The sequence below is a fragment of the Arachis ipaensis genome, chromosome B1, assembly GCF_059453495.1.
Source record: "Arachis ipaensis isolate K30076 ecotype BB chromosome B1, ASM5945349v1, whole genome shotgun sequence".
NCBI lineage: Eukaryota > Viridiplantae > Streptophyta > Magnoliopsida > Fabales > Fabaceae > Arachis > Arachis ipaensis.
The window spans coordinates 15,283,558-15,355,646 of NC_142436.1; the positions used below are offsets into that span (position 1 = coordinate 15,283,558).

Consider the following 72,089-nt stretch of genomic DNA (forward strand, 5'->3'; position numbering starts at 1 on the left):
TCGTCGTCATCTTGACGAAGGATTGAAAAATGAATATCTCACATTAAAAGATCCTGCAGGTCTTTGGAAATACCTTGAAGAAAGGTACGATTATAAAAAAAACGGTGATACTTCCTCAAGCCCAATATGAATGGATGCACTTGCGTCTACAAGATTTTAAATCCATAAATGAATATAATTTTGCAATGTTTCGAATCACCTCACGAATGAAATTATGTGGTAAAAAGATATCTGATAATGATATGTTAGAGAAAACTTTCTCAACCTTCCATGCTTTGAATGTGCTCCTGCAGCAGCAGTATCGAGAAAAAGGATTTAAAAAATATTCTGAGTTAATTTCTTGCCTTCTTGTTATTGAATGCAACAATGAGGTGCTCTTAAAGAATCACGAAGCGCGCCCAGCTAGCGCCGCCCCATTTCCTGAAGTAAATGCGGCAAATCATTACCCCAGAAGAGGTAAATGGCAAAGTTTTAGTAGCAAGAAAAATTATAGAAGGAAAATGAATTATGTTCAAAAGACAGGATCTCACCAGAAGTGGGATAAAGAAAGAAATATTGGGTAAAATAAATCAACAGAGGATAAGTATTTCCGTTGTGGTGGAAAGGGTCATTGGTCGCGTACTTGTTGTACACCAAGGCACCTAGTCGATCTTTATCAAGCATCGTTGAAAAAAGATGAGAAAGAAAAAGAGTCGAATTTTGTTTCAAATGATGCTGAAAATTCCACCACTCATTATGATGTATCCGATTTCTTTGAGGATCCTGAAGGAAATATTGGTCATTTGATCAACGATGGAATAGTTTAATATGTGGGATTGTTAAGTATCTATGTAAATAAATAATGTAAAGAACTTATTGTTAAGTTTTATTTTCTATGTATTTAAGTTTCAAACATGATGTATATAAATAATGAAATATTAATGTTCATGAATTTTGAAATCATTAAATGTGTCAAGTTTAAAAATAAAATTTCAGTATATGACATTATTTTTATGTACAGTGTTTCTTAGAAAAATAATTCCGATCAAGTATTCAATTTAACTGTGCATACTACTTATTTTATTATCATTATTTGTCTTTCAAGAAAATGGCAAGGATATATAATGAAGATGTATGCCTTGCGAATAGTGCAAGTTCGCACACCATTCTCAAAAGTGATATATATATATATATATATATATATATATATATATATATATATTTTACCCATCTTGTGCCAAAAAAAGAATATGTTAATACTATTATCGGCTCAGGCAATGTGATTGAAGGCTCCGGAAGAGCTATAATTTTGTTTCCTGGAGGAACAAAATTTATAATAAATAATGCACTATTGTCTACTAAGTCTCTGAGGAACTTATTGAGTTTCAAAGATATTTGTCGAAATGGATATCATATTGAAACAATGAATGAGGAAAATCATAAGTATTTATGTATTACAACTCATGATTCAAATAAGAAAGTTATATTAGAAAAGTTCCCCTCACTTTCATCTGGGTTGTATTATACCAAGATTAGTGCAATTGAATCACATGACATTGTAAACTAGAAGTTTACTAGCCCAAATAAATTCATAACTTGGCATGATAGATTGGGTCATCCGGGAACAACCATGATGAGGAGAATTATTGAAAACTCTCATGGACATTCACTAAAGAACCAGAAGATTCTTAAAACTAGTGAATTTTGTTGTGCTGCATGTTCTCAGGGAAAGTTGATTTTAAGGCCATCACCAGTAAAGATTGGATTTGAGTCCCCTGAATTTCTAGAAAGGATTCAAGGTGATATATGTGGACCTATTCATCCACCATGTGGATCTTTTAGATATTTTATGGTCCTAATAGACGCATCTTCGAGATGGTCACATGTGTGCTTATTATCTTCTCGCAACCTGGCATTTGCGAAATTATTGGCTCAAATTATTCGATTAAAAGCATAATTTCCAGAAAATCCAATCAAAGCAATTCACCTTGATAATGCTGGTAAATTTACTTCCCAAGCTTTTGATGCCTATTGTATGGCTAATGGAATAAGTGTTGAACATCCAGTAGCTCATGTTCACACATAAAATTGGCTAGCAGAATCACTTATTAAGTGCCTCCAATTAATTGCTAGACCCTTACTTATGAGAACAAATCTCCCAACTTCGGTTTGGGGGCATGCTATTTTACATGCCGCAGCACTTATTCGATTGAGGCCAACGAGTTACCATCAGTTCTCTCCTATGCAATTAGCATTTGGCCAGCAGCCAAATGTTTCCCATTTAAGAATATTTGGGTGTGCGATATATGTTCCCATTGCACCACCTAATCGCACCAAAATGGGACCCCAAAGAAAATTGAAAATATATGTTGGATATGATTCTCCCTCTATAGTGAGGTATCTTGAGATACAAACTGGAGATGTATTTAAAGCCCGGTTTGCAGATTGTCATTTTGATGAATCAAAATTTCCAACATTAGGGGGAGAGAATAAGCTTCCTGAAAAGGAACTTAATTGGAATGCATCATCCTTGATGCATTTAGATCCTCAATCAGGGCAATGTGAACTAGAAGTTCAAAAGATTATACATTTGCAAAGAATAGCAAATGGATTGCCTGATGCATTTTTCGATACAAAGAGGATAACCAAATCTTATATACTAGTGGAAAATTCCCCAATTCGAATTGATGTCCCAGCTGGACAAATTCCCACTGAAGCAAATACACGCCAGAAGCGTGGCAGGCCTGTCGGTTCCGAAGACAAAAATCCTCGAAAGCGAAAAGAGGTAAATACTATTCCTGTTGGAAAAGACATAGTAGAGACACATGCAGTTGTCCAAAACTCTGATATAATTTTAACGCCAGAAGACGTTCAGGTACCTGAAAATTTTGAAAATGACGAGATCTCGATAAATTATGTCTTTACAGGAGAGAAATTGGACAGAAATAAGACAATTGTCAATGAAATATTTGCATATAATGTGGCATTAAATATCATGCATGAAAGTAAGGATCTTGAGCCAAGATCAGTCGAAGAATGTCGACAAAGGAATGATTGGTTAAAATGGGAAGAAGCCATGAAGGCTAAGTTAGACTCACTTACAAAATGTGAAGTCTTTGGACCTGTAGTCCTTACACCAGAAGATGTAAAACATGTTGGATACCGATGGGTATTTGTGAGAAAACGAAATGAGAAAAATGAAGTTGTGCGCTACAAATCCCGACTTGTGGCACAAGATTTTTCACAAAGGGCCGGTATAGATTATGAAGAAACGTATTCTCCTGTAGTGGATGCGATAATATTGCGTTATTTGGTCAGTTTATCTGCATATCATAAACTGCATATGCATTTAATGGATGTGGTAACAGCCTATATATACGGCTCATTAGATCGGGATATCTATATGAAAGTCCCTGAAGGACTAAAGATATCTAAACCACCCAATGAATATTCGCAAGGGTTATACTCAGTCGAATTGCAAAGATCTTTATATGGTCTAAAGCAATCTGGACGAATATGGTATAATCGTCTTACTGAGTATCTGGCCAAAAATGGATTCAAGAATGATGATATTTGTCCATGTGTTTTCATAAAGAAATCTGCATCTAGATTCATTATAATTGATGTGTACGTTGATGATTTAAATATCATTGGAACTCTTGAAAAGATTCCAACAATTATAAAAACTCTAAAAGAAGAGTTTGAGATGAAAGATCTTAGAAGGACTAAATTTTGTCTCGGCCTGCAGATTGAGCATATAAAAAATGGGATCTTTATTCATCAAACAACATACACAGAGAAGATCTTGAAAAGATTTTATATGGATAAGTCACATCCCTTAAGTACCCCAATGATTGTAAGATCCTTGGATGTGGAGAAGGATCAATTCCGTCCTAAAGAAGAGAATGAAGATATCCTTGGTCCTGAAGTACCATATCTTAGTGCCATTGGAGCGCTAATGTATCTTGCTAATAATACACGACCCGATATATCATTTGCTGTGAATTTACTAGCAAGGTATAGTTCCTCTCCAACCAGAAAACATTGGAGTGGAATCAAGCAAATCTTTCGATATCTTCATGGGACGGTTGATATGGGATTGTTTTATCCATATGGATCTAAGTCACAATTAGTTCGCTATGCAGATGCTGGATACTTGTCTGATCCACATAAAGGGAGATCTCAAACAGGATACCTGTTCACATATGGTGGAACAGCTATATCATGGAGGTCCACGAAACAGACGATTGCTGCAACATCCTCTAATCATGCCGAAATACTAGCGATTCATGAAGCAAGTCACGAGTGTTTTTGGATCCAGAGTTTGATCCAATATATTCTGTCATCACGTGGACTGATTGATCATAAGATAGCTCCAACTGTCCTGTTTGAAGATAATACAGCATGCATTGCTCAACTTAAAGGCGGATACATCAAAGGTGATAGAACAAAGCACATTTCTCCCAAATTCTTCTTCACTCATGATCTTCAAAATCAAGGGACAATTGATGTCCAACAGATTCGCTCAAGTGACAATCTGGCAGATTTATTTACAAAGTCTCTCCCAAAATTCTCCTTTGAAAGATTGGTACGTGAGATTGGGATGTGCCGATTTCGAGACATGAAATAATGTCAGTAAGAGGGGGAGACTGTACTCTTTTTTTCTTGGTCAGATTTTTTTCCATTGGATTTTTCTTGACAAGGTTTTTAATGAGACAGTCCCCATCACTAAAGGATATTGTACTCTTTTTACTTCACTAAGGTTTTTTCCCACTGAGTTTTTCTTTAGTAAGGTTTTAATGAGAAATAATCCTAAATGGTCATCAAAGGGGGAGTGTTGTGATAAGTTCAAAGGACGTGGATGCCTATTCAATATGGGCGGCTCATTTTCCCTATGAGAAATGAAGCTCCCAAGTCAAAATGAAATTAAATGAAGTTTTGAATGCTTGGACTTTTGTATCTATATATAGGAGGCTAAAGCCTCAGGAGACATATAGCAATAAGAATATTAAAATATTCTTCACTCTCTCTCTTTCTCCTATACTATTCTCTCTTATATTCTTTACTACAATATTATTAAATATATCTATTAATATAGTAATTCTAGTGATCATTACTACTACTAAAACTATCTAATTATATTTCTATACATTATATTTGTTACCTCTTTTTTATTTATTTATTTAGTTATTTTACAACAAATCAAAACAGTTCTACAAACCGAATAAAACGAAAATTACAATTTACAACACAAGTTGTCTTCACCAACCACAATTCGCATAATGACAAACCACCAAAGATTTCCCCACTATTTTATTTCTTCAAACTTCATACCATCACTGAATTTTGAACCCCCAAAAAACGGTAAATATAAAATCTTCGGCTCATTGAAATATTCAGCGTTCAATAGATCATAAGATTTAATTTCTGTGCATTCTTGGTTAGTTGTAAAATAATCTTACACAAATATCTAATAATGTATCATATATCCCATCCATGAAAATATTCGAGTTAACAATTTATTATTCTATACATAATATAAACAAAAATATTTAATTAGGTGATAATAATTTTTTGAGGATGTTTTCATAAAGATACAAAAAACATCTTTTTGTAAAGACGCTTACGTATCGTCATATTATTGAACGTTTTAATAAATTAATTTTTAAATTTTTTAACTAATTAAAATAAAATCGATTTTTTTATCAGATTGATTCCATTAAAAATTTAAAATCGGTCAAAAAACCAGTCGAACCGACGATTAATTGGTGAACTGTCAGAACTGACCGATTTTTTAAGAGTTTTTCGGTTTATTATATCCTCCAAAATGGTGTCGTTTCATAGTTTATTAAAAAAAACCCAAAATGGCTACCCAAGACTAGGGGTGTTCAAATCCAAACCGATCCAAATTAAACCGCTCATCCAATCCGATCCAAACCGAAAACCGATTAAAACCGCACTAATTCGGATTTGATTGGATTCTATTTTTTGCAAACCGCTGGATTGGATCGGATTTCGAATCAACTTTTTATAACCGAGCCAATCCAATCCAAACCGCATAATGTGTTATAATATTATTATTTTATTATTATATTTACAATTATTCTTATAACATGTTCAATTTGTTATACATTTTTTTATTATTCATGTATTATTATTATTTAATAAATATTTTATGTTCAAAATGTTATTTATTTATTTATTGTAACTAACCTATAATTTTATTTCTATTGTTATGTCATCGTTAGCTTTTTAAGATATTGTTAAGACTTGTTATGTCATTGTTGATTATTTAAAATTTGATGTTGAGACTTGTTATATGTATTTAATTTTTTATTTTTTATTTAAAAAACCGTAAATCCAAACCGATCCAAACCGCTTGTAATCGGATCGGATCGGATCGGATTTACAAAAAAATTTCATCCAATCCAAACCGTACCACACATAAATTAAGCGTTCGGATCGGATGAATTTTTTCCTTAAAACCGAACCAAACCACTCCCTCTCCCTCTTCCTCTCCCTCTCCCTCCTCCCTAGTCCCCTCCTCTTTGAAACTGAAGAAATTGAAATTGAAAGAAAAAAACCCTAGCCACCCACAGCCACCGCAGTCACCCACAGCCACCCAACCCGTGGCCACCGCAACCCCCACAGCCCTGCATCGTTGTCATCGTCGAACCCTTCTCTCCCTTCTCTCTCTGTCTACCTCTTTGTCTCTCTGTCGCTGGTCCTCGCCGTGGGTCGTCGTCGCCGCTTCTCTACTCCTCGCCGTGGGTCGTCGTCGCCGCTTCTCTGCTCCTCGCCGTGGGTTGGCGTCGCTGCTTCTCTGCTCCTCGTCGTGGGTCGTCGCTGGTACTCCCTTTCTCCCCAGCGTCGTTTTTGCTTCTCCCGTCCTTGTCCTTTCTGCGTCTCTTCTCCACACCATGTCTCGCTGTCGTTGCTTCTCTTTTCCGTGTGGTGTCTCGCAATCGCAGTTTATCTCCGGCCAAAATTTTCAAATTCTCAACCCTCTGGTCTCAAGTCTCACACTAACTATCTCTGACTCTATTCATCTAAAATCTGAAATTTATTTTGAATATACATATGTATTATTGATGATTCTGAGTTTTGAGATATTAATTTTTGAATTTTTATTTGACTTCTGTGTTGATGAGTTATAAATTCAATTGTTTAATTTATTAATTCTGCTGAGATTGATTTTTAAATCCAATCTGTTGTACTTGTTATTTTGGTGAATTGTTTTGCTGTTATTGATTCAAAATAAAAACATTGCCATAATTCTATCTTGTGTTGTTTATGCTGATTTATTCTGATTTTGGATTGGTGATTTTGGTTGCTGATTTTCAATCCAATCTGTTGTACTTGTTATTTTGGTAAATTGTTCTGCTGTTATTAATTCAAAATAAAAACATTGCTACAATTCTATCTTGTGTTGTTTATGCTGATTTATTCTGATTTTGGATTGGTGCTTGTGGTTGCTGATTTTCTGATTCTGAATTGTTGATGGTGTTATGGTGCATGCTTCATTGCATTGTGCTGGATGACTGGAATTTTTCTAATATTGAGATGTTTATGGTTGATTCTGACTGCTTTGCTTATGCTGGAATTTTTTGTTTATACTTTTTTTTTTATATTTTGTTGTTGAATATTTGTGAGTTTTTAATAATAAATTATGAAAAATTATATATTTCTGTTTATCTTCTTAGGCATTATTAGTACAAGAAATTTTCAAATTTCAACTCAAGATATGGTCCATGGTCTAAGACTTAACATAATGGGAATCTTTTTTGCTTTAGCTCTCTATCCGTATGTACTTATCATTATTATTCACTAGTCACTACAAAGTACAAACCAATTTATTTCTATCTCTGCAACTGTCTCTCTAACCGTACTCTCTCATTTAACTTTGCTTTTGGGTCCATTCTACCATGAAAAATGTATACAGAGAGAGTGATGATGGTTTATCAGTGGCTAAGAGAAAGGGGGGAGGTTGAATCTTAGCCCCCTTTTTTTTGCTTATTAACACTTGCTGGCCTTTGAAATAACTTCTGGAGACTTTTTGCTTTTTGTCTCATACCTAGCTAGCCACGAGACTTTTTCTTTTTATCTTGTAACCAGGCAAGAGGTATTTTTCAGTTTTATCTCCTACGCAGCAGAAACAGAAATGGAGTAGAAGAGAGAGAAAGAATCACACCACGAAGTATCCTGGTTCAGCTGCCAAGTGCAGTGCAGCCTACATCCAGTCTCCATCACAACAATGATGGAATTTCACTATAATCATCATGATTACATACACCAATTCTCCCTAGGAACTACCCTTCCTATTCGGGACAAGTCCAGAATCTAACCCCAATCCTGAACTTGACTTGGTCACCTACCAAGCTTTCAACTGCTAAGTGCTAACCCAACTTGCAAGGGGATTCCCACAGAATTATGAAACACAACACAGATGTACAAAGGACCTCTAGGACATCTATGGCTTTTTCTTTTAATTTTGTATACTCTGCCTTTTTCCGCTCTATGACTTTTTCTTACAAACCTCACTGTTTGCCTTTTTCCATGAGACTCAAGACAGACAAAACTAAACAGAAAAATTACAAAATGAAAAACATTGAAGGAGAAGAACTTCTGTTAGCTTGGGTAGCTATGAGAACTCTATGCTTTCACTCTTTTCTCCTTGCCTCAAGCCCTGGCTGTTCTCCCTTATTTATAGAAGGGGAAGCCTCCACGGTTGAAACTGTTAAACCAAGCTAATCTTCTTCTTCTTCAAACCAAAACCGGTTCAGCCAAAGAGAGAGGAGAGGAAACCGAATGCTATAACCAACATGCAATTACCTCTGTGTCTTCCCTTCTCACCAAGATCCATCAATCCGAGCCTTCCATCTTGACTTGCTCCCCAAGAAGGATTCCTAGCCCTTGATGAGTTCTTGATGCTTGACAGCTCCTCCTGCTCTTATCCTCTGCCTCATCCTCCACGTAACTACAGTAGCTACCTCCTGTGGTGGTTGAGCAAAGGTAGAGACGAGCCATGCTTCCAAGGGATCTTCTTCCTCTGACCGAAGTGGATTTCTTCCATTTTTGGGTATGGAAGACTTGAGACTTCTTCACTTCACCTTACCATAAGTGGCAAAGATCTCAGCCACACCATACATCAGATTTTCTTTTTCTTGATGCCATCATCACAATGGCCTTGCTACTAGCTTCTTCTTCTTTCTGATAGCTTGCCTTAGCTTCCATATTTTCTCTGTGAAGTGACCGAAAGTTTTGAGAGAGAAGAGAGAAAACTTTCAATGTAAATGAAGAATGAAATTAAAAATGAATTAATTTTCCACTTCCTTTGCTTAGTAACGTGTGAAGCAATAAAAGCAATCAAATCAATTTCAAACTTTCTCTTTCATCTTTCCAATGCTATTGATGCTAGTTGAATAAATTTGAAATCCACTAAATGATGAAGATGGATATCCGTTGCAAACATTCTTTGCTTTCTCTCTTAATTTTCGGACCAAGCTATTTGGTCTTGCACCAAGATTTATTTTTGGGCTTGTTTGCCATAATTCTGGCCCAATTAACAAAATATTGCTTCAACCATAACAACTTAAACATTTTTGCACAAGGCTGAATTTTTTTTTACTTCATATTGGGCTTGCTAATTTTTCTTTCTTTTGGCCCAATTATAAAATCTGCAAGTAACAAAATTATTAATTAGCAAATATGAATTAGAATTCAAATTAATAATTTTGTAATTAATTATGTTAATAATGTTTGATCATCATCAATTTAATTTGGAATTTTTCAAACTCATCAATCTCCCCCTTCATGACAAACATTATTAAAAATTGAAATGGAAAGAGTAAGGATTAAAAGTACTCCATTTGAAGATTAGGATTCCTCTCCCTTTCCAACTGTTACATAGCTCCCCCTTAATATATGCCTTTTTATCAAGAGAAGCATTACCTGTAATATTTTTATCAAGCCTAAAGCCACCATGTATCAACATATGGTATTTTGAAATGTTGAATGGCTTGATTTATGAGCAGAAGTAAAGTGATAAACAAAAATCATTTGTTATCATATAAATAATTTTTTGCTCAATAATAAATAAAATGCTTGAGTACAGAGTACATAGCAACCAAAAAAATACAATTGATAAATCCCAAACAATTTGCTGCCAAAAAATTTGATTTAATGAACAATATTTTCCAGCCATCATATCAGAGCAAAAATTATCAGTTTATAGCAAGGAAAATATTTTCAATTAAACATAATCATATCAGAGCGCAAAAGAAATTATCCAACATATCAAAACAATCATAACATTACTAAGTTCCAAATACAGCAAGCATTTCAACAAAACAGATCATTGGAACATAAAGCATGTTAGCAAAACATATCATAATCATTGGAACATAGAGATTATGCACAGGGGTGATCATAAATCAAAAATGATTTTAGCCCCTGTTTTTCAATTTTTCCAACTTTTTCTCCCTCTTTTGTCATCAATGGGGAACCTGCAAGAACAAATGATAATGATATGCAATTAAATAGAACCAGAACCAGAATATCCAAGAGTGTTAACAAAATAACAATGGTTCAGAGTATCCACCAGCCTAAAAAATACCAAAATAATCTAAACAGAACCAGAGTTTAATAAGAAACCAATAGATCAATCATCAGACAGATTATACTCAGAACCGTATGCATCATCCGCATCGGCAGCTCCCATCTCTCGTTCAAGATTCTGAAGCATCAGATTCACTCTCTCTTTGCATTTGATCCATGCTTTTTCATTCTCATACGCCTGTTTTCGAGCAGCCTTGGAGGATTGTATCATCAATGTTGACATATTGGAGAATTCAGTGAGAGCATCTTTGACGGTTTTTGCCACCTTTGCTGGCTCGGCAGGGCGACTTTTGAGATCACTATCAGACAATACAGTTGGTACAGAGCGTTTTCCTTTGTTGCCTTTCATAGAGCCCGAAACTCCTCCTCCCTTTATTGTGGAAATTTTATTTTCTACATCCTCATTTGTCAGATCAACATTAAAATACTCAAAGATGCATGTAAGAAAGATTCTATAGGGAAGATTAGCCTTTTTGTTACTTCTAACACACTCCCACATGTGTCTCACCATGAGATATGCAAAAGAGATAGGAGATGAAGTAATAATAGCAAAAAGTACTAAAGTATCAGAAACGATTACTCTGTGGTATGAACCACTCTGAGGCATCAGAATGTGAGTGATGATTCTGTGGAGAAGCGCTCTTTCAGGACCAAGTGCCTTGTGAGTCAGAATCGTGCCATCCAAAGCAGAGAAGTTTTCGCAAGTTTGATTCAAAGAAATCTGGTAAGTGACCCCTACTTGTGAGTCCCATTTTTCAATCATGTAAGCAACTACGCCTTCATCAACATAACCCAAGGCAGCGCTGATTGTTTCTCTGTGCAGAGATAGATGAACCCGCTTGACATACGAATGGATTGCACCATCAATAAGCCTCTTGTTCGCATAGAACTCGCGAACCAGGGCAGGGTACACAGGTTTCTGAATGCTGAACAAGGGAGTCTACTTCAGATTTTCAAATAGAGTAACAACGTTGATGCCTTTGGCAGTAAGAGATTCCAAGTTCACTATGTGGGATGCACATAAGTGACGCTTCTTCAGAACTTCATTATGGAGCTCATATGAGGCACATGAGTTAAATCTGGCTGGATCAAAGTGTGAGTGCCCTTTGTTGTATTTATTTTTGAAATCCAGTGATTCTAAATTCGGTGGTTCCTTGGTGTTATGCAGAACGTAACCTTTTGCGCACTGTGAACTGCGCCCAGCAGAGGGTCGATGGGTAGACTTCCTTGGTGGAGAGTGAGGTAGAGAGGACTGAGACAACTCTTCTTCTTCTTCCACAACCGGTTCTTTATCCTTTCCAATCTTTTTCCTGGATGAAGTTTTCTGAGCAATCACCTTTCTTCTCATAGTTTTGGTTTGTTTAGAGGAAGGTGAAGGAGATGAAGAAGATGTGGAATGTATGTGAATATGTGTGTGAGTTTGAGGAGTTGAAAATGGAGGATTTTTGGGTAGAGGGGTTCGGCTACTCTTCCTTGGAGCAACTTTCTTTTTCATGTTATGAAAAATGGGGAAGGGAGAGGGAAGATGGAGAGAGGCCGAAGAGATTGGAGAGAGGTGGGAGGTTATGGGAGCATTAAATGCTGAGTGGAGAGAGAAGATGATGTGGTTAATGACCATTAAGTGGCGCGGTTATCAACAAGGAAAGATTTAAAAATTAAAACTAAAAGGTTAGCTCCTAGAATCAAGGGATGAGGGAAGGGAAAATATTTGATTTGACAACAACTCCTTCCTACAAGATTTGATATGACAGCTTCCTAAAAGATATGATTAAAAAAATGAGGAATTTAAAAGAAACAAAATCGGGTCAGAATTATGGATGGACAAAGAGGATTTGGTTGGGCCCATGATCATTAATATCTGAATGAGTCTCTCCCTGTATCAATGCCAGTTCATCACGTCCTCAAATTTGTCTCTTGCTTTCCTACGAGACAAAATCAACAGAATCAGAAAATTCACAACTTATCAATAGAATTTAATTATATCATTCCCAAGCTGTTCCTGAATGAACAGAATCTATCCTCACACAAAGGTTTAGTGAAAATATCAGCAAATTGTTCTTCGGATTTCACAAATTGAATGTCAATAGTATCCTTTTGCACATGTTCTCTGATAAAATGATATCTAATTTTAATGTGCTTAGTTCTTGAGTGTAACACAGGATTTTTTGAGATGTTTATTGCACTCATATTATCACAAAACAAAGGGATACTATTGATTTTCAATTTATAATCCTCTAACTGAGTTTTCAACCAAATTAATTGTGAACAAGCAGAGGCAGATATATATTCAGCTTCGGCTGTGGATAGAGCTACTGTGGCTTGTTTCTTGCTTGACCACATATTAAGTGAGCTTCCAAGGAAGCAACACATTCCGGATGTGCTCCTTCTATCCACCCGATCTCCCGCATAATCTGCATCACAAAATCCTACTGCACAAAAGTCATCAGATTTTGGATACCATAACCCATAATCACATGTTCCCTTAATATATCTAATGATTCTTTTGACGGCTGTAAGGTGGGATTCTTTTGGTGAGATTGAAATCTTGAACATACACCCACACTTTGAACTATGTCCGGTCTAGTGGAGGTAAGATACATGAGTGAACCTATCATTCCTCTATACCGTGTTTCATCCACATCTTTGCCATCATTATCCTTTTTAAGCTTAGTGTTTGGATGCATTGGTGTTCCCATAGGTTTGGAATTTTCTAGGCCAAATTTCTTGATTAATTCTTTAGCATATTTTCCTTGGTGAATAAAAGTGCCACTAGGAGTTTGTTTAATTTGGAGACCAAGAAAATATGTTAGTTCTCCCATTAAACTCATCTCAAACTCACTAGTCATGAGTTTTCCAAACTCTTCACACAAGGATTCATTGGCCGATCCAAACACTATATCATCCACATACACTTGAACAAGAAGAATATCATCATTAGATACTTTAATAAATAAAGTAGTATCGGTGGTACCCATTTGAAAGTGATTTTTCAATAGGAAGGCACTAAGCCTTTCATACCAAGCTCTTGGAGCTTGCCTAAGGCCATAAAGGGCCTTCAAAAGTTTAAAAACATGGTTTGGAAATTCTTTATTTTCAAAACCGGGGGGTTGTGCCACAAATACTTCTCTATCTATAAAGCCATTAAGGAAAGCACATTTGACATCCATTTGGAATATTTTAAAGCCTTTATGGCCAGCATAGGCAAGAAGCAACCTAATTGTTCCATTCTTGCTACCGGAGTAAAAGACTCATCAAAATCAATACCCTCTTCTTGATCATAACCTTGGGCCACTAATCTAGCCTTGTTACGAACAACCTTACCATCCTCACCCAATTTATTTTTGAAAACCCACTTAGTACCCGTTACCTTCTTACCATTCGGATGAGGTACTAGTGTCCAAACCTCATTCTTGTCAAATTGAGCTAGCTCTTCTTGCATGGCTTTGACCCAAGAGGGGTCTTCAAGAGCTTGCTTCACATTATTAGGCTCCATTTGTGACAAGAAAGCAAAATTGCTTTGTTCGGCTTGCTTTTTGGTAGAGGATCTTGTTGTTACTCCTTGGGAAGGATCACCTATGATAAAATCGTGGGGTAACCCCTCATAGACTTCTATTCTCTTGGTTTTTGGAGCAAGGTTGAGCTTTGATGAGCTTCAGCAGGTTGTTCTGTTCCAGATTCTCTTACTGGCTCAGGAGACAAAACAGAAATATCTCCTCCATCCTGATGAGACAAAATTGGACGGACAGGTTCTTCACTTGGGACAGCATTGGGATTTTGTTGACTTGGTTGATGGTTCATTTCTGCTTTACTACCTGTATCATCATCTAAAGGGGCACTGAGAATTGAATTAGTATCACAAAAAGACACATATATGGATTCCTCTATGGTCCTATGTTCTTTGAGATAAATTCTAAATGCTTTGGTAGTGGTAGAGTATCCAACAAACATTCCTTCATAGGATTTTGGATCAAATTTACCAAGATTCTCTTCATTGTTAAGTACAAAGCATTTGCATCCAAAAATGTGGAAATACTTAAGATTTGGTGGGGTTCCTTTCCATAGCACATAAGGCGTTTTCTTTAAACCCTTCCTAATGATTGTCCTATTCAAAATATAACAAGCTGTATTTACAACTTCAGCCCACAAAAATTTTGGAACATCATTTTCACAAAGCATAGCCCTAGTCATCTCTTGAAGGCTTCTATTCCTTCTTTCAACCATTTTATTGAGGAGTTCTAGGACATAAAAAGTTATGTGCAATTCCAAAACCTTCACAAAATTTTTCAAAGTCTTGATTTTCAAATTCTTTTCCATGATCACTTCTTAAGTGGGCAATTTTCAAATCTTTTTCATTTTGAACTCTTTTACAAAGGGTTGAGAAAGCATGGAAAGCATCATTCTTATGAGCAAGGAAGAGTACCCAACCGAATCTAGAGTAATCATCTACCACTACCAATCCATAATGTTTACCTCCTAAACTTTGTGTTCTTGTTAGACCAAAAAGATCAATATGCAACATTTCCAATGGCCTTTTGGTAGAGATTCCATCTTTTGGTTTAAAAGAGGATTTTACTTGTTTGCCTAATTGACAAGCATCACAAGTAATATCCTTATCAAATTTAATATTAGGAATTCCTCTTACCAAGTTTTTCTTAACAAGCTTAGAAATTTGGTACATGCTTGCATGACCCAATTTCTTATGCCATAGCCATTTTTCAGATTCAAGGGAGGTAAAACATGTTAACTTTTGATCTTTTAAATCCTCAAGAGTCAAACCATACACATTGTTACATCTCTTAGCTTCAAACAAAATATTCCCTGATTTTTCAAAAATAACCAAGCAAACCAATTTCTTAAAAATGACTTCATATCCAATATCACATAATTGGCTAATACTTAGTAAATTGTGTTTCAGCCCATCAACAAGTAGAACATCATTTATAAAAGAAGAAAAGCTTTTACCAACTTTGCCTATTGCCACTATCTTTCCTTTGCCATTATCACCGAAAGTGACAAACCCTCCATCATATTCATCAAGCTTAATGAAGAAGGTTGCCTTTCCGGTCATATGCCTAGAGCATCCGCTTTCCATATACCACATATTGTCCTTCCGCTTGGATGCTAGGCATACCTACAAAGTGAGCTCAAGTGACCTTAGGTATCTAAATCTTCTTGGATCCTTTCACGTTAAACCATCTTCTTTGTCCCAAACCATTGTAATCAAAAACAATTTTGCAAACTTTGTTACTAATCATTTTTTCACCAAAGAAACATTGAATGGGAAAGTGGCCATTCCAATTGCATAATCTACAAAATTTTGGAGTTGCTGTTTTGCTAAAGCTTGTTGGATTTTGAAACCTTGTATCATTAGAAGATGAAGCCACATTTTCAAAAGAAGGTTTTTAACAAATTTGAAAGTTTTGTGAAAACCCAAGCTAGCTTTATCATAAAGAGGTTTTTGACTAGCCAAGATTTGATTTAGATTTTCAGAACTTTGAGTGAACTTGGCTAAGTCTTCTTTGAGCCTTTTGACCTCTTTAAGCAACTCTTCATTTTCTTTAAAACAGTTTAGATATGCAACTACAGAATGATTGCTTTCACAACTTTTAAGTTGAGCTTTTAACTGCTTGTTTTCTTCAACAAGTTCAACAGCAGTTTCAGCCTCCCTTAATTTATCTTTGAGAAAATCATTTTCAGCTTTAAGAATGGTGATTTGTGATTCAAGATTTTGGTTATCAAGCAAGAAGCATCTAATTTTTTCAAAAAGGTGGTCTATCATAAGATGAAGATCTTCAGTGTCAGGATTATGAAAGACTACCTGTTCAACGTGATCTGCCATGAGACATGGTTGGGACTTGGTTTCTGATTCTTCATCATCTTCTGAGTCATTTTCCAAGTCCTCCCAAGAAGCCATCAGTCCTTTCTTCTTTCCCTTCTTTGGCTTCTCTTCCTTCTTCAACTTAGGACAATCAGATTTGAAATGGTCAGTCTCTTTGCAGTTGTAACAGATCACCTTGTTGAAATCTTTCTTTTGTTTCCTTGAGCTGCTTTCCTTGCTTCTTTCCTTGAGTTTCACCATTTTCCTGAATTTTTTGGCAAACAAAACAAATTCATTTTCAGAGGAGTTATCACTGGATTCATCATCTAGAGGATTAGAAATAGATGTTAGAGCTATTCCTTTTTTTTAAATCTTTTTTCAAATAAATGTTTTCAAAAGAAAGTAAATTTCCTCTCAAGTCATCATATGTCATAGAATCAAGACCACTACTCTCAGATATTATCAATGCCTTTGTTTCCCACTCTTTTGTGAGACATCTCAAAACTCTCCTCACAAGCACAGATTCAGGATACTTAATCCTCATAGCATCCAAGCCAACAATGATGGTGTTGAATCTTTCAAACATTTCATCTATTGATTCTCCTTCCTTCATTGAGAACATTTTATATTCTCTGTTCAGCATATCTATCCTGGTCTTCTTCACTATGGTGGTTCGTTCATGAGTGACTTGAAGTTTGTCCCAGATTTTCTTTGTCGTTGTGCATCGTGATACTCGTCGGTATTCCTCGAAGCTGATTGCATAGTTGAGCAAGTTGATAGCCTTGGCATTGAGCTCCACCTTCTTTCTGTCTTCTTCAGTCCAACTGGCTTCGGGTTTAAGAGAGATTACTCCTTCAGCACTTGTGGTGGTTGGAAATTGAGGACCCTCTAGGATGATCTTCCACAGTCGGTAATCTACTGCTTGCACAAAAATCTTCATTCTCTCATTCCAATAGGTGTAGTTTTTTCCATTGAAAAGGGGAGGTCTGTTGCTTGACTATCCTTCTGTCAGATTGTAGGACACCAGGTTTGAGCCACTATTTTCTGCCATCAGGATCTTTTCTCCAAGCTGCAAAGCTTGTTCTCTTTGAGACCAAACTCTGATACCAATTGATGGTTTATCATTGGCTAAGAGGAGGGGGTTTGAATCTTAGCCCCCTTTTTTTTGCTTATTAACACTTGCTGGCCTTTGAAATAACTTCTGGAGACTTTTGGCTTTTTGTCTTGTACCTAGCCACGAGACTTTTTCTTTTTATCTTGTAACCAGGCAAGAGATATTTTTCAGTTTTATCTCCTACGCAGCAGAAATAGAAATGGAGTAAAAGAGAGAGAAAGAATCACACCACGAAGTATCCTGGTTCAGCTACCAAGTGCAGTGTAGCCTACATCCAGTCTCCATCACAACAATGATGGAATTTCACTATAATCATCATGATTACATACACCAATTCTCCCTAGGAACTACCCTTCCTATCCGGGACAAGTCTGAAATCTAACCCCAATCCTGAACTTGACTTGGTTACCTACCAAGCTTTCAACTGCTAAGTGCTAACCCAACTTGCAAGGGGATTCCCACAGAATCATGAAACACAACACAGATGTACAAAGGACCTCTAGGACATCTATGGCTTTTTTTTTAATTTTGTATGCTCTGCCTTTTTCCGCTCTATGGCTTTTTCTTACAAACCTCACTGTTTACTTTTTTCCATGAGACTCAAGACAGACAAAACTAAATAAAAAAAATTACAAAATGAAAAACATTGAAGGAGAAGAACTTATGTTAGCTTGGGTAGCTATGAGAACTTTGTGCTTTCACTCTTTTCTCCTTGCCTCAAGCCCTGGCTGTTCTCTCTTATTTATAGAAGGGGAAGCTTCCACGGTTGAAACTGTTGAACCAAGCTAATATTCTTCTTCTTCAAACCAAAACCGGTTCGGCCAAAGAGAGAGGAGAGGAAACCGAATGCTATAACCAACATGCAATTACCTCTGTGTCTTCCCTTCTCACCAAGATCCATCAATCCGAGCCTTCCATTTTGACTTGCTCCCCAAGAAGGATTCCTAGCCCTTGATGAGTCCTTGATGCTTGACAGCTCCTCCTGCTCTTATCCTCTGCCTCATCCTCCACGTAGCTACAGTAGCTACCTCCTGTGGTGGTTGAGCAAAGATAGAGATGAGCCATGCTTCCAAGGGATCTTCTTCCTCTGACCGAAGTGGATTTCTTCCATTTTTGGGTATGGAAGACTTGAGACTTCTTCACTTCGCCTTACCATAAGTGGCAAAGATCTCAGCCACACCATACATCAGATTTTCTTTTTCTTGATGCCATCATCACAATGGCCTTGCTACTAGCTTCTTCATCTTCCTGATAGCTTGCCTTAGCTTCCATATTTCCTCTGTGAAGTGACCGAAAGTTTTGAGAGAGAAGAGAGAGAAGAGAGAAAACTTTTAATGTAAATGAAGAATGCAATTAAAAATGAATTAATTTCCCATTTTCCTTGCTTAGTAACGTGTGAAGCAATAAAAGCAATCAAATCAATTTCAAACTTTCTCTTTCATCTTTCCAATGCTATTAATGCTAGTTGAATAAATTTGAAATCCACTAAATGATGAAGATGGATATCCGTTGCAAGAATTCTTTGCTTTCTCTCTTAATTTTCGGACCAAGCTATTTGGTCTTGCACCAAGATTTATTTTTGGGCTTGTTTGCCATAATTCTGGCCCAATTAACAAAATATTGTTTCAGCCATAACAACTTAAATATTTTTGCACAAGGTTGAATTTTTTTTTTTACTTCATATTGGGCTTGCTAATTTTTCTTTTTTCGGCCCAATTATAAAATCTGCAAGTAACAAAATTATTAATTAGCAAATATGAATTAGAATTCAAATTAATAATTTTGTAATTAATTATGTTAATAATGTTTGATCATCATCAATTTAATTTGGAATTTTCTAAACTCATCAAGTGAGTTCATAGTAACTCCACTTTCAAGTCCCAACCATTATACAAGAAAGAAACAGAAATTATTTTGAGTTGTATCTATAAATAAAATTAAATAATCAAAGGTTATTTTGATAGGACTAAGTATTTTTGCTACTTCATTTGCTGATTATTCTTTATTTCATCTAATGGATCGGAGCAAAGAATTATCACAACGAGTAATATTCAGTCACTTTCAAAGGTTTTTTAATTAATTAATACTAATAACTTTTAATTGAAAACTGTTATTTATTTCCCTTTGTTTATTCCATCTCATTAGGGTGCAATGGATGTTGACTTGGAACCACTCAGTTCACAAGACAACGTCGAAGATTGCATGATGACTGGTGTGGAAGAAAATGTTAACTGCACTTGGGATTGCGGTGGCAGCAGTAGTAAGTGTGTGTCTGTGACGGCCGATGAATTCACTTCATTGATTTCATTCAATTGTTTTTTTGTTTTGTTTATGTGTTTGTTCAATTTTTTTTGGTTCTGTTTATGAGGTTTAAAAAATTTTGAATTCTGTATTTATGGTTCCAGAATGAGGTGATTAGCTTTTAGGATCTTATATAGTTATATTTATACGCTAGTATGATTCAGTCATTCAGCTACATTATGGGTGTGATGGAAACACCCATATGTTTATTCATGTTTTTTAAAAACACTCCATGTAGGACATAGTTTTATGATGCAGAGATCATAATTATGGGTGTGATGGTGTTTTTAGCAGTTTTGGCTGAGAAATGCGACTCTTATATCCCCATACTTTATGATTTTACAGGATAAGATAAATAATCAAATTGAAGATTGTTTCTCATGTACAAGCTTAAACAGAGAAAGTTGGGGCAAATGTTCTTCTTTAGGAGGCAATGATCAAGAACCTTGTGCAGATTTAAGGGTCGATAACCTCCCTCAGGTATACGTATATTGCATACAGACATGTACACACGTGCATGCACTCACAATGTTTATATGTTTCTCTTCTTGTTCTTGGTTTTATTGATTAAACTAAAGGGTGATATTGAAAATGATGTGTAAGTGAAGTGAGATTCTAATTTGAATGTTAGTTGATATCAATGTGGTCTGTTGTCGTTGCTTCTCATGCTTATTTGTAAAGTTTGAGTACGTAATAATATCATTGATGTTAACAATTTCAGACTATAGTAGATGTATTTGCAACATCTTTGAGAAGCATGAAAGAAAAGTGTTCAGAGCCAAAAGAAGATGAACAGAAGCTCAAGAAGAACAAGAACAAGATCAAGAAAAAGAAAAAGAAGAAAGGCGAGACAGCTGACAAAAAGTGAAAGGGTGACAGGCTTGAGAAGTTGGAGGCTCTGAGTAGACGGCATTGCCTTCTAAAGGGATCAATCCATTGAAAACACTAGTACTCTTGAACATTTGTATCATACTGACTAACAGATAGATATTCTTCATGTCTACTTCTGATGTTCTTAGAGCATCAGTGTAATCCTATATTTGTTGCAGCCACTCCTTGGAATTTGGTTTTATTGATTTGTTATTGTAGGCAGTCAGTCTTTGTTAATGTTAAAGATTTTTTACTTTTATTTTTATAAAATTTTCTTTTTAATAATTAAATATTCTTACAATTCTTTTATAACAATTTTCTCAATAATAAATACCACCATTAAAAATACTAAAATAGCAATGAGAACCCAACTGAGAGCAAACTAATATTACTATTAAAGTGAAATCAATAATATGCTTATATTGAAAATTAAAACCAGTCATGAAATTAAATTACATGGAAGACCCTGCAAAAGCATATAAAAAATCCTAACTTTCTAGTCTCTCCAAGGAAAGACAATAGAAGCAGACATGGAAGACATATGAGTAATCCCTATAACTTCTATATAAAGCCAAACCCAAAATCTTATATACTAAAATACAAAGGAATCACCAACGAGATGAGAACCTAAGGGAATGAGATTCAATAACCACTAACCAGTAAGCAACTGTTTAAGGCTATACACCTATCTCCTAAACTATAATAATGTGATTTCCAACATAAGATTGATAGATAGCAACTCTATCCTCTACATACTTCTTTTGCCACCTCCTAAAAGCTGCAGAGTGCCACTGGCAGAATGTATTATTATATTGACGGGCTGAGATGATACAAATCCTCAATTGTAGATTTTTATCGGCTTCTTGAATGCGTGATGATTTTGCAAAATTGAGAACTAATCATTGGAAATGTCAAGAGACCTTCAAATAGAATTATATCCAGTGATGCATATTCTATGGATGATCTCAAGCCATTAATTTAAAGAATTTGATTTCAAATTGTCTTCATCTTTAAAAACTTGAGTAATATCTAGAGATCTTTTTCTACTGCTGACTTTTAGTTTTTCTATATCTGTTGTAAATACTCTTCCAACAACAAAAGAGAATATATGGACTTCAACTAACCTGTTCACCAACATAACAAATCAGTTATCACATTCCAATCACAAAAATTTGTAAGAAACTTTAGATTTAAAAAGCATTCAAATATATATATGCGAGAAATATATTGTCATATAAACTTTTTCTCAAGATCATTCAGTAATGCTATACCAATGAAACTAACCTTTAGATGTTTGAACAGTAAAATTGCGAAACTAAAATAAGAAATTCAGATCCATACTCGGCTCATCATTCTTAAATTATCCCCACAACTTCAATAACTATACTTTCAACTCCAATTGTCCAATCCAATCACAATGAACAACCACCACAATAGAAGAAATAGATACATGTATGCTAAGGTGTATTACTTCTAATTATAAATAAAAGTCACTGGCTTTGTTCATATCTATCGCAACTCAACAATCATGCATTCACTATAGTTAAATCTCACCAGTAAAAATTGGAGGCCAAAGAAGAAGTCAAATTCTAGAGACTGTGTTTTCAGTTCACTCAAATCTCAAACCTTGATAAGTAAAAAAAGGACTAACAAAAGCCAGTCAATTATAAATTGAAAAACAAAAGGATGGGGCATTGGGAAAAGGTTTCAAAAACTAAAAATCTTGTTTGAGGAACAGGGGCCTCTTTATTTTGATGAAACACTTGAGCAAGTGCTTGAAACAAAAAACCTGGTATCATAATCCGAAATTATTCATCGTTCTAGATTACAGAGCCATCATAATCATAATTTAACCAAAAAGAAAATGAAAAATCATGGAATTTAAGAGAGGAAGTGAAAGGAGCAGAAGAAAATGAGAGAAGAAGTTAATAGGTACTCACTAATCGATTTCTTCATTGTCGACAATCATACAAGCAAGGACGAGAGAGGAAGAATCGTTGCCGGAGATCTTCTCTATCGTTGTCGAATGGTTTCTTTGCTGGAAAAGCCTTCCAGCGGCAATCTCTGGTGAGCTTAAGATTGAGCCGGTGAACAAAGAAATGAGAGCTCGAGCTTCAGTGAGAAAAGGGAGAGGAAGGAGACGCTAGGGCTAGATTTGTTAATTTTTCGGTCAATTTGATAGATTAGTGAGAGATTAAGCTTGGATTTGAGCTTGGACAGCGATAAGGGATTAGGGTTAGATTTTTTTTAAGAACTTAATTGTATTTTTAAATTATTAGGGATTTAAATATTTGCAAAATAAAAATTTAAAGATATATTTGTTTTTTTATTAAAAAATTTAAATATAATTTGATTTAAATGGTGTAAATCGATCGAAAAAAATCAGATCTAATAATTATAATACGAACAATTAGATTTATTATTTTTGCTATAATAAATTGATTTTATTCTGGTTTATTAAAAAATAAATTATTAATCGATTTAATAAAGATATTCAATCATATTATGACATGTGTACATATCTTTAAAAAAAAATATTTTTTGTGTCTTTATTAAAATGGTCTCCAAAATTAAATGGACTAAATTATACAAATTTAATTATGTATTAAAATTTGTTATATATAAAATTTATACAGTGTCTTGCTATATAAAAAAATTTAACTGAATTCTCATCATAGAAAGAATAAATTTATGTTATTTCATTATACAGAATTTTTATTATTTTTTATAAATTTTTATTTTTGTTTACTTAATTTTTTTATATCTAATGTATTTTTTTTTTCTATGTGAAAGAGAAATACTTTTTTTTATACGATTTTTCATATTCTATTTCTATATCATTTTTTAAACTCTAATTTCAGCTAATTACTTCTAGTTGATGGTACCCATGTTTCACTTTTTTTGTTTCCATCTGATGTTGAGAAAATGGAAACTAGGGATGAATTTGTTATTAAGCCTAATATGGCTTGTAAGTTGGATATGAATTCCTTAGCTCTGGAAGATCCTCAATGAAGCGATGATGCTAAATTCAAATCCTGACAATGAGATGAATGATGACTCCAGTGATGCTTCTCAAGAACAGGATAATCACATTTTGGTCGACAGCACCAAATCTCTTACTGCTTTGCATTGGGTGAATGTATGTTCGGACCCTGATTCTGCAAAAAATCTGGCACAAGCTGTTTCTGATGGGAAATGTCACATGCATACTGATGACGTTAATCTCAAGTGGGAGATAATGGTTGGTCTTCTAAAGAGGTTGATATGAATGATGCCTGTGATGAGGTTCTTGAAGGTGGATAAAATTACCAAGGAGAAAAATGAAGTCGTGGATGTCTCTGGTTCTGTTCCCAATCATGCTGATGAGAGTTCTTTGCAAGTAAAATCTGATTTGAAGGATGAAATTGTATTGGAGGGAGAAAAGAATTTGGATAAAGACATTGCATCACGTGAAATGTGTTTGGATGAAACTGGCCTAAGTGCATCTGGTGCTAGTTCTGGTACTGCTGATGTTTTCTTCAAAAGATTCAATGCCTTGTAAGCAATCAGTTTTCTATTGATTTCAAGGGACAGATCAAATAAATTCATCCATTGTATCAACAATTATCAGCTTGTCTACATTTTGTTCTTTTTTCTTTCTGTAACTAATGTCAGAAACTTCTTCGTCATTTTGAGAGCTTTTATGTACATTTTGTTGCTCAAGAGTTGTCTGTTGGAATTTTGAAATGAAAAATGCTGCAGCTGCAGCCTGCAAGTGCCAATTCTGTGGAATGGACGCACAATGTTTATTGATAGATTCACAAATAGGATTCCATGACTTTCCCTGTCTTTTTCTTTTTCATTTATCTGTGTCTGGTTTTAACTTTTTAATAGAAAAAAACAAGAGATTAGAAAAGTTTTAAAATACTATAATGACATAGATAGATTTGTCATTTAAGGCTTTTCCTAATCTATGTTTGTATGGAATGATCTGAATATTTTTAAATTTTTAATGAATTAGAAATTTTTATTCCTTTTTTAAAGAAAAATTCCATAAATTATTAAGGACGTTATTTAGTAGAATTCTTATCTTAATGTAAATTGTTTAAAGCATAATTAATTGATAATATACTTAATGATGACAAGTGGACAACTAGAAATCCACTTGCAAATAGAGCAACTCAGTGAATAAATATTGAAAAGGAGATTTTATGGTACTGATCGTACTTGTCAGCATTGCATGCATGCTTTCATGTGGTGTTATGGTAAGGACGTGACGCGTGGAAGCTGAGGTTAGTCGGGGTAAGGGTTCTGTGCGGTGGTTCTGTTGGTTTACATTTGGTAATCTTTTTATTAAAATGGATTATAATAAAATAAATATTATTTAAATTACACTATTCAAAATTACTTTTAAATAAAAAATTACTAAATAAATATCAAATTAAATAAATTTTTTATATTATTCTATCATTTTAATTTAGATATTTAAATAAATATTATTAATTAATTTTATAATAAAATTAATATTTACTTACTAAAATAAAAATAATATATAAAAATTGATAAAATATATTTTTATATCAAAAACAAAAATAATATATAAAAAATATATCAAAATTTACTTTATTAAATTATATTACTTATAATTTTTTTAATATTTTCAGTATTTTTTTATTTAATATTATTTTAAACTATAAATTTTAATTATTCATAACTTTATTCTTAATTATAATTAGTTTTTTATTTATTTTATTCTTTTTAATGGAATCAATAATTTATATTATAATAAAATTATAATAATAAATTAATATACAAAAATTACATTTACAAATTTTAACAAAGTCAAACTAAAATATTTTTTATATAAAATCAAAAATAAAAATTTAATAAAAATTATAATTATATATTTAAAATATTTGAAAGAATTACAAAAAAAAAAGTAAAAGAATTGATAAAATAAAATAAATTCAATCCTAATGTGATTATCTAAACGCATAAGCTACAATTTCTAACTTCTTATAAACGCACGTTAAGTACTTAGGTTGGCGTTTAAAGAAAACAAAGCATCGAAATAAAAAGTGAAAGCATTTAATGCACTCAAACGTGCTCCTCTTCCTTCTAACACAAAACTAAACACACCCAAAGTTGTGAGAATCAGACAAATCCGGCCAGTCGGACCGGAAAACTGGTGACCCAGCACAAAATCAATCCGGGTAGATCAAAGGACCGAATAAAAAAAATCTGTAAAAACCAGTTTGACCAAGTCTGTTCTAGTAAAACCCGTCGAACCGGCCGGTTTTGGGAACCCGAACCGCTTCAGAATTTAGAAAAAAAACCTAGGCCTAGTTCAGTAACCCACCCCACCCCCATCTCTCTCACTCTCCCTCTCACTCTCACTCCCCACAGAGGGACAGCGTCGCCCCCTCCCCCAGCTCTCTCACTCTCACCTCGGTTCACCGCCATCGCCGCTCGCCTTCGTCGCCGCGCCTCTCGCCGAATTCACCGCATCGTGTGCTCTCGCCGGATCCACCGCAAGCTCGCGTCTCCTCCGCTCGTTGTCCCTCGCGTGCTCGTCGCCAGAGGTCTTGCTCCCTCTGTCTCGTATTCTGCTCGTCCCCCATCACTGCACCCAACGCCTGGTGTGCTCCACTGCTCGCGTCTTGCCTCTCTTCCTGCAGCTGTGCTTCCTGGTGAGTGCTCGCGTCTCGCCGTGCCGCGCTTCCGTCCCTCCCTCGCCTTTCTTCCGAGGGTGTTGGTGCCTGCACTGCACTGCTCGATTCTGCCGCTGCAACAACAGTCAACATGTAAGCTTTTTTGTTTCAGTTATTATAATATTCTATATTAATTTTTCATAGTTGATTCATTGATGTGATTTCTGTTAATTTTATTGTTGTTTCATTTATGAATCTGATTAGAATATGGCAGAGGTTGAACTTGAAATGTTGTTGTTAATTTTATTGTTGAATTAGTTTATGAGTTGCGCTATGAATATGCAGTGATTTTGTTGAGTGTTGAATTGGTTTATGAATTATTTGCTGATTATGAATGATTTTGTTGATTTTTGATTGTTCCCTGCGCTCCTCGTCGTCGGCAGCAGAGGCAGCAGGTCCTTGTGGGCTGGTCTTTGTTGTCGTCTTGTTGCCTCGAGCCACGCTGTCAGCTTCCCAGCTTCCTTTGCGCAACCCGATTTGGTGAGTTCCAACAAATTCCCCTATTCTTTCTGATTCAATTTGGTTGACGTAATTCATCACTGCACTCTGATTTTGTTGCTGAAAGTTGAAGTTGTGGCTGAAAGTTGAATGTGTCGGTGAAATTCGTTACTGAAATCTGAATGGAGCTGTTTGCACCTCCGTGTCTTCCAAAATGCCCTTCATCCCTGCTTCTCAAATCTAGGGTTAGGTATTTTCAGAGGACGCTGAACCCAACATCCCTACATTCCAAAGCTTCAATCTTTTCACTGAATCACCGCTGTCTCACCCGAATGGATCCTCCCATAAACCTTTCTTGTGCTGCTTTGGTGAGAGACAACAACTCTCCAGCTACATCAGCTTTGCCAGTTGACTCAGGTCAACGCAAAATCTCAAGCTTTCTTCCTTTTTGCTTTTTCTCTCATCAAGTAGTGGCTTTTCATTGAATTTGAATGTCTTAATTCATCATTTTCAGGTGCTAGAATAGGTGAGGTGAAAAGGGTCACTAAGGAGACTAATGTCTCGGTCAAAATAAACCTGGATGGTTGTGGAGTTGCTGATAGTAGTACTGGAATTCCCTTCCTTGATCATATGCTTGATGTTAGTAGTTTAAATTTATGTTTGCTTCATTGGTAGAATGTAATTTGAAATTTCAATTACTGGTCAAGCACACTTCTTGGTAGCTAACAACTTCAAGAACTGTTGATGAAGTTTTGTTCTAAATTTCATAGTTGATTTTGTCCATAAAAAGTTTGCTTCCTTCTAACTTGGAAATAAAAATCATGGCTGCTAAAGATGAGTCACAGAAACTAAACATGACTATGACTTGTGTATTTTCAGCAACTTGCTTCACATGGGCTGTTCGATGTACATGTCAAGGCTACAGGTGACACACATATTGATGATCATCACACTAACGAAGATGTTGCTCTTGCTATTGGAACGGTACTGCAAACACCAGCTATATGAACTGTGTTTTCATTTTTTTTGGTCTGTTCCTAGAAACTGTAACATGCTTCATTATATGATATTTTTCTTCATCTTTTCCTTGCACAATGCCGTCGAAATCATTGATGGCAACAGTATATATGTTAGTTCTCAGTTTCTTACCTTATAATAGTTAGGTTTATAATTATGCACTTTTTTTTAAATGATTTTTGCATTTAACTATCATGTTTAATCTAAGTGTTGTCTATTACTCCATCTTCAGGCTTTGCTACAGGCTCTTGGTGATAGGAAGGGTATTAATCGGTTTGGTGACTTCTCTGCTCCACTTGATGAAGCATTAATACACGTTTCACTGGTAATTTGCATACCACTTGCAGAAATGATCATTAAGCATTATTCGAAGTTTAAAATTTAAATATGTGAATAGGATTCATTATAGAACATGGTGATGTTAATCCATGTATCAATCCCATATAGTGGGACAACACTTAGTTGTTTCTTATTGTTAGGGGAGAAAGTGTGATTTTTTCTTTGCTTAGGCATATGATAATTGGAGTAGGTTTGGTATTACATTTGCAAATTAAACAATCCGAATTGTCATGCTGATTAATGTACATAAAAATAATTTGGACCATTGAAGTTCAGTTAGCTTTTGTATTGAGGCTCATGCGTTCTCAAGCAATAAATGCATACAAGGCTACTGAATTATGTTCCCATTTGTTGTAAGCTTATTGTCTCAAATAAATTTGTTCGTTCTAATACTTACATCCTTCTTCCTAACCTTGTCCAGGATTTATCTGGCCGGCCACATTTAGGTTATAATTTGGACATCCCTACCCAGAGGGTTGGGACATATGACACTCAGGTCTCACTTTCATTTGATTATTTCATCATTGAGCTTAGAATTTGCCCTTAGAATTTTATTGAATAAGTTTTAGACTGTTGAGCCCCTAATTTTTCCAGCATAGATGTTATTTTAATGGGACACTCTTATTGTATTTGCTGTTGGCTATACTTTTCCCTTTATATCTATTCTTCATTGATGAATACTCTTAGTATCCTGTATGTAGTTGGTGGAGCATTTCTTCCAGTCCTTGGTGAATACTTCTGGTATGACACTTCACATTCGGCAGGTATTGAGACATCAGCTCTTTGTCATTTTAATCAGCTATAGAAATTGCATTTGGAAGTATAATTCTGCATATTGTCACAGAAGTATAATTATTATAGATGTACTAGGCCTCTCAATTATTCCTTAGCTACATGGGTTAGAAAATATAGGTTCTTTTTGCCTCATGGCTCTTTCTATGGTCTTCATTTGTTGAATACATTTTCAAACTTAAGATTTCTCTGGTTTTATTCTTTTTCTAGTTAGTGTTCTTTTATTACAAGTCTAACAACCTGTTAACGGAATACATATGTATTCCTCTGTGAACAGCTTGCCGGAAAAAACTCCCATCATATTATTGAGGCAACCTTCAAAGCTTTTGCTAGGGCTCTTCGACAAGCAACAGAGTACGATCCACGTCGCCGTGGAACAATACCAAGGTCTGATAACTTTGAACTCGATTTTATTTTATAATGAAAATCTTATTTATCCGCTATATAACTCTGCTGGAATTTAGAGATCGTTACTTTCTGCCTCATTCTTTCATAAAATGATCATGCTCCTCTAAAGTGACAAAGAAAATTGGTAAAGTAGTGAATTAAAAATATGCTCTCAGTTCTCCGATCAATTGTACAGTTTTTTTTATCTGAATCAGAATATATCAAATTTACTTGTTAAATATGTTCATTGTGCATCCTTTTTATGTGTGCAGTTCAAAAGGAGTTTTGTCACGAAGTTAATTGGATTGAGCTACTACTAGATAAACGGACTTCCATAGTTCTTCACACACTTTCATCCACAATGAAGGTGCTTAGAATAGATGTCAGAGATGATAAGAGCCAGTACTGTTTGCCTGTACTTGTCATAAAAGTTACTGGCCTCTGTAAACCCATATTGTAGCACACATTTACTCTTGGATATAGAAATTAAATTATTCTTGTCTTGCTTTTTCTTAACCATTGCATTCAGCATACTCCTTTGTCTGTCGTGCTAGAGACTTGGTCTAGGCATAAGGGGGAAAAAAAAATGGGCATGAAATTGATTCCATTTTCCGCCCCCTACCTTAGTAACTGTAGATGTTAATCTTAACAAGGAACAATAAGAATCATCAGATATCTAAATAACACCCTCCTTATAAGGGTCTAAAATTAAAGTGACAATTTATATGCTAACTAATTATTTTCATGTAAAATTGATAGTTAAAAATGTTAGATAATTTTTTATACGTTTGACTATATTATCATTATCATCTAACTTTGACTATATCATCATTATCATCTAACTTTGACTATATCATCATTATCATCTAACGATTCTCAAAGTAAATATTATATACCATAAGGTGTCCTGGTTTGAAACAGTGTGATTTATTGAACGATGGTCTACAAAAATTCCTCAGTAATATTTAGGTTGTCCAATATCTCAGACTTAACCTCCTCTGGCAATGGTGCAGATGGCCCTGCCTTCGAGTAAAAACTCGCCAAAGATCTAATTGCCTTCTCCAGCATAACGTATGATTCCTGCAAGCAATCAACCCAAAACATGATAATATATTTGATAACGAGTAGTAATAGAATAACTTGTCTTTTGTGTAATAATTTGGGATGCATAATCTTATTAACGAAAGATCTACTTTTATACAAGAAAAATGAATCAATATAAACATTTTTCTTGTACAAAAGTAGATCTAAACAGAATGTACTTGAGAGTTGAAAGAAAGTATATAATTCTTGAACAACGATCTGCTTCCCCCTCCAACTCCCCAAATACTCTCTAATTGACTCTTTTGCTGTGTCTGCAGTTCTTCTAAATTTGGCAATGTCATCAGGTGGTTCATTCAAAGATTCACGCAGTGTTTTCACAACCTCTCTCGCTGACTTTAAGTAAGCCTTTGGCAACACCTTCCCTTTCTTTGTTTTCTCATTAGGATCAAATAATGATGTGATGGCCCCAACAATCCCCTTGTTATCATCATCCTCTTTGTCAGATGATTTCTCTTCTGCCCACACCATTGATGGAGATAAACCACACTGGCACGCCGTGGTAACCAATGAAGTACCAACATCGACTATAAGCTGCCTGCGACTCGACGAAGGTTCCGGAGGAGGCAGTGCAATATTAGATCTGGATTGCACTTTATCTGTTATATTGTAGAAGCTGTTAATAATAAATGAATGACCTATTGCTAGGTGCAATTATGTTGTTGAATTTTTAGCACATACATACCCACAAAATCAAAGGTTTTGATCCCATGAGCTGGTTTGAAACTTGTAATGGAACACGTTTGTTGCAAGGATAATTGCCATCCTCCTTTGTGAAAAAATCTAAGAAATGTTAAGCTACATCCACCAAATACACAAGCCCATAGTTATCAGAATCGAACCGATAATCAATCTGATCATATGACTAGGTTATTGGGTTACTGGTTTAACCGGTAGATTACTAATTGAACCGGTTGATCCAGTCATAATTAAAGATAAATATAAAATTACAAAAAATAAGCTTAAAAAGTTAAAATTAAAAATCCAAAAGCATGTCTTCACAAACACATTAATAAATTAAGTATCAATTCTTAAATATAACTAATGATACAAAAATAAAAAATAAACTAATCACTAGTATAAAATACTTTCTCAATTTAAATGAAAAGAACAAAATATAATATAATAAGTAAATCTAGTCCAAAGGTTAATCTCAAAATCGGCATCTATATCTTTATCCCACAAATTTGGAGCTTGACCAAATAGTGCCTATGTAAGAATCAAATCTATCAATACTAAGAATCAAATTTATTCTTAAAGCAACAAATTCAACTCATTGATAATTTTAACAACGAATTCACCTATGATAATTTTCATCCACCGAAAATTTAGCTCCAAGCCTCCAACGAATGATTTACAGCAACAAAAGAATTAGCTAGATGATTATTTCAGTAAGTCAGTAACAAATTCAATGTTCGGTGATGATACTCAGCAACAATTCAACTCAGTGATGATTTTCATTAACCAAAAAATTAGCTCATTGATATTTTCAGCAATAAATTCAACTTACAGCAACAAATTCAAGTTACAGCACAAATTCAACAAATCCTACTTCATTCATGATTTACAGCAACATTTAGTTCAGCAACAAGGCAAATTAATTGATTAGCAATTCAACATCTCAAAATACAGGGAGAAGGGAAATCTGGAAAAGACAGATCAGGGGAAGCGATGCCGCAGGGACTCACCAACGGTCCACGGCCACTCGGCAACGGCTAGGACCCAAAACCAGAAAACGACTAGCGACGGAAGGCGACGAAGCAAGCCACGACCCCACGACGGTCCACGGCGACGGCGAGGACCCGAAACCAGAAGACGACGAGCGACCCCACGGAAGGCGACGAAGCAATGACGACCCCACGAGTTGCTTCTGTCGCCGGCGACTAGGAGCTCAGGGAAGGCCGCAAGAAGTTGAGACGCCGGCGAGTGTGACTGAGACGAGACTCTAGTGGGCTAGTGGCAGTGGGAGAGAAGAGAGAGTTTGAGAATGAGAGTGACGTTCCTTGAGAGTCTGAGGGTGAGGATGAAGGTGAGGGTGAGAGTGAGGTGAGGGAGAAGAGTTAGGGTCATACAAACCGGCCGAGTCACCAGTTTACTGAAAACCGAACGGGTCGACCTGGTTTTTGGCGGATCTGATGCTTAAACGGTTCACAAGCGGTTCAGTCCGACTAAATGACCGAGTTTTTCTTTTGAACCGACTGAGTCGAACCGGGCTTAATAACCATGCTTCTCTTGAAGTCAATCAGATGTAAAGGAAGAATGAAACAATGGTGAGTGCCTGAGTGGTGAAAACCGAAAAGTGAAAAGGTAAAATTTGTTACTAAGAAAAGGTTTGGGTACGTTTTGTAAATATATGAGGTAATTACCATTTTGACATTGATGTTTGGATAAGCCATCTGATCTGGTTAGATGAAATAAAAAAAATAAAATCAAATCCGATTAACAAATCTTGGATATTCTGATTTTTTTTTTTTATTTTATCTCGGGTGCGCAATACCCTAGATATATGTATATTTATGCATATGTAATATATTAGGGTGTATCTAAGATATTTGATTTTTGAATTCTGTTAGATAGACAATGGGTGCGAACAATATGAATAATGGACGTACTTCCAAGTTCAATAACCATGAAAAAATATCTCAATCTAATTTCACTTTTTTTTTTTTTTTTTCGTTATCTATTTTCATCCACACCAAATCTTAAACCATATTTTCACCGTAGTCTCCCACCGTTACCTCCTCTAAAATGCCGTCCACCATCGCCGGTCAAGAAGCTGCGGTACGCTGCCATCACCACCTCGCCCAGAATGGAGACACCGTTTCGTCTTTCCTCCACGTTGCACCGTTGCCTCTCCTCCACACCACACCGTCGCATCTCCACCTCTCCCGAAGCCTGCGAAGTGCCATCGCTACCTCTTTCCTTGTTCCCCACAGTGGCACTGTGCGTCTGTTCCTAACAGCCGCGCGTTCCTTACGAGTGAGAAGGCTGCCCATCGCCCCACTGTTCCCCTACAATGCGCATTCCTGCCGAGGAAGAAGGCCGCCCGTCGCATAGCCGCACTGCGACGCCGCATCATCCCGTCTCTATTTCATCCTCCTCTTTTCGTCGCATCATCCCGTCTCTACTTCGTCCTCCTCTTTTGTTGTATATTTCTTTTTTTTTAATTTTTATAGTTGGATGTTTCTTTAATTTAGATGTATGTTTTTTTTATATAAATATTTTTTTATTTTCAGATGTATTAGATGTTTTTTTATTTTAGGTGAAAGAGTAAAGTATCGATTTTGTCCCCAACGTTTGGGGTAAGTCTTATTTGTGTCCCTAACGTTTAAATCGTCCTATTTGTATTCCTAACGTTTATAAAAGTGATTCAATGTTATCCTACTATCAATTATACTAACATATCAGATTATATTTTTCAATTATTCATACTTGGATGTATTCATTCTCAATTAGGTCTCACTTAGATGTGTTCGATTTTAATATTATACCCATTATTTGTGTTTAGATTCAATTATGCCCCTAGAAAAGTGAATTATGTGAATGTTGTAAGAATTAGTTTCAACTTTTGATGAACTATTTTTGGGAGTGAATCATCGATTCTATCCCAGACATTTGTATTCTAACTCCAAGAAGAGATTTTTAAAACTCAAACTAAAGTGCTAATGATGTATAATTGACCGCAGGATAACATTGAATCACTTTTACAAACGTTAGGGATACAAATAGGACGATTTAAACGTTAGGGACACAAATAGGATTTACCTCAAACGTTGGGGACAAAAACGATACTTTACTCTAGGTGAAAATTAGGGTGGAAATGCGACGAACGAAGCGACTGCGGTCTTTGGGGAGAGGGTGGCGGCGTGGCGCGATATGAAGGACTTGGAAAAGAGATTAGAGTTTTGTAGGGTTTTCTTTCTTCCATGAGTGAAATGAAAATGAAATTAGGGTTTAAATAATTTTAATTAATTAAAAATCTAATTTTTTAAATTAATTTAATATTTTTAATCTGTTGTTTATGTTGTTCAAAATGAATGTTATTCTCTTATACTTTGCCGATTAGAATAAAATGGTAGACTGCACCCATTATAAAAAGCAAAACAAAAAAAATAGTTTACTCATCGGCTACTTCACTATATATGTGTGCGTGTCAGTTTATTCTCTCAGAACTTAATTTCTCTCACCGTGATAATAACAAAATTAAAATAAAATATAAAAATAAAATAAAATCGGTAAAAAAAAAATCACATTAGTAATTAAGTTTCCAACATCTAATTAGGTTACTTAAGACTGAAAATGAGACGAACTGAGTCAAGTCTGGTTAAATTAAAAAAATTATTGGTATCTAAAAAATTTGTGCTTAATTTATTTAAAAAGTAAGGAATGAAAAGATAGATCCCATCTTTTATATTTATGTTATATAGTTGAAAAATTAGGTATAATAAAAAAGATTTAAACTCAAATTTATCTCACAAGTCACAACTCAACTTATTAATAATTAAGTCTATTTTTTGTAAAGTTTAAATTTAGACTCACCAAAAATTTACAAACTCATAATATGAACATAATTGATAATTCTATATATAAAAATTATAACTTAATATATATTATTTATCTATCAATTATAATTTATGTTTTTTATTATAATTATATACGAAAATTATATATGTGAATGGGTTTAAATTATCTATAATATTATAAATTAAAAATATAAAATACATAATATATGTATTAATGTAAATAATTATAATAAATAATATATAAACAATTTAGGCTCACGAGTTGACTTAGTTGCAGTGAGTTGTTTGTTCAACTTTCTGTCATCTTTTTCTCTTTGTTAAAAAATAGAAAAAAAAGATAATAAAACCTCTAACTATGGCTTTATAACATACGCTTCCTTAGTTAATGCAATTTAAGATTTTCACACAACCCACATTTTGAACAAAATATCAACCTCTGCAAAGATAGGATTTGATTATTAAATTCATTTATTGATGAATCATTGCAAAATAATTGAGACTGGGAATAGGTCCTAATCCTAGACAAAAAATAATTATATTATCAGACTACCTTTTCTGTGTTAACAAAAAAAACGTGTTCATGAAACAAACATTAAATTGTTGACTTAATGCATATCCATTATTAACACAGATCACGTGCCCTGATTCGGGTTGATCTTTTGCCTAGTCATATAAGCTATTTTGGCCATAAATTAATAAGGGATGTATATAAATTATAAACAATGATTCACTCCTTAGAAAATATAAATTCAAAAAATTAAAAAAGGAGCAAATATTTTGCAACCATGCTTCATCAGCTATAGCACACGCACATCCTCAGCAGAACCACTTGCACATAATATTTAGTTTTCTAAGCAACAAATTTAAGCCAATCAAACATTAGCTTCAAAAAGGAAAAACATACAAGTATACAACTCAAATAATGAGAAAAAGAATACTCACAAGTCACAACTATGGTATTCGGCCAAACATGGCTTTCCTGTTGTTAAACTCTCTCTTCTTTGGTATCCACCCTCAGACACCTTCTGTAAATAAATACTGAAACAGGCAGTCCGAACTCCGATTTTTTTTTCTTTGCGTAAAATATATATTTTTATTCATGAAATTTGTCAAAAATTTTAAAAATATCTATAAATTTTATTTTATTTTAATTTTATCTTTGAAATTTTTATTTATATCAAATATATCCATGATAGCTAAATTTTTAAAAAATTTAAGACTAATCCAATAATAATGCATGACAACTATGTCCAATTTATTTGTGTTGAAGATTGTTTTTGTAAAATTATTGTTGAATTGATCCTAATTTTTAAAAAAAATTAGCTATCAGAATATATTTGATGCAATTTAAAAATTTTTAAGACAAAATTAAAAGAAAATAAAACTTAATAATATTTTAAAAATTTTTTAACAAACTTCAAAGAAAAAACAAATACACTTTACTTTTTTTTTTTTTTTTTTGTCTGAAAGCAAGAAATCAACACAAAAAAGTGGAGCTTATTACAAGAAAACTCTGATTTATCGGAGGTTGCGGGAAGAAGATTTTCCATATAGGTTTGCATAAACGATCCTTGTTCGGAACACAAGAATCATGCATAAGATTGCTGCAACGATGCAGAGTCCAGACATGATCATGGAAGTTATGAAAAAGCATATGGAGCCATTACACGTTAGTGGCTTGCCATCATTAAGCGCACGCGCCATGACCGATCCTAAATTTGGAAAATGATGATCTCCTTGAGCTTGCTGTTCTGCCTCATAATCATAGATTCTGCTTGCTATAAGACTTGAGAAGACAAGCGTTCCTGCAGGGTTTGCTAGAGTGATGAAATTGTACAATGCACCAAAGTTTCTCAATCCGAACAATTCAGAGGCAGTGGCCGGAACAATCGCCCAATGAGCTCCATAACCAAGTCCAATCAGTAGAGTGCTGATATACATTGACCCCGGCCATCCCATCGCAATGAAAAGATGGCCGACGGTCATAATAAGTTGAAATACAGCTAGTGCAGCTGGTCTTGGATAGACATGATCTCTGTTCAAGCATATATACAAAACGGAATTCAAACAACAAATTAAAATTCTTGATAGGGACATTAAATAGTTTGATCAGTGTAAAACCTGTTTGTACCTTACAACAAGCTCAGATATGTAGCCGCCTCCGACACGGCCGAGGAAGTTCCAAATACTGATGAGTGAGACAAAGATATGTGTATTGTCATATCCAAGAGACTGACTCATCTGACCAAGATTGTCGATTACAGTCAAGCCGGATCCCGAGCCCATGATCATGGAAATGAAAAGAAGCCAAAAATCTGCCTTAATCAAAGCTTGTCTCAAAGTAAAATCCTCCCCTCTGTGTGGTCCTCTCCTCCTCTTGACTCTCACTGCTCCTTCAGCAGCTGCTTGGAGTAGCTTTGATTGCAATTGCGCGATACGCTTTCGCCGCTCTGATGCAGGAAGCAAGTCCACTTCCTTAGGCTTCTCGTCTTCCAGCTCACTTAATAGCACTTCCTCGGATTCCTGTGGTGACTTTCCTAGATCTTTACTCTCTGGTTCTGGAAGCAGTGCCTCTTCCTCTGGAGATTTTTGCTCCGGACCGAAAACTAATGCGATAGGAATGATGAATGGAACAAAGAGAATCAAGAACAGGATGATTGTGAAAATCATGATTACAGGACTGCTCACATAAACTAGATCTTGGACAACCATGACTCCCATCAAATAAGCAGCCAATAGGAGGCACACTCCATAGACAAATGTGAAGCTTTTGCCGTCCGTCGGACGCACTTGTTTGTGACCTCCTACAGGTCTAACAATGAACATTAGACCTACTCCTACCAATGCTGGACCAACAGCAACCATAAATACCAATGATGCATGATCAGGGGAATGGATCACTGCATATATTTGTGTCAAGATTGCACCACTCAGTCCTGCAAAGCCCTTCAGAATTCCGACCACTGGACCCCGGCTTTTGGGGAAGTTTTGCACACAAGATACTAGAGAAACTGTGTTGAAGTAGGTTTCACCATTTGTTCCAATAAATATGAGAACACAAATCTGCATAGAAATAACAACTAATCATCTTATTTGGGTTATCTGATAAATAAAACAACTGAAAAAATATCTCTATGTAGTAAAGTTGTATACGCTTATGTTCTTTATATTATACAACATTTTGAAAGATTAACAGCATACAAATGAGTTTGTGCGTCAAGAGAAAAAAAAACCTTTATTGAACTGGAACAAACAAAATCCAAGCCTCTGTTTGACAGTATCAATCTTACCTTTATTATGCTCACAAAATGAAGAGCCAGTTTTTCAGTTGTAAGTTTTCTAATAAACCACCAAACTTAATGTTCCCATTACTAGCAGGATTCAATACTAATGTATATATTGACCATAAGTTACCAGAAAGCTGGAATGGGGATGTTTAAGTGACTCGTTTTCGGTATACAATTCACTACTTTTAGTAACTAAATTATAAGTATTCAAATTTCAGCTACTGCCACTTGCCCAACTTAAATTTTATGCAAGGTAACTTTTAAGCTTGTTCCCATGTTTGATCTCTATTTATTAATGATCTAAAGAAATCTTGGGCAATAGTTATGTCGAACTTAATGAAGATTGATGCATATGTATTTCTATTTTCTAATTTTGAGTACTCTAATGAACAGCAGCAATTTAAAGCCGTAGTACAAACATCTGAAGGTAGATCTGTTGTTATAAATATTGACCGATGTTTGTCATCATGTGTCACGTGCTCACATGTGAGACACAAGATACTTGACAGCTACAAGGAAAGAAATGATTATAAAATAGAGTCCGTTCAGCACAGATGCAACACCAAGACTCATGAGTTGCAAAATATTGGGTTAGTAGTTTAATCACCACATTTTTCACATCATACATCCCTTTCAATGTTTTAAATGCAAGTTGCAACTTGTAACCAATCATGCTTGCACAATAATGCTTTACACCCAAATTTAAAATCATGCATTGACTACAAGGTGACCACTCACAAGCGAAATTAATAGTTCAGAATCGTTCTTATTTAATCAAACATGTCATTCAACTGTTTTTAACTATTAATTTTAACAGACTTCATGTGAGTTTCCACCTTACTACAAAGCCAAATATAAAAAAAAATGAGGAAAAAAGAGAATGTAATGTCTAGTGTCTAGTATTACACAAAGGAGAAGAAGGAAAAAAAAAAGAGAAGAGAAGAATATATAAAACAATGAAGAAAAATTCCCAGGCCTTTCATGAGGCAAAAAGATGGAATATTCATTCAATAGGTTATGAGGTGTAAAGAGCAATCATAGACTTTGATTCCAGAATAGTCTAGAACCATCATCACCTTTACGATTAAAGTCCTTCCTTTTAAGATTGAAGAAACAGTATAGAACTTTACTCCAGACCATCCATGTCATAAAGTTTCATTTATGAAAAAAGTTGAATTTTAATAAGTGAAATGATACGATGACTCATACTAGTACCAATTTAACAAGAAAAAAAAAAAAAAGATAAATGGAACAAGAAACTGAAAAACTAAACATCACTCAATAAAACAAGATGGTTTCAATCAAAACCAAATCCAGTGGTTCAGATAATCTCAGTCCAAAAAACAAAAAATACTGATAGGTACTAAAAAAAGGAGATATATATAAGAAAAGAACAAATTTGAAGAATTTATCAGTATTTGACGACCAACTAATTTGATGATTGATCAAAACAAAAATCAAGAGAAAGACACCATGGTATTATGATTGACAGTAACATCACGAAATCAAACCAAACCAGAAAAAGTCAAACTAGTAGAAATGAAATTAGCTACTTGATGATCCAAAATCCAAAGGTGAAGAAGAAGAAAATAGATCGAAAGGGAAAGAAAAGACTCACAGCCCATAAGGGAAGAGTTGGAACTCTAGCAGTAACAATCAACCAAACCCAACCATAGCCAATAAGATTGAGAAGAGCACCAACTAGTAGAGAAGCCCAAAGGGGCAAGATCTCACAGAGGATTCCAGTTACAAAGCCAACGGAATCACCAAGGTCCTTAGCCACACCAACCATGGCAAGTTGCTTCTGGTTGTAGCTTAAGGACTCTTTGATCACTGGTGATATGCTCCCAAACAAGTACCCAATCCCTGCCCATGATTGTAACCACATTGCAGCCACAAACACCAGCCATCTGCTTCTGTATAAACTCACAAGCTTCTCCTTGAATTGACCCATCATCATCACTCACAAAAAGGTGTGTTTTTTGTTTTTCTTTGATGAGATGAACACCCTTCTTGTGCTTCAGGCTGCTGCGGCAGGAGACTTAAAAAGAGATATTATTAGGAGCAGACACAGATAGCGACAAAGTTGGTGTGAGTAAGTGGTGATAGAGTTTTCAAAATGTCAAGTGGGGGAGAGTCGAGTTTAACTTTAACAAGCTTAATAACCGGGTGTAATGTACCGACTCTATTTCTATAAGATAAAGATTAGAGAGTCAGTATTTTTATTAAAATTTATTCAGCATTTAATCATAAAAAAAAAAATGTATGTTATTAGATAAAATTTTATTAAAAATATTAATAATTAATTAATAATTATAAATTATAAAATTTATTAATTCCCTAACAGTTTTCTTTTGATAATACTGTATAGTGTATAGCAGTGTCACTGTGTCAGATAGATAAGTATTTAATAGGAAGTTTGGAATACATGTGGATTGTATTTTTATTAATAAAAAAAATTATTTCTTTATAATATGTCTTTTGCAGATTGATAATATGTCTCATGAAGATCGTATTTTTTAAATAAAAATATTTTATTTACAATACATTTTGATGAATTATTTGTGTCAGAGACGTCTCTATAAATTTATTAAATACTAAATCACTCAATATTAATTAATTTACTAACACTAAAATAATATATAAAAAAATATATCGTGATATACGAATAGAAAATATGTATGCAGCTATAATATGTAAATATTCTTAGAATTATTTAAAAATGATTGTAATTACTTTAATCTTAATTTTTTGCAATTCTTTCTATATATCAAATTAATTATAGAAGAAAAATATAGAAATACTAAAAAATAGATGTATGATATAATTATATAATACATATAATAAAAATTTATACATAAATAAAAGAACATACAATATATAGATTAATATGTTTTGTATATAACTAAGCACTATAGAAATAAAACAATAAATTTTAAAACACATCAATATTTTTTTCTATTAAATTTTATAACATTATTTACTATAATTGAAAGGAAAAAAGTTTCAATAACACTTGTCATTTCACAATAATTTTTAAGAGACATAAAAAATTTATTCCCGGTGGTTTCTATTGAAAAAGTTAGGTTTTAATTCCGGTGGATTATGTAGATTCGAAAATTAGTGACAATTATTTTTTATTCTGTTATTATGAAAGAACAACCTTATGATTTCTTCAAATCAAATAGAGGTATTCGATAAGGAAATCTTCTATCTCCCTATCTTTTTTTTTTGTGTGCAGAAAGTCTCTCCTTCTTGCTACACAAGACAGAACAAAAAGATTAATTCAGAGTCTTTAGATACATAGGCGATGTCCCAAGATCAACCACCTCCTCTTTGCTGATGATTCCATCTTATTCTGTAAGGCTAATCCTGAAACATGTTCAAACATCCTGTATTTATTAAATTCTTATGAAAGCATCAGTGGCCAGAAGGTAAATCTTAATAAATTTGCTGTATTCTTTAGCCACAACACTCGTTCCACTACTCGTACAGTACTGTCTAACTCTATGAATATTAATCATATTGGGGCTTAAGATAAATACCTTGGTTTGCCTTCTACAGTCTCTAAATCGAAAAATGTTTCTTTTAGTATGATCAACGAGAAGGTTCGGAAAAAAATCCAAGGGTGGAAGTGCAATCTTCTAGCGTCAGGTAGTAGACACGTATTGCTTAGGAGAAGCTATTTCTATTTATACATTGTCTTGCTTCAAGTTGTCTGATGGTTTAATTTCGGAAATTCACTCTCTACTTTCTCAATTCTGGTAGGGACAAAAAGGTTCTGAAAGATGGATGACTTGGATTAGCTGGGACACTATGACTCGCCTACGAAGAGAAGGAGGCCTTGGATTTAAAGATATCAGAATCCAAAATCTGACGCTTTTAAGCAAACAGTTTTGGCGACTCGTAACACAGCCTACTTCTCTATTATCCAAAATCCTAAGAGGTAAATAATTTAGCAATGGTAATGCTATAACGGCAGAAATTGGAGTCTTACCTTCTTGGAGATGGAGGAGCATACTGGAAGGCCAAAAGATTGTTGAAAATGTCTTAATTGGACTGTGGGTACTGGAGAGAATATCTGAACTTTTGAGGATCCTTGGCTGCCTCCTCCGTATCCTTTAATGATTTCTGACATGTCAAATAGACATGCTATTTCTGAGTTGGTTCCAAGAGTTAAAGATCTAATTACTGAAAATAGGAATTGGAATCAGAATCTCATTCAAGAATTATTTTCCCAAGACGTTACAAATAGGATTTTGTCAGTTAAAATTTATTAGAGTAGGAACAAATTGCAATGGAATTTGAACAAATCCAAGCAATATGATACAGCTTCAAGTTACAGACTTGGCTATTTATTTTACCATCCGCCTCTAGAGCTTTGTCCTAATTATATGCAGCAAAAAAAGCCGTGGATTGATCTATGGAAGTTGAACTTGTCTCACAAAATTAAGCTATTTATCTGGAAAACTCTCCATGGCCGGCTTCCGGTGCTTGCTCAGATTCATCATCGCATCCAATCTATATCGCCAATATGCCCCTGCTGTCATGAAGCAACAGAAACAGTCACTTATTGTTTGATCGATTGCTTTAGAATTAAAGATGTATGATCTTAGAGTTATCTTCATGACTGTCTTCCCCCTCAGAGTCCTAACGACTTTTGGACATGGTGGACTGCATCAACAGAGATGCTTAACCCGTTAAAGAATGTTGATCGTAATCCTCAATTGTTTGCCATCATTTGCTGGAACTACTAGAAAGCTCACAACCAGTTGATTTTTGAATGTTCTACTTCAACGCCATATGCCATTCTAGCAAGCTTTGTCAAGTTGCTACGTGAAATTCAAAGAACTCCCAGTTTAGATTGTCTTCTCCATGAGGCAAACTCTTAGTTTCATTCAATTTGATTTGTCATTCTTTCTTCTTTAAGATTTTTCTTCGTTTTTCGACCACGCACCGTTCGATGAATACATTCAGTGTAGCGTTTTCGGAAAATTCCCACCTTTTATTATGCTGTCTTGCTTTTGGACATCTTTGTATTTTATTTTTCAATAATTAATGAAATATACCCTACTATCTTTGGAAAAAAAAAATTTAACTCAAACAATTTAAAATTATCTTATTTAACATTCATTAATTATTGTTAGAATAATTATATAATTTTAAATGTAATAAATATATAATTATAGGTATTATATGTATAAAATTATAAATATTATATTATATGAGATAACTTTAGATATTATCTCACTAAAATTACTGTAAAATTAAAAAATCTAAACTTTAAATCCTATTTTTTTAAACTCTAAATCCTATAAAAATATCATAAAATAGCCAACACAATAAACACTAATAATTCAAATTCAAATATAAATAAAATCATAAACTCTAAATCCATCTTATAAATCTAAAAATATCCTGGGATGTTCAATATCATAAACTTCAATCATTTTAAAAAACTATAAATTCTAAATTCCTCCAATCAACCTAACAATATCATGAAAAAACCTAACACTATAAATCTTAATATCCATTAATTAATTGTTTGAGTAGATCAGTAGATGTATTAAAATTTACAATTCTAAACTTTGAAACTCTAAATCCTAAATACCTCCTATAAACCAAAAATATCATAAAGTAATGAATATTGATCATTCAAATATAAAGAAATCTTAAACCATAAATCTTCCTATAAACCTAAAAATGTCATGAAATGTTTGACACCCTAAACTCTAATAATTCAAAAAACGAAAATTTCAAATCCTAAATGCCTCCTATCAACCTAATAATACCATAAAGAACTCAACATCATAAACACTAATATCATTAGTTAGTGGTGTTTGAATACATTGTATCAAAATTAAAAAAATTCTAAATTTTGAACCTTAAATTCTATAAATCCAAAGAAATCATGGAGTGCTTAACACCGTAAATACTAATAATTCAAACGTTAAAAAAAAAAAAAACTCTAAATCCCTCTTATAAACTCAAAATGGTCATGGAGTGCTCAACACTACTGTAAGCTCTAATAATTAAAAAAAAAAAAAATTATAAATCCTAAATTTCTGCTACGAACTCAACAATGCCACGAAGAACACAACACTGTAATTAGTTAGTAATGATTGTACAAATACATTAAATTTTAAAACTCTAAATTTTAGACTCTACATCTCTCCTATAAACCCAAAATGTCATGGGTGATTAATATCGTAAACACTAATAATTCAAATATAAATAAAATCCTAAATCCCTCATAGTAACTATTAACCCAACAATATCATGAAAAATACAATATTGTAAATACTAATATTCATTAGTTAATGATGTTTGAACAAATGTATTAAAATTAAAAAATTTAAATTTTGAATTCTAAATCCTAAATTCTTATTATAACTTAAAAATAATATGAGATGTTCAATACTATAAACATTAATAATTAAAAAAAATCTTAAACCCTAAATTTCTCATGTAAACCTAAAATACCATCGAATACTGAACACCATAAACACTATTAATTAAAAAACACAAATTAAAAATCTTAAATCCTTCCTATCAATTTACTAATGTCATGATGAAGAACCCTATACAATAAATACTAATATCTATTAGTTAGTAACATTTGAACAGATGTATTAAAATAAAAAATTTTAAACTTTAAACCCTAATTTATATAAATTTAAATATAAATAAAATCATAAATCCTAAATCCCTCCTATAAATCTAAAATGTCATAGGATAGTCAATACTATGAACGCTAATAATTTAAAAGGTAAAATATATTTCTTTTTTCTTGAAATTTGTCAAAAATTTGAAAAATATCTTTAAATTTTATTTTGTTTTAATTTTGTCGAGTAAATCCCCAAAATGGTCCTTCAGATTGGGCCTGTGCACCAATATTGCCCATCAGTTTCTAAATGCTCTAAATGCACCATCCAATTTGAGCTCCGTGCGAAATCCTGGTCCTTCCACTCAATTCCGATATGACTCAGCAGCCGGAGCGCTGAGCTGGCGGTTCCACCACCTCCACGTAGGCTTCATCACCCTCCACCATCACCATCGTTCCTCTTCTTCTCCCAACGGAGCCATTACCCTTCTCTCTTCTTCCAATCCTCCTTTCCCTTTCTCCCTTCCTCAAGCATTGTAGCCTTTTCCATTGGCCTAAGGCTGACCACCACCGCAAGCCACCATAACCTCCACTATCTGTGACCACCGCGTCCAACCTCCTCCTTCTATCCTCTCCTTCCCCGTCAGGTCCAGAGACGTCGAGCTTTCTTCTTGGCGAACCACCTCCGCTGGGCCCGAGCTTACTGTCACCGTCAATCTGCCATTTTCATCACCCTCTTCCACGCACCGAACCCTAGCCCTATCGCAGTTTCTAGCATCTCCATCGCCACCACCATCACCTCCGGCCTTTACCCAGCGCTGCCACATCTTCCTTCCCCATTTCCTCTTCTCAGCTAAAGAGTCGGGTACCTTCATCTTTGTTCCTCATCACCGAACTACTGCTACCGCAATAGCCGCTGCAACCACTATTCTGCCGGTGTCCTCCCCTCGTCTGCTTCTCCTTGTCATTTCCATCACCCACGATGACTAACCCTCCTCTCCTTCCTCACGTTTCGGTTTGCCTTTTTTTCCTGTCTGACCACCCCAACTTCCCCTATTACAGGTTTATTTAGAATTTAGTTTTAATTTTCACCAGTTTTAGGCTTAGTTTAGTTTAATTATCTATTTTAATTGATTTTAGGTGGTTATGATAGGTTAATTTAGTTTGTTGGATTCTGATTGTTGCTGAAAGTATATGAAAATATTCTCCAAGCTTGAGGAAGAAGAGAAAAGAAGAGAGCAAGAAGAAAAGAGAAAGGGTTGTGGCGATAGTTCTGAGATAGTGATCTGAAGGCTGGTGAACTAAGAGAAGGAAATGGCTACAATGCTTGAGGAAGGGAAAAGGGAAAGGAGGATTGGAAGAAGAGAGAAGGGTAGTGGCTCCCTTGGGAGAAGAGGAGGAACGATGGTGATGGTGGAGGGTGATGAAGCCTACGTGGAGGTGGTGGAACCGCCAGTTCAGCGCTCCGACTGCTGAGTTATGCCGGAATTGGGTGGAAGGACCAGGATTTCGCATAGAGCTCAAATTGGAGGGTGCATTTAGAGCATTTAGAAACTGAGGGACAACATTGGTGCACGGACCCAATCTGGGGGACTATTTTAGGGATTTACTCTAATTTTGTCCTTAAAATTTTCAATTTGTATCAAATATACCCTTGACAATTAAATTTTCATAAAGTTAAAGACCAATATCAGCAATAATGCATGATACTTATGTCTGATTTGTTTGTGTTAAAGGTTGTTTTTTTGAAATTGTTGTTAAATTCATCTTAATTTTTCTTAAAAATTAATCGTCAGGAGTATATTTGATACAAATAAAAAATTTCTGAGACAAAATTAAAATAAAATAAAATTTAAGAGTATTTTTAAAACTTTTAACAAATTTCAAAGACAAAAAATATATTTTATCCTAATTCAAAAATAAACTAAACTCTAAATTCCTTCTATTAACCAAAAAATGCAATGGAGTGCTCAACGTCATAAATACTAAATTTATTAAAAAAACTGAATCATGAACTCTAAATCTTTTCTATGAATCCCAACAATGTCATTAAAAATCCAACACCATAATTACTAATATTATTTAGGACATTTTACTCAAATAAAATATTTGAAAGGATTCTTTACTCAAATACAATATTTGCCATTCATTTATATGAGTGTCCTGTTTTATTATTATGTAAACCGTGGTAGGTAACTACAGTTTCCAATTTAAACATAAACCATGAGAGGTAGGGATGATTTACTTATAGGAAACGTTGAGCATAAACCGCAGTTACTTACCACGGAATATGCATAAAAAAGTTTGGTAGAAACCGTGGATGGTCACCACGGTTTATGAAAAAACATTGTGAACATAAAATCCCGTTGGTTACCACGGTTTATGGTTTGAGTAATATAAAATTATGTGACAAACAATTAATTTTTTTTTGCAATATAATTTAAAAAATTAATAAATGTCAAATCAAGTACTCTATATAATTAAATATCAAATTCAATACTCTATATAATTAATAGTTTAGATAGTTTAGAAAATTAATATATTAATGTTTTTAAACGAACTTTCTTGCGTCTTATATATATGTCAATCAAATAAATTTGTCAATATTCAAAACAAATAATATTGTAGTAGACAAAATTAATAATTTAATTTAGTTTCAAAATAAATATTTATGTACTCAAATATCAAATATAATACTCTATATAATTAATATTTTAGAAAATAAAAAAATTATTACAAAGCAATTTAAAAAGAAAAAAATTAACAAAATATTTATGGAACTTTTTTCATTTAATCGTTAATAGGTAAAGACATATCAAAAAATAAAAAAATCGTTAATAGGTAAAAAGATCGTTAATAAGTTAACTGAATATTGTACACTTTAATAGTCGTACAAAATTAACTATTTTTACTTATATTTTAAATTATTACATCATAGATACTAATTTATAAAACATTTGTGGAATAAAAAAATTGCTAATTCCATGAGAAATTGGAATTTATAACTTAGCCATATTATAAAAATTATTTAGCTCTAATAATTACCAAATTGTAAAAGAATATGTGCTGACGTATCTATTGTTTTTATTCATAAATGCTAATCTAGTGAAACATTGATTGAAGATCCTAAAAGTTAAAATTGAAAAAACAATAATGAAATGTTAAAGAATGAAAATACATTGTTTAGATTTAGCTATAATGTTCATTTATATGATATATAAATGTTATGTTTATATAGATTAAACTATAATCATTAAAATATTTATATTATTTTATATAAAATTAATGAAAATACACTGTTATTTTTATAAGTTTATTTTTTAATTCTATATTATTGTTGGGATTTTTTATTTTAATAAATAAAATAAATATAATATTTATCAAAATAAATATTTTTACGCGTATTTATCGATTTAAATTCCGTTGCCATATCTCGTTTACAGTGTAAACGAGATATAGGCTCAGACGTGTAAAGCTGTAAACGATATATATATATATATATATATATATATATATATATATATATATAAAAGACAAATATGCAGCATCTATAAAAGAATGTGTAACCCTTTGTATTCTTCACACACATTTTATATCCTTTCTCTGTCTCCTTTTTCTCTCAAAAATTAGTAAAAAACAAAGCTGAATGGCCAGTAACAATCCATTCATAGTTGTGCTTCTTTATCCCAATTGTCGTATGAGAAATGGCGACAACAGGGTGACATTTGAGCGTCAGGATCCGATATTGTTTCGCACTCAGCGTGTGGAGACGTTGTCGGATTTGAAGAGTTTGATATTGAGCAAGCTCGGTGGGACATAAGCGAGGGAAATCGGAAGGGTGGCGTATAGGTTGCTGGCACTCATGGGAAATGGAGTCTTCCAGTTTTAACTATTTCGACTTCACGGGGACGAGCATGTGTGACTGATATTCGACATTCATGGGAGGATCATGTGTGAACAGGTAATGGAGCTGTCTGTCGAGATGGGTCACGGTGGTAATGGGGGTTCCGTACACAAAACCTATGTGCAGGACGACCGACCTCTCGCACCACCGCCAATTCAAGTCGCGATTCCGGAGGGTAAGGAGGAGTCGAACGAGGATTACGTGGCGGACAGCGCGGACAGTGAGTTTTCTGATGATGGCGATGAGGATGAGTTTGTGCCGGAGACACCTGCAGAGGCTGTGCCGCGCCATGTGCTGCCTCCACCTCACCCAATTCCAGCGCTATCGACTGTGCCAAGTCATTATCACAGTCTAGATCTGGACGCCATGCATGAGAGGATCCTGGTTTCTGACACTTGTGGAGTGGATTACAACCTAGATGACGGTGTGGAGTTTCGGGTAGGACACAGGTTCAGAAGCCGAGAGGTGGTGCTTCAAGGTGTGAAGAACTACAGTATTCGCAGGAGTGTTGAGTACCAGGTGATCGGCTCCGATCGGTTAAAGTACCAGGAGGACGTCTGCGCGGGACCTGATGCATGCTGGTCCTCCCCGATACCAACCTCCCTGCCTGTGCGGAACTGCTCAGCTATCCGATCCATAGTCACTGGCGGGGCGGTGTGAAGATGGAAGGCATCATCAATGAGGATCTCATAAAGCATCTCCTCCTCCTCCTGATGGGTACCGGATGGACTACCCTCATGCCAACCAGGAGGTGATTGATGACATGTCATCTTGTGCATATTTTCTATACTTTTTCATACAAGAAATTGATGATTAATGCTTAAATATTGAGTGTTTTAGTGCTTAAATAGTATATTGCTTTGATCTTTTGATTTTACAAACTTTGTAGGAAATAAGCGGAAAAAGAAGCAAAAAAGCACAAAATAAGCTAGAAAGGAGAAAAGAGAAATTTTGGGGTGCATTTTGGAGTTTGGACACACTTTGGACTTTAGGCCACGCTTTTAAAAGCGTGGCCCATGATTTAAACAATGAGAGCGTTCTTGGCGCGAAAATGCCACGACGCGCACGCGTACAAGATGCTGACGCGTCGGGCAACAACTTTTGAAGACCCACGCATACGCGTGCATGACGCGTACGCGTGGATGTAATTAGCGCTCATTTGCAAAGAAAGCGCTACGTTGCATGAGTGAGCATTTTCGAGCAAATCTAAATTTGGAATGGAAGTTCAGCCATCGACGCGTACGCGTGCATGACGCGTGCGCGTGGATGTGACATACCTGAAGAAGCACGCGCAAGCGTAGGCTGAGCGGCAGCATGGAAGTGGCATGATTGAAGACCCACGCGTACGCGTAGGTGACGCGTACGCATGGGGAGCGCTCAATTAAAGAACGCTATGCTCACTTAGAGAACGCTGCAAGGGACGCGCACGCGTACATGACGCGCACGCGTCGATGTGCCAGATTGCCAAGGCTCGCGTACGCGTGGAAGGCCCAAAACGCAAAAAGGACGCGCACGCGTAGGGACGCGTACGCGTGGGTATAAAAGCGCTCCGTTCTCCATTTGAACGCTACGCTCTCCTGGAAGTGAATTTTGGCTCAAATTAATTTGATTTCAAGTCCACTTGTACTTCAAGCAAGGAAGCCCACTCAGATCACTCAATCAAGGCCACAAGGAGCATTTAGAATAGGAATTTCATTTGATTTGTAATTTGTTTGCAATTTGATTTTCATTTTGAAAAGCCTATATAAAGGCATCAGTTTCATTTCATTAGGAGATCTGGGAGAAGGAGCTCGGACAGTAAGCTGCATTAGTAGTAGGCAGCAGTAGTAGTAGTAGTAGGAGTAGGAGTAGAATAGAAGGCTCTCTTGAAATACTTTTATTTTTTCGCACTCTTACAGTTCAATTCAATTTAGCTTATGCAATTTCAGTTTCTGATAATTCTCTTCTGCAAATTTTCCTTTCTGCAATTCTACAATTCAGTTTACATTCAGCTTGATTTACTTTCTTGCAATTCTGATCCTCTGCAATTTTACATTTGAAGTTGCTGTGAGCGTGAATTACATTTCTATGCAATTTAATTTCCATGCATCCAATTCTCTTTACATTTGCTGCAATTTACGTTTCTTGCTATTTAATTTACTGCCATTTACATTCTGCAATTTATAATTTTCTGAAATTTACTTTCTGTTGCTCAAATCTCACTCAATTCACCACTGTTAGCTTAACTAGACTAATCACATCACTAAAGTTGCTTGATCCATCAATCCCTGTGGGATCGACCTCACTCCTGTGAGTTATTACTACTTGATGCGACCCAGTACACTTGCCGGTGAGTTTGTGTGGAATCATTTTTTCCCTCATCAAGTTTTTGGCGCCGTTGCCGGGGATTGATATAGATCGACAATGATTAAGTGGGTGAAAAGTCTAGATTAAGCATTTTCTTTGTTTTTGTTCTTTTAAATTTTCTGTTTAAGTCGATACCAAGGTGTTTGAGTTATTGCCTCACTAAGAAATTCTCATCTGTGACATGAATTTCAATTTTCATTGGTGATGTGTTTTACAAAATTCAGATTAAGTTCAACTCATCTTTTGATCAAACAAATTTTATGGGATATTGCCCACCATCACAATATGATTCAAGTCGTTATCCTAATGATGGCTGGGAGTATCACCAAGAATTAACAGATTCTGAGCAACCCAATCAATGGGGATATGCTTCAGAGCCACAAGATGAGCAAGACTATTCCATGAGATATTACCCACCACCACAAGATGATTTAGGTCATTCTCCTCATGGTGGCTGGGAATATCAACAAAGAATGAGGGAGTATGAACAATCAAGTGAAAGGAACTACTTCCCAGAGCCACAAAGTGACTCATACTGTTATGACACGCACACAAATTATGGCTGGGAAGGAAATTTCAATGATTCATATTCTAATCATTCAGAGGCATTATCACTTGACTATGCTGTCAATACATACATAGAAGATTGCTCCCCAATGCCACAAAGTGGTCCACACTGTGATGAATTCAACAATTACCCAAGTTGTGGGTGGGAGGATCAAAACCAAAGAGAATTCAATAGTTCATACTCCACTTATCAAGAGCCATCATCACTTGAGCATACCTTTAATTTATTTATGCAGAATTTTCCAACCTCACCTCCCAGTTGCTCATCTGAAAATTCTTCATCACTTGATTATGCCCCAACACAAAGTTTCCTCCAAGATCCATACAACTCATTTCACCAACTACAAAATTCATTCCACAATTCACAAAATTCCCTCCATATCCCTCAAAACAACTTCACCACAACACATCCATGTCCACAAAATTACTCTCAACCTTCATCTCTTGAGCTAGCAGAGGATCTCCTTCAAAAGTCCAGAGAATTATTAGAAAGACAAGAACAATCCTGGAAAAGGCAACAAATCCTCTTCAAGAAGATGGATGGGCACTTAGAGCAAATAAGGAGAAACTTAGAACTATCAAACATTGAGGATGAAGACCAACTTGTGGGTGAGGAAGTGGAAGAACAAGAAAAAGAGGTCCCTGTGTCAAGATAAATTCCAATAAAGAATGAGGTTGTGGAAGTATACGAGCCTAGGATTCCATATCCACAGAGGCTAATTGAAGTGACATTGGAACATGAAGATTCCCTCCCAAAGGACTTAATGGAAAATCATGAAGAAGAAATGGAGGAAAACAATCAAGGAAGTCCACACTTAATTGAAGCAGAAAGTTGCATAGAAGAAGGGTTCATGGAACTACCAATGCAAGAAGCTTCTGAGGAAGAAAACACTCCAACAATTATACAGCAACCAAGTCTTGATATCCAAGAAGTGAAGGCAACCAACAACAACACCGAGAAGAGGATTGTGACCAAGCCAAAATTTATCATATCTAAGAAGAAGAAAAGGTCAACTACAAGCAATCCAACCCCTGATCCAGCAAGCAAGTTCAATCAAGCAAATAATAAAAGGAAGCTTGCTGAGAGAAGACCAAGAAAGGGGACACTGACTGGCTTTTCTTTTCCCTTGAGGTCATTCCTCTTAACAAGCTGGAAGAAAAGGAAGAAAGTGAGAACAACATGTCAAGCTAATGACACTAAAAGAGCGCTTGTTGGGAGGCAACCCAACCTTAGGTAATATTTCATTTCTCTGCTTTGTTCATTTTCTCTGTCTGCTTTGTTTATTTTCAAACAAATTGGCATATGATTACATTCTAAGTTTGGTGTTGCCCTGCAACAATCTGTTTTCAATCTTTCTGGATGATTGCATAAATCTAAAATGAAAGTGTCTCACTAAGATTCTAAGATTTTTCTATGCAATTTATCCAGCAACACCACTTGTCTGCATAATCATAATGCCTTGGCAGTGTTATCTTTCTTCTGGTTCGACGTGTTTTTATTCTCCTTGTTTTAGTCATTTCTTTGTTTTTAATACTTTCTTTTATTTTGCTCCTTAACTGTTTTTGTTAATATCTCACCAAGAAATCCGTACTGGTGACAAATGCTTCGCTTGGTGATTGAGTTATTAACATATAACACTTTTCTTTGTTTAGTTTTAGTTCAAATAAATTGACACGTGATTGCATTCTAAGTTTGGTGTTGCTATGCAACAAGATTTATTTTCAATCTTCACTGGATACTTGCATCAATTCCAAGTGAAAGTGTCACACTAAGTTTGGTGTGCCACTTATCTTTTATGCAATGTATCATGCACACCCTCTTATTTTTGCAATCACAATGTCTCTGTTCCTTGTGCCTTCATTGTTATTTTTCATTTTGATTGCTTAAACACATGTACTGCTGACATTTCATTGTGTAAGACACTCATGATCCATCCTAGACCCCATCACCACTGTTTTAATTGTTGCTTGATGATGAGCAAACACTCTAAGTTGGTATGGGAAGGGGAAGAATAAGAGGAAAAGGACAACAATAGTGAAGATAAACTACAACGTGGTAACGTTCCTTTTTCCTCCTACTTATTTCCAGCACTGTAACTTGCATGATTGTCTTCATTTTATCTGTATGCATGTGTGTTGTGAATAAGCATCGCTTGATTACTGAATTATAACATGTTGCTGTGACATTATGGCTACCAATTTGAATTGTGTGAGTTCAAAAGCAATAAAGTATCATGATCATAAACAAACAAGGAATTAAAGAAGAACTTAGCATGAGCTTATGAGTATTGGAAAGCTAGTATGGTTAATTGTTGCTCAATTGCATTAGATTTTATTTAATTGAAGTTTTCATCTAGGACATTTTATGAAATTTTTTGAAATCATGAAAACCTTGAAGAAAAAATTGCAAATTAAGGCAAGAAAAGAAAAAGGGAAAGAATGAGAAAGCCAAAGGCTCTGAGTACCAATGACAATTCAATTGTTAAGTACTTGTGGTGTTTATGTATCACGCAAAAAGCTTGAAAACAAAACACTTAGAGTCAAGGTTAGGCTCAAGTGCAAAAGCACTCCCTCAAAGCTCAAGGCTCTGAGCATCAATAATTAGAGAGTAAAGAAAATAAATAAATGAGCTTAAAGAAGTCCTCTAATTAAATGCTTGTGGTGCTTATGTATCAAGTGGTAAAACTTGAAAACAAAGCATTTAGAGTCATAGCTTTGTTATCAACTCATGGGGCAAAGCACCTAAAAGGAAAAGCTAATAAGAAAATGAAAAGCTCGTTTCAAGGAAGAAATATAAGGAAAAGATTTCATAAAATGAGCTAGATAAAAGCATCAATCATTTATATTTCTTTTGTGATTGTAGTATGCATATAAAACTAGCCAACCATGAACATCAACTTGCTATTCTTCTTAGCTTGGTTTGTCAAAACTTACTGCATGATTCTTTTCTTACTTGGGGACAAGCAAGGTTTAAGTTTGGTGTTGTGATGACATGTCATCTTGTGCATATTTTCTATGCTTTTCCACACAAGAAATTAATGATTAGTGCTTAAATATTGAGTGTTTTTGTGCTTAAATAGTATATTGCTTTGATCTTTTGATTTTATAAACTTTGTAGGAAATAAGAAGAAAAAGAAGCAAAAAAACACAAAATAAGCTAAAAAGGAGAAAAGAGAAATTCTGGGGCACATTTTGGAGTTTGGGCACACTTTGGAGCCTTAGGCCACGCTTTTAAAAGCGTGGCCCATGATTTAAAAAAGGAGAGCGCTCTTGGCGCGAAAAAGCCATGACGCGCACGCGTACAAGACGCTGACGCGTGGGGCAAGGATTTTTGAAGACCCACGCGTACGTGTGCATGATGCGTACGCGTGTATGTAATTAGCGTTCGTTTGCAAAGAGAACGCTACGTTGCATGAGTGAGCATTTTCGAGCAAATCTAAATTTTGAAATGGAAGTTTAGCCATCGACGCGTACGCGTGGGTGTGACATACCTGAAGAAGCACGCGCAAGCGTGGGCTGAGCGGCAGCGTGGAAGTGGCATGATTGAAGACCCACGTGTACGCGTAAGTGACGCATACGCGTGGGGAGCGCTCAATTAAAGAACACTACGCTCACTTAGAGAACGCTACAAGGGACGCGCACGCGTCGATATGCAAGGGCTTTGGCAATCTGGCATATCGACGCGTGCACGTCATGTACGCGTGCGCGTCCCTTGCAGCGTTTTCTAAGTGAGCGTAGCATTCTTTAATTGAGCGCTCCCCACGCGTATGCGTCACTTACGCGTACACGTGGGTCTTCAATCATGCCATTTCCACGCTGCCGCTCAGCCCACGGTTGTGCGTGCTTCTTCAGGTATGTCACACCCACGCGTACGCGTCGATGGCTAAACTTCCATTCCAAAATTTAGATTTGCTCGAAAACGCTCACTCATGCAACGTAACGCTCTCTTTGCAAACGAACGCTAATTACATCCACGCGTACGCGTCATGCACGCGTACGCGTGGGTCTTCAAAAATCCTTGCCCCACACGTCAGCGTCTTGTACGCGTGCGCGTCGTGGCTTTTTTCGCGCCAAGAGCACTCTCCTTGTTTAAATCATGGGTCACGCTTTTAAAAGCGTGGCCTAAGGCTCCAAAGTGTGCCCAAACTCCAAAATGTGCCCCAGAATTTCTTTTTTCTCCTTTTTAGCTTATTTTGTACTTTTTTGCTTCTTTTTCTTCTTATTTTTTTACAAAATTTATAAAATCAAAAGATCAAAGTAATATACTATTTAAGAACAAAAACATTCAATATTTAAGCACTAATCATTAATTTCTTGTGTGAAAAAGCATAGAAAATATGCACAAGATGACATGTCATTAGTGATATATCCCAGTCTCCCAAAGGCTGTGCACCACCGATCCCAGATGCATGCCAAGCTCCATGTCACAGGGGAGGAGGAGGTGGTGGACCTGAGGCCTCTCTGTGCTGTGTAATGTCTCCATGCTCCTCCTGGTGGGCGTACTCCGCCTCCTCATCAGACTCAACTCCGACCCCCAACCGTCGTGGGCGGGCCCTCTCCCTCCTCACCGGCTCGCCAGGTCGACGCTCTCTGTGGCCTCTGTCCCTTCGAGCAGGTCGTCGAGTATCATCCCTACCCTCCCTCACATGTCGACGTCGATCCGGCACGCCCCGAGGAAGGGCGAGATCGTCCCTGGGCTGGCTGGCAGTGGGTTGTACGTCCGGGGGCAACTCCGGCAGCCTTAGGTCCTCCAGTACCTCTTGCCTCGATAGATGCCTAACACGGAAAGCCCCACGCCACCAGTCATAGTACTCCAGGGTTGGCCTCGTATCAAAGGTGTGGTGCATAGTGATCCGGCGACTGGGCTCAAACCTTTGGTGCCATATATCGTACCACTCCTTCACCTTGAGCGGCCACCATACATCCTAACCTCGACCAGTGGTAGTCAGGTACCTGTCAATGAAAATGGTGTGTTAAATACTTCCTTACGTCATAATAACTGAACTCTTTTAATAGATTAAGTAAGTCAAAATATAACATCAATTTCACCTATCAAGATTTACCGGAGTGCCTGGTACCTGCTGCTCTCCATTGAACTGCCGTTTCACCCGATCAACGTGGTGAACTCGGATGATATTGAAGCACAATAAGGGAACGGCTGACAACCATGTCCCCCACTCCTCCTCCTTAAGAAACTAGGGAGGACACAAAGCCTGCATGGCGGGGTCATCGTAGACTCCATGTAAACTGAAGAAAGAAAGTATCCATATAACACAAACACAATTATTATACGAAATCTATCTAATTATCCATATAACAAGCATACTAAAGCATATGATATCTATCTAATTATCCAAAATAAAAACATAAGTATTTTACAGCTATCCTCGTCGAACCGTAGCCGGTCGATCGAAACCCTCCAACGCAGGACCCTGGCCTCATGCTGATCCTTGCTCTGCTGCGATAAACCAACCAACCTAACACATCACAGGAGAGCATATACAGTTCATCACATAACATACCAAAAGGATTGACAAAATTATTTAACTCAAATACATAAAAGACATTTCTCACCTCGCAGCCAGAGGATACTGGTAGATGCCTCTATCTGGTGGATACCACTGAGAAAATCTCTGATAGATCCAGGACATCAGCAGCGGAGTGTAGCCAGCGATATCCGTGATGCCTTGCTGAGCCGCCAAATAAAGGGACTGATACGTCCAGGCCAGCACAACTGAACCCCAGGAAAATGCTTTACACTCCTCAAAGTCCCGGAGCAACGGTAGCCAGGTGCACCAGATTGTTGGACTTGTTGGTCATCAGATACCCTCCGATCAGTAACATGATATAACACCTGGCGTACTGTCGGAGGGTCTCGGGATCGTCTATCTGGGGCATCTGGCGGACACGATCCCGTAGTCACACAAGCTTCAGCGTGAAGTACTCCTTCCTCTACACCGCCTGCTGTGCTGCGACAGGAGGCCTGGCGCCGAGGAGCTGCTCCACCAATGCCCACGTCTCCGTATGGTACCACCTACCAAAGTCACAGAGGCACCCCCGACGGGGTTACCGTGTGCGCGTAGGCCTAGGTGGTATGCCACGTCCTGCAGGGTGATAGTGACCTCACCCCACGAGAGATGGAACATGTGCGTCTTTGGATGCCATCTCTCCACCAGTGCTGAAATTAGAGAATTGTCAAAAGTAAAATCCTTGAGGGGCACGGTGTCGCCGAATTCGGCCTCAGCCAGATACGGGACGATGGCGTCCGGTGGAGGTAAAGTATGGCTCACTCGCCGAGGCTGTAGGAGGCAATGCCTCTGAAGAATGAAAAACAAAAATCCTTTAGCCTTAAGAATACAATATTTCAACTATCTAGCCTACACATGTCTCTACATTACATATTCGATAATAGCCAAATCCTAACTACAGCGTTATAAATGCTAACAACATAGCACATGAATAACAGAGTTCCAAACTAATAATAATTATGTCATACCAACCTAGTACAAGCGGATAGAGTTCTAAATTAAGCCTACAGACATAACTCCTAACTCATATACCAACGTTCCAGATCTTAATGACCACCCTAACAATGGCAACATCATTAAATTTAATAACCATAACAAAACTAACCTCGAAGTCGGCCACCCCGGCGTAATGTGTCGTCTCATTCAGCCTGTTAATGTTCTCGTCATTCCCCGCTTGGCGCGCCATCACTGCTTCGATCAAAGGTATAGTCAGAAAGGGTTAAAAGATGGGAGAAAGATGTTGACAAAGTCAAATTGGGGCCTGGAACTAAGCAGTAAACGACTTCTATATATAAGCACGTACAGGTCATATCTCATTTACAGTGTAAAGAAGATATACACATGTCACGCTAATGTGTCATATCTCGTTTACAATGTAAACGAGATATATGCATTATCATCTCGTTTACAGTGGCAAGAGAATTTAAATCAATAATTTCTCGTAAAAATATTTATTTTGGTTAATCTTATATTTATTTTATTTATTAAAATAAAAAATCCCTTATTGCCCATTTTATTTTATTACCAATAACCAATTAATAATTTGATTTAATCTAATTAAGATCAATAATCAAAAGAATAAGAATATAAATTGTGTTAGCTGATCATTAATGGTAATTAATTTACTTTTTTGACAAAAAAAAAAAAAAACACATTAAAACATATTACTATTAATTTGGGATAAGGTTGTGAAAGTAATGACTCTTTTACAAATCTCACAACGTCCCACTTGCCTTGACTGACATTTCAATTCATTCGATCACTCCATGGCTCATGCGTCGTGGTATGACCATTATAGCTTTAATTTTATTTATGAAGAATGATTTGGAATTCACATAAAAAAAGTATAAATAGACAATGAAAATATTAAATAATATGAATAATAGATATGTTAAATATTTAATTTAATAGGTATGCAAATAATTATGTTTATTCTTTTTAATTAAATGATTATTTCTTTTGATTCGATTTACTCATGCACAATTAATAATAACTGGATATTCAATTCATTAGGTGTGCATATAGTTATCTTAATGTTAAGATTTATAAGGTAATTTAAAAATAAAATATTTTTTACTTTAATTTATTGGGTCAATTTTAGAATTCATTATTCACATTATTTATAAAAGTCATTATCTATTTATAACAAAACCGATCCAAATTTATTCTCCAAATTATCCTCTTAATTTATAAATAAAGAAAGTTTTTATTTTTCTATCTTTTTGATCTTTTAAAAAATATTATATATATTTCAATTCTTACTCACGTTTAAATATTAGAAAAATAAATTAAGACTTTTAATTATTATTCTTTATTTATATATTTCTTTTTTTTTTCTTCTCTTTGTAGAAAACTTTATTGAAACTAATTATTTTTTATGAAAGTGAGATGAATTATATGTTTTAATATTGTAATTTTTTGTATTTTCTAAAATTATGGAAAGAATCAAAATTGGAGGGGTCAATTTTTATACCTCAAATTTATTAATTTTTTTAAAATAAAAATAGAGAGTTCAATTTCTGCATTCTAAATTAAACGATACTTACGAAAAAATCACTCATTCAGTTACTCTTGAAAAGTATAGTTAAAAATGATAAAAAATGATGTCTTTCACAAAGACTATACTTATTTAGCTTTAAAGACACTTTAATAAGGGTTGCCTGTTTGAGCATTGTCTATTCTCAAAGACATCGCTTTTCTATATAAAAAACTATGCTTTTGAAGATTAGAATAAGTTACGCTTTTAAAATGATGCGCCAGAGAACTAAAGACTATGGTTTTCATCACTCATACTTATTACCAGGGAAGAACTCAAGGGGGAGAGGCAAATGGTGGCCTTGGCCCCCACCTCAACAAATTTTAAACTCATATACTATTATAATAGATGCATTATATAGAATAAAATTTAATAGCGTAGTAATAATAAAAAGAGTTAATATTCTTTATATATTAGAGTTTAAATTTCTCTACATACATTTATATTATTTGTATTTTTTTTTATTTAATTTAAAGTTCTTTTACATTTATTTTTTTAAAATTAATTTTAACTTCTATAATCATATAAAAAATATTTTAATTTTATTTATAATAATATTATTCTTTTTTTAGTTGGCAATTTAGTCGTTTCTTTTTTATTATTTTTTTATTACTTTTTATTCCTATTATTATATAAAAATACTTTAGTATATTTTAAATTCACATATCAAAATTGTTAGTGAGATTAATTTATATTATTTTATGTCATATTTTATAATGATATAAAACATAAAAATTTAATTTGCGGCACAAAAATACTTACTAAAATAAATTAATTAACAAAATATTTAAAAATAGATAATTTTATATTTGATTAGATGTAAAATCATAAAAAATTATGAAAAAATTATAAAGATTGAGATAATTCTTTTATTTGAAAAGTATTTATTAATTTTTTAATTAAAAAACTAATTATAATTATATCTATTATCAAATATATGATATTATATTTGATTATACAAAATTTTAATTTTCGGCCCCTACATAGTTAAATTCTTAGATCCGTTCCTGCTTATTATATTATTAATTTCAAAAAAATAGGCTATACTTATCTTTACTAATACATCACCTTAAAAACATAACAATATTATATATCTATAACTACTTTGTATAAACGTAGCCTCATATTCTTCACTTTTTTTTATTTTTATTTTCAGAATTAAATTAAGAAATACTCATGGTAATCATTTGTTTTCCTTGCTATTAAGCCGATTCTTGCAACTTCTGCGCTTTCCCGCTCTTAGCAGCTCTTATGCGCGACTCTTTGTCTTGGAGGTGTTACCGGCTGAATACAACTTGGTATATATATATATATAATAATCTTCTTTTTAAAAATCTAAGATTTAGTAATATTTAAAGATACATCTTAGTCAGATGACTATGCATATAATGCTATATTTTTAATTAAATTTGTCAAATATTATAAAATAAAAATAAATACATAATAATATTATACATTATTTTTTAAATAATAAAAATCATCCTTAAACAAAGTATATTTATAATGAACTAAAAGTATTGGAATGATGATCATTTTAAATGTTCATAAATCTTACACTAAATAAATCAAAAATATTTGATAATAAAAAATAAATTAGTAAAAAATAACCAAAACTTACTTTATTTAGTTTTTATTAATTGTTGCAACAATTAATGAAAGTTAAATAAGGCAAATTTTGTCTATTTTTTTGTCTCTCTAGCATTACTGAATATACTCATATCAAAATATATATGAGACCACTTAGAGTTTACTACTAATAAACTACTAAGACAAACCAAAACATTACAAGAAAAATGCAGAATATAGTTGAAAAAATGAATAAAATTTGACGGTAATTTAAATACCGTTGAAAACAATTAGATAGTATAAATCTCGCCGGTAAATATTTACTGTCAGATTTTTTTGTCCAACGATAATTACCGTTGGACTATGCGGCGGAATATAGTAAGTGCGAAAATAGATCGTATTGGACTTTACTGTCAGAAATTTTCGACGGTAACATTGGCGCCACCTCGTTCTTTTTCCTGCTATATTATCAACGGATTCATCCGATGGTAATGCTGACAAAAATATTTTTTAATTTTTTTTGAAAAGTGTTACTGTTGGAATAGTCGACGCACATCTTCTATTTTCCTTTCTGTTTCTTCACGAGTACCACGTTAGCAAGCCATAGCAGATATTTTACCTCCTTTATGAATCTGGCTTCTAACAGCGCCTAGACTTGTTCTTCTATGACTTTTGCTCTTTCAAGGTTAAACTTTCGTCATTTTTGCTGGACAGGTCGTGAGTCCGAGTAAACAACAAGCTTGTGGCTCATGAGGTCGGGGTGGATTCCAGGCATGTCATAGGCTTTCCAAGCAAAGATGTCAAAATTTTTTCATAGGAGTTTAATGAGCTCTTGCTTTAGCTACTCTTCTAGGTTAGCCCCTACGTTCATTGTCTTTTTGATCTCATCCCCAATCTGGACCTCCTCGATCTTTCTTTTAGGTTGGGGTCTCAGTTCCTTCCGAACAGGGACACCTCTGAGTTCTATGGTATTTATCTCTTTTTCTTTCGTGTATCCTTGTAGGTTTAGCCTTTCATTATAACACCTCCTTACTAGTTTCTGTAGGGGTGAGCACGGGTAGCGAGTACCTGATTTCCTGAACCGAATCTGAATCCGAACCAATTAAATTGGTTCTAGAACCAATGGGTAATCGGGTCCAACTTGAACCAAACTAATGGCTCTCTTTAGTAATTGGTTCGGATAACAGTTCTAGCGGTGCGGAACTCAAACCAACCCGTAGACTCGACGATATATTAATTAAAAGATTATTCCTTTGAAGGATAATTTCTATTGCACTTTTGTATTTAGTTTCTAATGTGTTTGGTGTTTAACAAGTTTGGATTTTAATGTGTTTGGTGTTTAATATGTTTAGATTTTAATGTCTTTAGTGTTTAATATGTTTGGATTTTAACGTGTTTAGTTTTTAATGTATTTGGTATTTAACATGTTTGGATTATTTCTATTGGTGTTACATGTTTATTATATTTACAGAATTTTTAACATAAAACTTTTGTTTTTTTATTTTTTTTTTATAAATTTCTGTTTCATCGGGTACCCAATTACTTAAACCGAACCAATCCGTTCTTAATCAATTTGGTTTGGTTCGGGTACATACACAAAAAAATATAAATCTGAACCAAATCGAACCAATTATAATTCAATTGGTTCGGTTCTAATTTCACTTTAAACTCGAACCAACCCGGCCCGTGCAAAGGTAAGGGTTACGTTGGAGATTACTGCAGGAGTAGGAAATTTCATGCAAAGGTAAGGGGTTGGAGATTACTACGGCAAGTTGATCTAACTTTGTTTGACCTATCAAGGCGTTGTAAGCCGATGCCACGTCGATCACTATCTAGTTTATGCTTAAGGTCATCGCTTTTGTACCCTTACCAAAGGTGGTGTATAAAGAGATGAAGCTTAGAGGTCAGATATGTGTGTATCCCAAACTGAAAAGAGTGTCTGGGTATGCTCCCAACACTTTTTTCTCTAAACCCAACTTGTCAAAGGTTGGTTTAAATAAGATGCCGGCTGTGCTTCCTTGATCTACCAGAATTCTGTGAAGGTTTGCATTAGCAAGGATCATTGTGATCATGACCGGATTGTCGTGTTCGGGCACTACCCCTTGGGCATATTCTTTTGTGAAGGTGATTGCAGGTCGGTTGCGCGTTTCAGCTTCCTCGCTAACCTGATGGACTTCTTTCAAATGTCTCTTGCGGGAAGATTTTGTTACTCCTCCTCCTGTAAATCCTCTAGCAATTATGTGGATATGTCTTCTAGGTGTTCGTTGTGGCCGATCTCGTCTATTCCTATCTTCTTCATCTCTTTTCCTTTTACCTTGATCGTCCAATCTTTTTGCTAGATATCTGTTTGACCGAGCTTCTCTGGCCAATTTTTCGATTACACTTTTTAAATCATAGCAATCATTGGTGGAATGGTCATAAATCTTGTGGTATTTGTAGTATTCTGATCGACTTCCAACTTTTTTGTGTTTAATTAGTCTGGGAGGTAGAATATTTTCTATGTGGTAGATCTCTTTATAGACATCGACAAGAAAAATCTGCAATGGGGGGGGTATAATTATGATATCTTTGAGGTTTTTTCGAGCTGTATTCTTCTTTTTTCTTTGATTCTTTTTCTTTGCTTTGAGCCTGATATTGATTGCTCTATTTTGAGATAGGTTCCCTTAGTGTTGTCATATCCTCCATGTTGATATATTTCTCTGCCCACTTTTGAACTTCATACAAAGATATTGGGTGTTTCTTTGATATGGATTAAGAGAACGAGCCTTCTTTGAGGCCGTTAACTAGTCTCCTAATGACCACTTTCGTAGGTAGGTTCTATCTCCAAGCACGCTTTGTTGAATCTTTTCATATAGGCTCGTAGATATTTTCCGATCTCTTGTTTTACTCTCAAGAGACTCGGGACATGCTTGATCTTGTCCTTCTGAATAGAGAATCGGGTAAGAAAACTCTTCACAAAGTCGTCAAAGCAAGTGACCAACTTGAGTGGTAGACTATCGAACCACTTCATTACTGCCTTGGTTAATGTAGTCGAGACAGCTTTACAGCGAGTTGCGTCTGATGCGTCGGCTAAGGACATGCAACTCTTGAAATTGCTCAGGTGGTGTTTTGGATTAGTAGTTCCGTCGTAGAGGTCTATGTCTGGGCTTTTAAAGTTTATGGAGGCTCTGGCCCGCATGATTTCCTCTATGGATGGATCTTCACCTCCTAAAGATGTTTCTTCACGATCAATGCGGGATCTCCTACCCCTAAGGTTGGACTCCAGCTTCTCGAGCTTTTCTTCTAATTTCCTACGTCATCATACCTCTTTTCTCATAGCTAGTTCAGATTCGTGTTGTCGTTCTAGCTCCTGCTCAAGTTGTTCCAGTCAACCTTGATGCCGATGGACAATCCCTATAATTTCTGTAGGATCTTTTGCGCCTGATCCTCTGGATCAGTGGATTTTTGAACTTATCTTGTGTCCTTCCGGGTATGATTGATATGCATCTTGTCTCACCCTAACTTTTAGCACCTTATGATCGCACTAATAGTCCGGGTGTCACCTACCTCTACTCTTTTAATTTCATACTATATTTATTTAATATTGAGCCTTTGCGAGTACAAATCGAAACTTTAATCAAGAAAATGAAATAGTTTTTACTTTTACTTACTTAATCACAAAGATATATACATATATATATATATATTCACATAGCATTATATACATAGACTTAAGCAATTATTTTCAACTACAAATCCTACCCCTCTAAAAAACTAAAAATAGTAAACGATGAAGGGAAAATAAATTCTAACAACTTAACTCGAGAATATAATCTTCTATGTTCCTGTAGCTCCGCACTAAATCTTTGCACCTGTAGCTGAAAGGGGGTGGAAATAGGGGTAAGAACTGGGGAGTTTTTAGTAGGATCGATGTTAGGAGTTAAGTTAGGATTATCACAGTTCAATTAATTCACAGCCAGATATACAAAAATCACAGAGAAATATCTAGTCACAACAATTCAGAATACCATTAAGGGATGCACAAACACAAGAAGTCATTCGCAAACAATTTCACATACAGTATCAAGTAAAATGGAAATGCACAACATGGATGATGCATGTCTATCCCTAGTGCAGGTAATGAGCTCATTTGTTGGTTTCGACCCGCACCCGACGCAATCCGACTCGCAAGTCAGATAAGGCATTCCAGCGGCATAGCCTCTACAACGTTCCAACTTCTTGCAGGCGCTGATTCTCTAGCTAAAGTATACCGAACATGACCTCTGCAAGCATGCGACCCTTTCTCCTGGAAGCCATTCCATATTTACAGGAGTCACCACACAATCATTCACATACGAAGCCCATGGCTTAACATTTTCACATTTAGCATAATAACTATTTACTTTTCGTCACCCTCTCGTAACCTTTCAATTATTCTCATAATCACACGTGTCGATTTATCTTTTCTTTTTCTTTTAAAACCAAAATCACCTCTTTATGACATTCTCCAAAACCTTTGAAAACCATTTCACTTAAGCCAATTCTTCTTTCAAAAGACAAAGAGAAACTATTTATTAGTTAAACTCCTCAGCATGGCTTCTAGATTTTAGGAGAGCAACAACCAATCTCATTTCCTTAAGTTCATTAGAAATTCTTAACAATAATTGTTTTCTTAAATTGAATTTAATCAAATAAAGTTTCTAAATCAAATCAAAACCAAATCATACAAATCAAAAGTTCCGAACCAATTTTAAAACCAAAATCAATCCCCGTTTCATCCTTAAAACTAATTCTTTAACTTTTTTCAACATGTCACAAAACAAAATCATTCAATCAAAATTCAATTACTTTTAAAGTTCACTAAAACTTCTCCGAATGAAATCCTTAAGTCCAATTCAAAACGTAAGCCCTTTTCATATTTAAATCAATCTTAAAATATAATACATTTCTTAAATAATTTAAAATCGTAAAATAATTGTTTTCTACATAAATCGAACTCAAAACATATACTTTTTTTAAATGAATTAAACTCGAAACATAACTATTTTCTTAATAAATAAAAAAAATAAAATAATACAATTTCTTAGATCCAATCTTTTTCTAAATAATATTTCAAACAAAGTCTTAAATTTTATAACAAAATTTCGGCAGCATCTCCCCTAAAACTCGGACTTTGCCACCCTTTTTGGGTCCCATCCAAACAATTTCTCAAACTCTTTCAAATCATTTTCAATAAATCAAAACCATTTCTAATATCAAAATATTTATAAAATCAAACCAATTAAAAATCAAACTGCTTCCAAAATCAAACCATTTTCATATCTCAAATTATGTCATTAATTTATCAATTCATTTTTTATTAAATCTCAATGTCATCATCAAATCCCGCCAATTCTACTTGATAACCAAGAACATTCCAGCCTCGAATTCATTAAAATAATTTGGTTCTTGGCTGCACTTAAACTGTCCAAATTCTAAACTAATCAGAAATATCAATATATCACAAAAATTCAACATAAATTCAGTCAAATTCAATCAACAATAAATCAAACGAACATTTACTCATCAAATTCACATTCAATTATTATAAAATTACCAAACACTACCTCCATACGAAATCAAAACAACGAAAACTCCACAAAAACTTTTTGATCGAGCTGCTGAAGAAGAAAACGTCAGAAATCGTCTGTGCCTCCTAGAACTCCAATTGGCCGAACTTAAGGGAAAGGGGAGCTATGTCACCATCAACTTCTACCAAACAAAAATAACGTCAACGTGAAGAGGAAGAATATATAAACACTTTTATTGAATTATATTTTTTATTAGAGTTACAGATCTCAAGAAATCAAGCTCAAAAGCTCGAAGGTGCTATGGTTTCTTTCATTTTCTCTCACGGTCTCTTTCTCTCTTTCTCATCCAAATGAACCGCATGGCTGTTTTGATGATTAATGATGAAGAAGTATTGGTTAAATGACACATGGGGGTTGGGTGTTTCATTATAAGGTTGCTGAGTCAGCGCTTCAAGTTATAAATATCTTAAATGGATAATTATGAAAGCTAGATATATTAAAACACAAGTAATAATATATATGACTTACTAATATAAATGACATTAGCAACATAATAAAAAAAGATATATGGTGAAGCATTAGCAAAACTACGTTTACCGAGAAGTACCGATATTTACTCATATCGGCGAATATCGAACTTGATAATAATATTATTAACTAAACTTTATTTTTAAATTAAAAATATCAATTAATTAAATTCAAATATATATATTTTTCATTATTTATAAATTAATAAAATTATAGTTTTAATTATGTAAAATATTTTATCATAATAAAAATATATATAAGAATCTGAATTTAATTGAACTCAAATAGTTATAAAATTAATTTAATTACTTATAATAAAATAATTGTGGGTCGTTACACGTCTCTGGCAACACCTTTTCCTTTATCGGCTTGGGAAGGTATAATGATGAGCGGATAATTTATACGCTTTCTAGTATTGTTTTTAAGTAGTTTTTAGTATGATTTAGTTAGTTTTTATTATATTTTTATTAGTTTCTATTTAAAAATTATATTTCTAGACTTTACTATGAGTTTGTGTATTTTTCTGTGATTTCAGGTATTTTCTGGCTGAAAATGAGGGACCTGAGCAAAAATCTGATTCAGAGGCTGAAAAAGGACTGCAGATGCTGTTGGATTCTGACCTCCCTACACTCGAAGTAGATTTTCTGGAGCTATAGAAGCTCAATTGGTGCGCTCTCAATTGCGTTGGAAAGTAGACATTCTGGGCCTTCTAGCAATATATAATAGTCCATACTTTGCTCGAGATTTGATGGCCCAAACTGGCGTTCAAAGTCAGCCTAAAATTTTTAGCGTAAAACACCCAAACTGGCACCAGAATTGGAGTTAAACGCCCAAACTGGCACCAAAGCTGGCATTTAACTCCAAGAAAAGCCTATGCACGTGAAAGCTTCAATGCTCAGCCCAAGCACACACCAAGTAGGCCCCGAAAGTGGATTTCTGCATCATTTACTTATTTTTGTAAACCCTATGTTACTAGTTCATTATAAATAGGACCTTTTACTATTGTATTTTCATCTTTTAATCATGTTTTGATGATTAAACCCTCTTTGGGAGGCTGGCTATTCGGCCATGCCTAGACCTTCTTTCACTTATGTATTTTCTACGGTGGAGTTTCTACACCCCATAGATTAAGGTGTGGAGCTCTGCTGTTCTTCATGAATTAATGCAATTACTACTGTTTTTCTATTCAATTCACGTCTACTTCTTATTCTAAGATATTCACTCACACTTCAACCTGATGAATGTGATGACCCGTGACACTCATCATCATTCTCACTTATGAACGCGTGCTTGACAACCACTTTCGTTCTATATGCAATAGCTTGAGTGTGTATCTCTTAGCCTCCTGGTTCACGATGCATGGTTGCCTCTCCTGACAACAGAGCCTTCCATTCCGTGAGATCAGAGTCTTCGTGGTATAAGCTAGAATCAATAGACAGCGTTCCTGAGATCCGTAAAGTCTAAACCTTGTCTGTGATATTCCGAGTAGGATCTGGGAAGGGACGACTGTGAAGGAGCTTCAAACCTACGAATGTGGGGCGCAAGTAACAGTGCGCAAAAGGACAATGGTCCTATTCCGACGCTAGCGGGAATCGACAGATGATTAGCCCTGCGGTGACAGCGCATATGGATTTGTTTTCATCCGAGAGGATCATACAACTTGCCATGGAAGGAGGTAACGCATGGTTGGAAGAAGGCAGTAGGAAAGCAGAGGTTCAGAAGCAACAAAGCATCTCCATACGCTTATCTAAAATCCCACCAATGAAGTACATAAGTATTTCTATCTTATTTTCTGTTTTATTTATATTTTAATTATCAAAACTCATAACCATTTGAATCCGCCTGACTGAGATTTACAAGATGACCATAGCTTGCTTCAAGCCGACATTGATCGACCCTTACTCACGTAAGGTATTACTTGGACGACCCAGTGCACTTGCTGGTTAGTTGTGCGGAATTACAAAAGTGTGATTGTGATTTTGTGCACCATATAACTAACACTCGGTCATCATTGTATTGCTCTTTTTCTTAGGCTTTTGAATCAGAAGCTCTGTATCCATCTTTTGGAATGTCATCCACCATCGTACAGTGTTGATTACCAGGTCCCTAGTAACGACGTCAATGTTCAAAGGGTTACTTGAAACAGATGAATTTGGGTCTGAGAGTGAGGTCCAAACTCCTATATAGGATTATTCTGATGTCTTCTTTGGTGAAGGAAAGTCGGCTGAGTTTTTTGTAAGAAAAAGGTGGTGGGTAGTACCTGTAAAGGACTCTGATGTTTAAGTTAGTAAGGATTTTAGGCAAGTTTTTAGTAGATTAGAATTTGAAGAATACCTGAGGATGTCAGGGTATTTATAAGTGTAGATGTAGAGTCAATAACCACATTTGGAGTAGTTCCACCTTTGATGGTGGGTTTATTACCCCCTTTTGTTAGAGAAATTGTTGAGATTTTCTTTTTCTAGATGAGCAGGAGAAATTGTAGGAGTTAGTTACTTATTTACACTATTATATCAACAGATTATACCGCTAGAAAATATGACGATAACATTGTTGCCGTTGAGTCTTATTTTCGCACCAACAGTTATAGTCGATTTTGCAACCGAAAAACCATTCTGACGGTAACCTTTTACGGTGACGAATTTCACTTTCTTTCCGTTGAAAAATCCAACGGTACATCTGTCAGTACACCTCGACGCTAAATCTGACGGCAATTCCGATGGTACTCAATGTTTTTTTGTAGTTTTTCTAGATGAGTTGCAGAGATTGTAGGATTTAGTTACTTGTTTAGATAAGTAAGGCTATGCCTATATCGTCGTGTTCGACCTCTATGAGGTTGGGTAGAACTGAGTTTTATTCGTAGAGTGTTGATTGAATTTTATTCTTTTTGGGTCTGACTAAGTTGCGGGTCAGAGTATGAATAATAATAATAATAATAATAATTTTGTATAAAGAATTATTTGTAGAAAAGTAAAATTTCGACATTAAACACTTAATTAATATGTGGATGTATTCTATTTATAGTCTGATGCATGAGAATTGCACCGGTTCGAAATTTCTCAATAGAAGAATAAGCAATTCGTTGCAAGTATAGACCAAATCGGCAATCAACTCCTACAATCAAAATATAATTTGTTTGTCACAATACAAACCCAATAAAAATAAACCGAAGTATTTAAATATCGAGTTGTCTCTCAAGGAATTGCAGGGAAGTATGTTACTATTGGTTATGGAAAAGTATCTTTTTGGGTTTTGAAATAAGGAACAAGTAATGTAAATAACAAGGAAATAAAGTAACAACTAAGAAAAAATTAATTAATGATGACAAACATTAATTTATTGAAAAAATTAACTAATTAAGTTTTGATTATTTTGGTTAAACATTGTAGGCCACAAATCAATTCAGCAGCCCAATTGGATGAAATGAGAACAAGGCTGGTGGGCTGATAATACAAGCGAAGTCCAAAAGGAAACAAAGCTAATCAAAATGGGTTGCCAAATGAATTGATCCAATCCAAACCCGTTAGCAAAGCAAACCCCTCCCATGTGCTTTCACCAAAAGCAACATACACTTTCTCCCTCTTGGTCAGAACTCAGAAAAAAGAAAGAGAGAGCTTCTTCCCTAAGCTATTCACCAAAGAAGCAAGAAAGAGAAAGTTAAGCAAATGGTAGAAGTCTAATCACCCACATCAATCTGTATCAAGAAGAGGTCAGAAGCTAAAGGTGATTTTATTTTCTTCTACATGCATCTCATTTTCTTCTCTTCTTCCCAACTCTCTGCCAGTCCAAAAATAGGATACAAAGGAAAGTTGATCTCTGCTCTAAACTGATGTGTATCTACGGTCACAAGTGAGTCTTGGGGACCAAGTAGCTTCTCAACGGCCAAGATCTGGATTTATCATTGAGGATATTTGTTTTCTGCTTTCTTATGGTTTTTGGTCAACAAGAGAAGGTCAGAAGCAAAGTTTCTATTCTGAGGATTAATGAGAAAAAGTAAGTTGGTGGGTTGGTGTAGCACAAGGCTCAAGAAGTTGACCTAGGGAGGACAATTGATAAACCACTATTTTATAGTTTATCTTGTGCTCAATTGAGTGGATTTTATCAACTCTTTACCCACTTATTCATAATATTTGCATGGTTTTATATTTCCTTCCTGATTTTGTGCTATGATTGAAAACATGCTTCTTTGATCTTATATTTGCTTATTATTAATCCTCTCTTATTACCATTATATGCCTTGATATGTGTGTTAAGTGATTTCAGAGATTACAGGGCAGGAATGGCTCAGAGGATGGAAAGGAAGCATGCAAAAATGGAAGGAATACAAGAAGTTGGAGAAATTGCTAAGCTGTCTAGCCTGACCTCTTCGCACTCAAATGGCTATAACTTTAGCTACAGAGGTTCAAATGATGCGGTTCCAATTGTGTTGGAAAGCTAACATTCGGAGCTTCAATTTGATATATAATATGCTATTGTTTCCCTGACGCTAGGCGACGCGACCGCGTGCTCCATGCGGCCGCGTCACAGTGACGGAAATCCAGCGTGATTGAATTCGAGACCAGCGAATTCTGGGCTGTTTTTGACCCAGTTTGCGGCCCAGAAAACACAGATTAGAGGCTATAAAGTGGGGGAATGCATCCATTCATAAAGAGGCTCTCATAATTCACTTTTCATGTTTTAGATGTAGTTTT

The 72,089-nt window shown here is 35.1% G+C and overlaps 2 protein-coding genes, 1 long non-coding RNA gene and 1 pseudogene across 9 annotated transcripts; 2 read left to right on the forward strand and 2 right to left on the reverse strand.

Moving 5' to 3' along the window:
• Positions 1 to 26,035: 26,035 nt before the first annotated feature.
• On the forward strand, positions 26,036 to 29,878 carry LOC107625944 (imidazoleglycerol-phosphate dehydratase, chloroplastic). 5 transcript variants are annotated; one of them, XM_088501121.1, is made up of 10 exons: positions 26,036 to 26,482; positions 26,773 to 26,869; positions 26,955 to 27,244; positions 27,342 to 27,466; positions 27,707 to 27,811; positions 28,077 to 28,169; positions 28,605 to 28,679; positions 28,885 to 28,947; positions 29,253 to 29,362; positions 29,635 to 29,878. In XM_088501121.1, the coding sequence occupies exons 3-10, from the start codon at positions 27,010 to 27,012 to the stop codon at positions 29,660 to 29,662; spliced, it is 834 nt and encodes a 277-aa protein (XP_088357247.1). In that variant the 5' UTR covers positions 26,036 to 26,482; positions 26,773 to 26,869; positions 26,955 to 27,009; the 3' UTR covers positions 29,663 to 29,878. The 5 variants fall into 5 exon arrangements, with proteins under 5 accessions (XP_088357247.1, XP_088357248.1, XP_088357249.1 ...); XM_088501122.1 differs by having other exon boundaries at positions 26,961 to 27,244; XM_016328692.3 differs by having other exon boundaries at positions 26,056 to 26,482; positions 26,776 to 26,869.
• Positions 29,879 to 30,265: 387 nt separating this feature from the next.
• Positions 30,266 to 31,228, reverse strand: LOC107625964 (photosystem II D1 precursor processing protein PSB27-H2, chloroplastic-like; annotated as a pseudogene). The gene is made up of 2 exons (XR_015902243.1): positions 31,149 to 31,228; positions 30,266 to 31,062 (listed from the first exon to the last, which is right to left on the reverse strand). The product of XR_015902243.1 is annotated as a photosystem II D1 precursor processing protein PSB27-H2, chloroplastic-like (transcript).
• On the forward strand, positions 30,688 to 31,264 carry LOC148575802 (uncharacterized). Its single transcript, XR_015902244.1, has 2 exons — positions 30,688 to 30,805; positions 30,910 to 31,264. It is a non-coding gene; the product is annotated as an uncharacterized LOC148575802 (long non-coding RNA).
• Positions 31,265 to 35,802: 4,538 nt separating this feature from the next.
• LOC107625936 (protein NUCLEAR FUSION DEFECTIVE 4) lies at positions 35,803 to 40,645 on the reverse strand. 2 transcript variants are annotated; one of them, XM_088501125.1, is made up of 4 exons: positions 40,619 to 40,645; positions 39,892 to 40,458; positions 37,118 to 38,049; positions 35,803 to 37,021 (listed from the first exon to the last, which is right to left on the reverse strand). In XM_088501125.1, the coding sequence occupies exons 2-4, from the start codon at positions 40,231 to 40,233 to the stop codon at positions 36,505 to 36,507; spliced, it is 1,791 nt and encodes a 596-aa protein (XP_088357251.1). In that variant the 5' UTR covers positions 40,234 to 40,458; positions 40,619 to 40,645; the 3' UTR covers positions 35,803 to 36,504. The 2 variants fall into 2 exon arrangements, with proteins under 2 accessions (XP_088357251.1, XP_088357250.1); XM_088501124.1 differs by lacking the exon at positions 40,619 to 40,645 and having other exon boundaries at positions 35,803 to 35,836; positions 35,929 to 37,021; positions 39,892 to 40,401.
• Positions 40,646 to 72,089: the final 31,444 nt, after the last annotated feature.

Bases quoted from the DNA above. Each gene is read 5' to 3' on its own strand.
- LOC107625944 (XM_088501121.1), top strand. From the start codon at position 27,010: ATGGAGCTGTTTGCACCTCCGTGTCTTCCAAAATGCCCTTCATCCCTG. The intron at 27,467-27,706 runs GTTAGTAGTTTA...GTGTATTTTCAG, and splicing joins TCCTTGATCATATGCTTGAT to CAACTTGCTTCACATGGGCT. The intron at 28,680-28,884 runs GTCTCACTTTCA...TCCTGTATGTAG, and splicing joins TTGGGACATATGACACTCAG to TTGGTGGAGCATTTCTTCCA.
- LOC107625936 (XM_088501125.1), bottom strand. From the start codon at position 40,233: ATGATGATGGGTCAATTCAAGGAGAAGCTTGTGAGTTTATACAGAAGC. The intron at 38,050-39,891 runs GTGAGTCTTTTC...ATTTCTATGCAG, and splicing joins CAACTCTTCCCTTATGGGCT to ATTTGTGTTCTCATATTTAT. The intron at 37,022-37,117 runs GTACAAACAGGT...ATGCTTGAACAG, and splicing joins ATATCTGAGCTTGTTGTAAG to AGATCATGTCTATCCAAGAC.